General features: G+C 33.5%; 3 protein-coding genes across 4 annotated transcripts; 1 reads left to right on the top strand and 2 right to left on the bottom strand.

Moving 5' to 3' along the window:
• Window positions 1-17,359: 17,359 nt before the first annotated feature.
• LOC140892304 (syntaxin-71-like) lies at window positions 17,360-21,418 on the bottom strand. Its single transcript, XM_073301154.1, has 9 exons — window positions 21,090-21,418; window positions 20,868-20,993; window positions 19,227-19,389; window positions 19,019-19,104; window positions 18,835-18,903; window positions 18,710-18,754; window positions 18,124-18,186; window positions 17,944-18,020; window positions 17,360-17,723 (listed from the first exon to the last, which is right to left on the bottom strand). The coding sequence occupies exons 1-9, from the start codon at window positions 21,240-21,242 to the stop codon at window positions 17,708-17,710; spliced, it is 798 nt and encodes a 265-aa protein (XP_073157255.1). The 5' UTR covers window positions 21,243-21,418; the 3' UTR covers window positions 17,360-17,707.
• Window positions 21,419-38,590: 17,172 nt separating this feature from the next.
• Window positions 38,591-42,017, top strand: LOC140876293 (probable serine/threonine-protein kinase WNK9). Of its 2 annotated transcripts, none has more exons than XM_073280218.1 (7): window positions 38,591-38,874; window positions 38,989-39,051; window positions 39,143-39,370; window positions 39,465-39,685; window positions 39,784-39,941; window positions 40,031-40,484; window positions 40,568-42,017. In XM_073280218.1, exons 1-7 carry the CDS (start codon window positions 38,867-38,869, stop codon window positions 41,431-41,433), a joined length of 1,998 nt encoding a protein of 665 aa, XP_073136319.1. In that variant the 5' UTR covers window positions 38,591-38,866; the 3' UTR covers window positions 41,434-42,017. The 2 variants fall into 2 exon arrangements, with proteins under 2 accessions (XP_073136319.1, XP_073136318.1); XM_073280217.1 differs by having other exon boundaries at window positions 38,989-39,026; window positions 40,568-42,016.
• Window positions 42,018-63,509: 21,492 nt separating this feature from the next.
• Window positions 63,510-68,259, bottom strand: LOC140874917 (iron-sulfur assembly protein IscA-like 2, mitochondrial). The gene is made up of 5 exons (XM_073278403.1): window positions 68,027-68,259; window positions 66,717-66,924; window positions 66,160-66,284; window positions 65,910-66,018; window positions 63,510-63,963 (listed from the first exon to the last, which is right to left on the bottom strand). Exons 2-5 carry the CDS (start codon window positions 66,873-66,875, stop codon window positions 63,901-63,903), a joined length of 456 nt encoding a protein of 151 aa, XP_073134504.1. The 5' UTR covers window positions 66,876-66,924; window positions 68,027-68,259; the 3' UTR covers window positions 63,510-63,900.
• Window positions 68,260-72,089: the final 3,830 nt, after the last annotated feature.

Below are 72,089 nucleotides of genomic sequence, written 5' to 3'. Positions count from 1 at the left end.
TGTAAAAAATAAAAAAATGTTGCTCTCATCCTTTGATTGTCACTGGTCTTCAAAAAAGCTAATATCACCAGTAAATTGACAGAAAATTAACTCCAACCGCACAGTTTTTTTAGAAGGAAAATAACACCAAAAACATTATTTCATGCTCCGACGTGATCATTAACATCAATACACTCAAATGAAAGCACAAAAATAAGATAGTGTGCTAGAAGGAGACTATATATGATGGCCAGACGAGTTTCGTTGATGTTTTTTAGCATGCTTAGTGAAAAAGGATATCGTGCATTGTATTCAATGTTGGGGACAAAGGAATTTGTAAATTGAAAAAAATATCTTATTCTCGAGTCTTATCAACCTCTGAGTCTGCGTCACTTTCTTTGTCATTTTCAAAGCATACTCGAGGAATTTTCAATTGTTCAACAACAAACTTTTGATTTTGAACGTTATTGACATCATTTTCCTCGACCCTTTCGATTACCACGTCAACGTATTCCTCTTGTTGTAGAGCAATTTTTACACAATTTTCATCTTTTCCATCTATCAATTCGTCATCATTTCCTGTTGTTCATGAAAAATATTTTTAACTTGGACTATAACGACATTATTTTTGTCAAAAAATTCGATCACATCGTCATTGTTTTCCTCTCACTATGAAGCTATATTTACACCATTTTCAGCTTCCCCTTCTATTCATTCATCTTACTCTATTTGAGGCATTTTCTGTTTTTCAAAAACAAATTTTTGAACTTGGACGTTCATGACATTATTTTCGTCAACACATTCGAACTCATCATCATCATCTTCCTTCGGTTGTGGAGTAATATCTTACTATCTTATTAAAGTAGAGACCCTCTAATTAACAAACTTTAAATTAATTGATGAATTTTGATTTGAAATTACCATTATCTCCTAACTTAATTTTCAATAAAATCAAAATTAATGGGCAAGATAGTCATTTTACATGGTTTCATCTTTTTTAGCCATTAAAAGCTCACTTTGTGCCCTTTGATATTATTTTATTTATAAAAATGACACTCACTTTATAAGATATATATTTTTTATGAATTTGTTTAAGAAAACGTTATATTTTTATTATTTTTAAATTTTATAATTTATTATTTATTTTCTTCGTTAAAAAAATGAAATGTACGAGAACGCAACGCGTGCAGCGAAATACGAGTTTACACTATTTTTAAATCCCTATCTATCCATTTGTATTCCTTTAGTCAACAACATGTTCATATTAGGAAATTCATACTAGTGTCCAAAGAGTTTCACATACCCAAATACTTATGTTAACATCTAGGAACATCGTCAAGAATTTGGGATTTTTATAATACTATTTTTTATGACATCGTGGATTGTATTTGATGTTGAGGATAAACAAATATGTAAATTGAAAAAAACTCTTGTTCTCGAGTCTTATCAACCTCTGAGTCTATGTCACTTTCTTTGTCATTTTCCAAGCATACTCGAGGAATTTCCTATTGTTCAACAACAAAATTTTGAACTTGGATGTTATTAACATTATTTTTCTCAACCCATTCAATTTTTTTTTCATCGTTTTCCTCTTGCTGTGGAGTAATTTTTACATCATTCTCATCTTCTCCATCTATCCATTCGTCGTCATTTTCTGTTGTTCAAGGACATTGTTTTGAATTTGGACGATAACGACATATTTTTGTCAACTCATTCGATCACTTCGTCATGGTTTTCATATGGTTGTGTATTAATATTTAAACCATTTTTAGCTTCCCAATCTATTCATTCATCTTACTCTATTTGAGGCATTTCCTGTTTTTCAACAATAAATTTTTGAACTTGGACGTTGATGACATTATTTTCGTCAACTCATTCGAATCCATTGTCATCATCTTCCACTGGTTGTGGAGCAATATTTATACTATTTTTAAATCTCCATCTATCCATTAATATTCATTTAGTCAACAACATCTGCATAGTAGGAAAGTCATACTAGCGCCCAATGAGCTCCACAAACCCAAATACAAATGTTAACATCTCAGAACATTGTGGAGCATTTGGGGATTTCATAACACTATTTTTTATGACAAATGTAACATGTAGCTTGTCAATTATGTCCATGTAAAAAAGAAAAATTGTTGCTCTCATGCTTTGATTGTCACTGGTCTTCAAAAAAGCTAATATCACCAGTAAATCGACAGAAAATTAACTCCAACCATACAGTTTTTTTAGAGAGAAAATAATACCAAAAATATTATTTCATGCTCCGACGTGATCATTAACATCAATATACTCAAATTAAAGCACATAAATATGATCGTGTGCTAGAAGTGGACTATATACGACGGCCAGACGAGTTTCATTGATGATTTTTAGCATGTTTAGTGAAAAAGAATATCGTGCATCATATTCGATGTCAGGAATAAACGAATTTGTAAATTGAAAAAACTCTTATTCTCGAGTCTTATCAAACTCTGAGTCTACGTCACTTTCTTTGTTATTTTCCAAGCATACTCGAGGAATTTTCTATTGTTTTCAACTTGGATGTTATTGAAATCATTTTTCTCAACCCATTCGATTGCCTCGTCGTCGTATTCCTCTGGTTGTGGAGCAATTTTTGCACCATTTACATCTTCCCCATCTATCCATTCGTCGACATTTCTTGTTGTTCAGGAAAAATGTTTTGAACTTGGACGATAACGAAAATATTTTCGTCAAACAATTCGATCACATCGTCATTGTCTTCCTCTGACCGTGGAGCAAGATTTGCACCATTTTCAGCTTCTCCATCTATTCATTTGTGTTCCTCTATTTGAGGCATTTCCAGGAAATAAATGCTTTGACAAGTCTATCTTTAATTCGTGAAAGAGTCAGTGTCGTCTATGGTGTTGAAAACACCAAATATAACTTGCAGTAGAATATTAAAACATGAACAAATAATTTAAACAATAAAACTCTACCATAGACTTTCTATGAAAAACGAATTTTCTTAATAAGTTGAAAACATAAATTGCACTCTAATAATAAAAACAATCCGATGCAAATTTCGTGAGCCAAAACTAGAGCAACAAAAAACAATCTTCAAACAATACTTTGCATGTAGTGTTGTCTTCGAGTCTCCAACACGTAAAGCAGCAACGAACTTCTGCACGAAAATCTTTAGAAAATTCCTCGAATTCTTCGCTCGTAATTTTCTCTATATGTTATGTGATTCGAAGTCTGAAGTCGGTTACTCGTTCGTTTGCAGCAATCTGTTTTATAGAGGATAGTCCTAACCTTGGTAAGATTCCTTAGTTAGAGTCCTATAAAATAAGGAAACAAATTCCACTAGAAAATAGCAAATCTAGATAATAATTAGAGAAAACTGTAATTTTAGTCATATATGTTCGTCACTTTGCGGTTTCGATCTTCTATTTTTTTCATATTTCAATTTTAGTCCTACATATTCCCATTTTTTGCAATTTTAGTCATTTTTCTTCAAAAATGCTTATGTGACAATATACACGTCAGCTACTCATCAGCACAGCATCGGTGCCACATCAATGTCAAATCAAAAAATGACTAAAATTACCAAAAAAGTGACAAACATAAATGACCAAAAAAGTAATTTTTTCTAATAATTTTAAATCTAGATGATAACAAATCTAGAAAGGAAAAACTCATAAATTTAATCTTATTAAAATAGGAAAATATGATCAAGGAATTTATGTCAGCAAGTTATATTCCTTTTAAGTCTCGTGAAAAATATATTTTGCAAAATTATCAAGATTGAATTTCTTCTTATCTTCATTTGTCCATTCGAGAAATTTGATTAATACCGACTTTTTCCTTTCTTGACTTGATTTAGGGCTTCTATGACTTGTGAATGGTGGGTATCGAGTATCTTCTCATTAGGGGTGTGCAATCGGTCAAAATCAAACCGATCGAACTGGAATTTGGAAAATCGAACCGACTGGTCATGTTTTTTGACAAACCAAATAGACCGAATTTTTATATCAAAATCGACTAAAGCGAACCGATAAAAAATCGGTTATGACATAAATAACTGATTTTTTTTAAAAAAAAAATTGAGGCTATTGAAAGTTTGAAACGTGAACAACTGAAATACAATAAAACATAGTCAAATACAAACTAAATTTTAATTCTATAAATCGATCAATTTTGTGAACATGGTGAATATATTAAAGCAATGAGAAGTTTTAAATTTTTATTTTAAAACTTTTTTTCTTTTCGTCTAAAATCTAAATGTTTTCTTAGATTTGACCAAAGATTATGAACATAATTCGAGCATAAACTCTAGTGAATTAATAGAAAAACGAGATTCAAAATAAATAAAAAAAAAGATTTACTTATCGATTCATGAGAGAAAGTAAGAAACTCCGTAGAGGCACAAGGATGTCTAAGAAGAAGATGAAGTTTGTAGGATTTAGGGCAACAAATGATAATGAAATATATGTTTTCTTGTTGGGTTAGCCATTTAGTAGAATTGGATATATTTTGTTTAAAGCCCAACAAGAAATAAAAAGAATATAGTTCAAACTTCAAAGTTAAAGTCTGGGCCCAATTTGTTTTTTTTTTAATATATAAATTAATATCGATTTAATCGATTTAACCGAAATTTTTTAAAAAAAAATCAAAACCGAACCGATTAAACCGAATTGATCGATATTTGCTAAAAAAATAACCGATCAACCGAACCGAATTTTCGATTTTTTTTCGATTCGATCAGTTTTTTCGGTTTGACCGATATTTTGTTCACCCCTACTTCTCATGATTTTTTTAATAGTATCTTCGCATGTTTTTTAGTTATTATTTTTATTTTTATCTGAAAAATTTATTTGAAGGAAAAAAGTTATTAAAATAGGTGAGAGGTGGCAGCTGCCAATTGCAAGATATGTATAGGCAGTGCCGCACTGCTGCCCCATGCCCGACTGATATGCCTGGCTAAAAAACCTTAGTTAATTAGTACCGTATTCATGTATATATTTTGTAAGCCTAAGATAGCTCATTACAAGTTTTTCCGGTCCACTGGTCGGCCGGGGTCCTTATTTGAATTTAATTATATTATAAATTTTGGAATGCTTGCAAAAAGTTTAAGGAAGTCATGTAACATTTTGATATCAACGAAACATACGGTATATTTTGATATTTTTCATCATATATAAATATAAAGACGATCAAGTTAGATATGATATATATCGATAGGAAAAAATGATATATTTTTTATTGAACTGCAAAACATATATATCATATTATCTCAAAACTCTTATCACTAGTCTATGATTTGAGTATTATAGAAGCTCCGACTAGAACATTTGCGCGACCCCTCTCTAAGATGGTTTCCATTCTGCCATTTCAGGTAACCATAATGGAGTAAAGATCAAATAGTTAAATTTTTAATCGATACTATAATAGATAAATTAGTACAATTACTTTTACTCTCAAACAAAATAAATAAATAAAGTACAATTACTTTTTATTTTCATTCATAGTGAAAGATTAGCATGGAGTAAAATTAAAATTAGTTAAAATGTCATAAAGTATAGACAAACTATCCATATTAATGGTCTCCATTGCGCTAGCTCATGTGCTTCCATGTGAACGTGCATGTGCATATATATGTGTAACCCCACTTTCCAATTATACAAATTTAAATAAAATCGTTTTGTTGTTACATTCGAATTCGGATCTCCACGGCAGGCCGTTAGATAATGTGAATATCATATATGGTTTACTTGATCCAACGATAGTACTGTGCACAATACTAAATCTAAAAGCTCTACATTTCTTATATGTGTCTAAACTTTACGGTGAGTTTACACGTGCTCTTTCCTAGTCTATTAAAATCTATAGATCACAAGATCATAAATTTATTTCATAAAAAATCATGAAATTTATTATTCTGTTGTAGTGAACTTAATAATCCTTGCCATGTATGAATTGTAAAATTGAATGAAGCTATATAAATTTTTTTGTCATAATGCATGGTAACTTTTGCTATTTTAAATAAATATAAAATTAATACTCCATTTTTTATTACTTCCGTAAAATTAGATAAGGTATTGATCATTGTTCTTTTCAAGTAGAATATAGCTAGGCAAAAGACCAACCAATTAATTCATGTTTATCCGATCCTGAAGTGTGATATGTCAAGAACCGACAAAGTCTACGTACACAATAATATATTGAAATATACGTACCATCCGGACCAAAGTACATCACATGTGAAGCTAATAAATCATGCCTTGTATAATTGGAAAAATTTTAGAAGTGTTGAAAATATATTATTATTACTATTAGTATTAGTATTAGTATTATTATTATTATTATTATTATTATTATTATTATTTAAATTTGAATGTTGAATATTGAGTTGTAAAATGTGAAAAATTAGTGTGTGATGATGTAGATGATGGTGTATTAATTTTTGGACTAATCTCAAATGTGGATCTATAAATAGGTCTTTATTTGTGATGAAAAATACAATTGAGTTGAGAGAAAAATATTATAAAGTGTAGCGTTTGATATAAAGTTTTGAAGTTTTTACTTTTTACCATAAATTTTTACTTTTTCACAACACGTTATCATCACGATCGCTCGAATGTTCTTTATAATTTCCGACGCTCCAACAAAGAGAAGACAAAAATATTCAACAAGTAAGTATATTTATTTTATTGTTTATATATTTATTATATATATATATATATACTAACTATATTAATATATAATTTCATGTTATTATATAAAAGGATGTCTATGACACTGACCTTATAATAACGTGATATGATATATATTTATTATATATATATATATATACTAACTATGTTAATATATAATTTCATGTTATTATATAAAAGGCTGTCTATGACACTGACCTTATAATAACGTGATATGATATATATTTATTATATATATATATATATAATACTAACTATGTTAATATATAATTTCATGTTATTATATAAAAGGATGTCTATGACACTGACCTTATAATAACGTGATATGATATATATGTATATATGCTAACTGTATTAATATATAATTTCATGTTATTATATAAAAGGCTGTCTATGACGCTGATCTTATAATAACGTAATATGATATATATTATTGTGTATTATATACTAATCATATTCGTATAATCTCATATTATTATATAAAAGGATGTCTATGACACCGAACTTATAATAATGTGATATGATATACATAATTATTTAATTATGATTATCATTATATGCATCACATTATTATCACGAATTTTTATTCAACACATACTCGATTTTTTTCCTTACCTCCAACGGTCACAAACGGTAACAAAACGGCTAGTTTTTTGCATATAAATATTTTCACTCAAACTCATTTTCAATCACACCAAAATTCACTATTTCTCTCAAAATAATTTCTCCTCGATTTTTCGAAGATGAAGATGTTGGCATTTATAAGGCTATTTTTCATAACTATTATGATCATCATGCTCACGAGTCTTGTACTCACTGGCGATTATCCACCGCACACTTTTCATCTATTTTTAAACATACTTGTACTCGTTGTTTATCCATTATTTTGTATTGTCATATTAATGTAAATTAACTAATAAAATGTATTTTTATTTTTCTAGTACCACCATGTCAAATTTGGCAAAGATTGAATTCGTTGCGCTCGATATCACTGAAAAGAATTATATGTCATGGACTCTCAATGTAGAGATGCATCTTGAGTCATTGGGTCTAATTGATACCATCAAAGAAAATAATATATCATCCTCATAAGAAAAAACAAAGTCTATGATTTTCTTACGTAGACATCTTGGTGAAGGATTGAAATGTGAGTATCTCACAGAAAAAAAACCCAATGATTTTATGGAAAGGGCAGAAAGAATTATTTGAGCATATAAGGGAAGTTATACTTCCGACCGCCCGTGATGAATGGAATACGTTGAGATTCCAAGACTTTAAAAAAGTCAGTGATTACAATTCTGCAATGTATCGAATAGTCTCGCAATTGAAATTTTGTGGGCATATTGTTACTAAAATGGAAATGCTTGAAAAAACATTTTCCACATTCCACGCATCAAATATAACTCTACAACAACAGTATAGAGTGCGTGGATTTTTGAGATATTCTGAACTAATCGCATGTATTCTTGTGGCGGAAAAGAACAACGAATTGTTAGTAAGAAATCATCAATCCCGACCCACTGGATCAACGGCATTTCCAGAAGCAAATGTCGTAATAAAAAATGAAAACCAAAATCAAAGGCATAGACCAGATTTAGGTCGTGGACGAGGTCGAAGACGTGGACGTGGACGTAAAAATGATCGCGGTTGTGGTCGCGGCCGTGGATATGAAAATAATCGAGATAGTTACTTCAATAACTCATCTCAAAAGAATGTCACGAACCACCCACAAAAAAGTCAGCATGAAAATACGAGTGAAAAGGAAAATCGCTCAAAAAGATCTGAGAGTGTTTGTTATAGATGTGGCACTCCAGGACATTGGTCACATATTTGTCGAACCCCTGAGCACCTATGTAAGCTCTATAAAGAATCGACAAAGGGGAAAGGAAAAGAGACCAATTTTGTTGAAAATAGTAACCATTCAAGTGGTTCAACTCATTTCGATGCTGCTGATTTTTTAAATGATTTTGAAGATATTGATTAATATATTGGTGGGAATAAAATGTAACATATTGTATTTTTCATGTATTTTTGTATTATGAAACATTTTATATTTTTCATATAATGTCATTAATTTTATTTATTGCATATTTTCTTTTAAAGTTCAAAATGAAAAATGGTATGCGCAAAGCTAAACAAGGAAATAATCCCATGGAAGTTTGCATACCCGATAGTGGTACAACGCACACTATTTTCCGAGATAAAAGATATTTTTTGGAATTAAAACCAACAAAAACAATGGTGAATACAATATCAGGTCATGTAGACTTGATTGAAGGTTGTGGAAAAGCACATTTTTTGTTACCTAATGGTACAAAAGTTTTTATAAATGATGCTTTATATTCACCAGAATCAAAAAAAAACTTGTTGAGTTTTAATGACGTATATTCTCATGGGTATGATACTGAGACGATAACTGATGGAAATCAGAAATATATGTGTTTTACCACATATAAATCAGGAAAGAAATATGTGGTTGAAAAATTATCAATGCTCACTACTGGATTGCATTATACACATATAAGGTCAATCGAATCAAATATGGTGGTTAATAGTTCTTCAATATTAACCAATTGGCATGATCGATTGGGACATCCTGGTTCAATAATGATGCGAAAAATTATTGAAAATACACATGGTCATCCATTGAAAGACCAGAAAATCTTTCAGAATAATAAGTTTCAATGTAAAGCATGTTCTCTTGGAAAACTTATTATAAGACCATCGTCAGCTAAAATCCAAACAGAATCACTCATATTTCTTGAACATATTCAGGGTGATATTTGTGGGCCAATTCATCCACCATGTGGACCATTTCGATATTTTATGGTATTGATCGATGCCTCTAGCAGATGGTCACATGTATGCTTATTATCAACTCGGAATGTGACATTTGAAAGATTAATGGCTCAAATAATAAAATTACGAAATCAATTTTCCGATTATACAATCAAGAAAATAATACTTGATAATGCTGGAGAATTTACTTCCCAAACTTTCAATGGCTATTGTATGTCAATGAGAATTACTGTTGAACATCTTGTTGCTCATGTTCATACACAAAATAGATTAGCTGAATCTTTGATTAAACGTCTACAACTGATTGCTAGACCAATGATTATGAGAACAAAACTCCCTATTTCTATATGGGGACATGCAATTTTACATGCTGCAAAATTAATTCGCATCAGACCAAGTGCATATAATAAATTCTCCCCGTTGCAGCTTGCATTTGGTAAAGAACCAAATATTTCTCATCTAAGAATTTTTGGATGTATGGTGTATGTGCCTATTGCACCACCTCAACAATCAAAAATGGGTCCTCAAAGAAAAATCGGTATTTATATCGGTTATGATAGCCCATCAATCATTCGATATCTTGAGCCTCAGATAGGCGATGTGTTTACAGCACGCTTTGCTGATTGTCATTTTAATGAAGAAATCTTCCCAATGTTAGGGGGAGAAAATAAACACATCGAAAAAAAATCACATGATATGTACCATCATTGTTATATTTAGATCCAAGGACCAAACAATATGAGAAAGATGTACAGCAAATTGTGCACTTGCAAAGAATTGCAAATCAAATGCCAGATGCATTTGCAGGCACAAAAAGGGTAACAAAATCATATATACATGCTTTAAATGCCCCTGCTCGAATTGAAATTTCAAAGAATCAAATTGAAAAAACTCATGATGTCATAAAACGCTTGAAGCATGGAAGGCCAGTCGGTTACAAGGATAAAAATCTTCGAAAAAGAAAAGGCATAGAGAAACACGATGATTATAAAATAGAAAATGGTGTTTCAGAAGAAACAACTGATGATGAAAATGTTCTGTCAAACTGACGATAATCGTGAAATCTCTATCAATTATATTAATACTGGAAAAATATGGAACCAAAAAGACATAGAAAATATTGATGAGATATTCTCTTATAATGTGGCTTGTGACATCATAAATGAAAATGAGGATCATTTACCAAAATCTTTTGGTGAATGTAAAACTCGTCATGATTGGGCTAAATGGAAAGATGTCATCCAGGTTAAATTGGATTCACTAAATAAACGTAATGTTTTTGGACCTATAGTCCTCACACCTAAAGGTGTAAAACCTATTGCATACAAATGAGTTTTTATTTGAAAAAGAAATGAGAAAAATGAAATAGTCAGATATAAAGCTAGACTTGTTGCACAAGGTTTTTCTCAAAGGCCTGTAATTGATTATGAAGAAACGTATTCTCATGTTATGTATGCAATTACGTTTCGATATTTGATTAGTTTGGCAGTATCTGAAAATTTAAAAATGTGTCTTATGGATGTTGTTATAGCTTACTTATACGGATCACTTGATAGTGATATATACATGAAAATTCCTGAAGGATTTAAGATGCCTGAAGTACAAAGTTCAAACCCAGAGAATTTTATTCTGTGAAATTGCAAAGATCATTATATGGGTTGAAGCAATTCGGCCGAATGTGGTATAATCGGCTAAGTGAGCACTTGATGAAAAAAGGATATGTAAATGATCCAATATGCCCTTATGTTTTCATCAAGAAAACAACATCCGGATGTGTAATTATTGTTGTATATGTTGATGATTTAAACATCATTGGAACGAATAAAGAAATTCAAGAAGTTATGATGTAGCGACCCAACCCAGATCCACTACCTAATCAGAGTTAAGAGCATAATTAAGCATGCATAAAATAAATCGTTGCGGAAGACTTAAATAAAAGCAGACCGGCAGAATACAACCGATTAAACAAATTCGATTATACAACCCAATCGAATACATAAACCTAAAAGGAAAAACCTACAGCTAAACTTGTTGTCTTCACTGGTCACTGGCTACTCCAAGCTCCTTGTGCTCAATCCTGCACCTACATCTGCCCCATCGAATAGGGTGTCCAGATACACAAAAAGGACTGGACGTGAGCTCTAAGCTCAATACGAAAGCACGGGTAAAACATACAAACATGATGCATGCAAATGACAGGGTATCCATATCTGGGATAACTGTATACAACTGCTCAGTAATGGCGCCTAGGACATGAGTAGACCGTGTCCCCCAGATGTTAGTAACCCATAACCCGTCGGTCACTGGGCATTAGACATCAACCATCCAAACAGGGCTGAGCGGCCCTACATGGCTCATCTCAAAATATGGACAGACACAATATGATATGCACATGCTACATAATAATATGACACACAAATGCAACATATAAGCATGCAAAACCCGCTGGCTATCTCAGTCAGTACTTACGTACCTTCTTACAGGCAGTCCTAGCAGTCTCACTTTAGGTTCCAAGCCTATAATCAACTCTACAATGCAAATAATCATGCATCATTAATTAAGCTCTAAAAGTCTTATAAGCTATTGCATACTCCTAAATAATTTAAGGAGACCATAGCTATTCCTGCGTCCGTCGTCAGCCCGCTGATGGTAATTGCCTCAAAACTAGGACACAGCTCCGCTACGACGCCTGGATAGCTATGCCACTTTCGGATTCCCCATAGGATGCCTAGAACTCCCTAAATCTGAGTTAAAAGTATAAGGAATTGAGAGACAAGAGAGGAAAGGTGCAAGTTGAAATGAATCTCGACTTCTCTATTTATAGACACGGAACGGAACGTCCGTTCCTCAACGTTGCGTCCGTTCTGCCTGACGAACGTTGCTTCCGATCCCCATCGTTGCTTTCGATGTCCCATCAAGTGCGTAAGCAATGACGTAATATTGCTGATGTCACGGATGACATCAGCTGCCAGAACGTTGCATCCGTTCATGAACGTTGCTTCCGTTCCTGGTCACCCTTTGGGCCATTTCCGATCATTCTGAATCCATTTGTGAAGTCCGTTAACTCAACAGAAGCTTCCTTAATCATGTATTAATAATTCAAAACATGATCACATGATTAGTATAGTCATTAATCATTAATTCCGAATACGGATCACTATATATGATGTACTTGAAGGAAGAATTCGAAATGAAGGATCTTGGAAAAACCAAGTACTATCTAGGTTTGAAAATCGAACAAAAAGAATGTGGAATTTTTGTTCACCAGGCAAATTATACAGAAAAGATCCTTAAACGTTTTAATATGGATAAATCAAATCCATTAAGTACTCCAATGGTTGTAAGATCATTAAACATAGAAAAAGATCCATTCTGTCCATGTGAAGATGATGAAGTTATTCTTGGTCCAGAAGTACCATATCTAAGTGTCATTGGTGTCCTTATGTATCTTGCAAATTGCACTAGACCTAATATATCTTTTGCTGTAAATTTATTGGCAAGATTCAGTTCATATCCAACAAAGAGGCACTGAAACGAAATTAAACATATATTCCGTTATCTACAAAGAACGACAGATTTGAGACTTTTGTACTCAAAAGACACCAATAAAAGTATCATTGGTTATGCTGATGCTGAATATTTATCTGATCCATATAAGGCACGTTCCCAAACCGGATATGTATTTACTCGTGGAGGCACTGCAATTTCTTGGTGTTAACAGAAACAAACACTCGTAACATCTTCATCAAATCATGCTGAGATTATTACGCTACATGAAGCAAGCCGTGAATGTGTTTGGCTAAAATCAATGACACAACATATCCAACTTTCTTGTGAATTATCAGTAGACAAGAAGTCTGTAACGCTGTATGAAGATAATGCTGCATGTATTGCTCAAATGAAAGAATGATACATCAAAAGTGACAGAACCAAACATATCCCCCAAAGTTCTTTGCCTACACTCAAGAACTTGAGAAGAACAAATATATTGATATCTGTTACATTCAATCAAGTGAGAACTCATCAGATCTCTTTACAAAGGCACTTCATACGACAATATTCAGAAAGCATATATATAACATTGGGATGCGCAATCTACGGAATATGTGAAGAATCACTTGTGTTAACATGAGGAGGAGTTTACATGGTTGCACTCTTTTTTTCTTGCTATGGTTTTTATCCCACTGGGTTTTTTCTAGTAAGGTTTTTAACGAGACAGTACAAAAACACGTAATAAAGACAGTCATCATATCACGATCATCATCACAAGGGGGAGTGTTGAAAATATATTATTATTATTATTATTTAAAGTTGAATGTTGAATGTTGAATATTGAATTGTAAAATGTAAAAAATTAGTGTGTGATGATGTAGATGATGATGTATTAATTTTTGGACTAATCTCAAATGTGGATCTATAAATAGGTCTTCATTTGTGATGAAAAATACAATTGAGTTGAGAGAAAAATATTATAAAGTGTAGAGTTTGATATATTTTGAGTTTTGAAGTTTTTACTTTTTATCATAAATTTTTACTTTTTCACAACAAGAAGAACAATAATTGTCAAATTAATAGTTGTCCATGTTTTTTAAGATGACATCACTCGTACTCGTCGTTATTTTATGCCACACTGGATAAATCCTGAGTTAACGTAATAACTTGCAAGTTGTAAATCACGTTAACAGGGACGGAGCTAGGATTTTTATGTGAGGGGGGCGAACTTAGTATATGTAATTATTGATTATTAAAAATTTTAAAATATATATATATATATATACATAATAAAATAAAAAAATAATTTTTGATTTGTATCATTGAGAAAATTTTAATTTCTTATAATGAAATTTAAAATAAAAATTAAACATGTGTTTCATATTAAATTATGTAAAAGTTAAAAACAATTATTTCAAAGTTTTTAATATTTAAATGCTAAAATTAAAACTTTAATCACTGTAAAAAAATATTTAACATGTAAAAAATTAAAATAATATGTAATTTTTTTATTTACATGTATATTATATTTAGATAAATTATAATACTCGATTTTTTTATACAATTTCAAAATAAGTAATGATGAAATTTATTATGAAATTTTGAACAAAATATGAATAAGTGTAATATCAATGAATAAATGGTAAAACATTAATCTTTCATATTTAATTACAAATTTAACACCTAAAACTCGGTAAGTTAGATCCTACCTATATGAAATTAAAATTGAAATATTTAAATTAATCTAATTAATATATCTATGGCATACTAACGTATATATTATTTCAGTTTAGTATAATAGTGATTATAATTTTAGTAGTTTGATACATTCAAAAATTGATGATTACAAGAAATCAAATTAAAAAATATAAATACTTATCTAAAGGTAACTGTTTTTTATTTGTTAAATAATCGAATACATTTGTTTCAAAATTTTTGCAATTAAATGTGATTCATATTATGTGAATTTTTGTATCAGAGTGAGATTACTGAAAAATATACATTGATCTCACAAATATAAAAATAGCTCATTTTTAATTGTTTTTTATTTAATTAATTATATAATGATATATATATATATAATTTGAAAAAGTTGAAGGGGGTGGGGCCCTCTAGCTCCGTCTCTGACGTTAACCAGATAAATTATACCGAACAAATTGTACCGTATGACAAATACGTTCGAAAAAATTTCGGTAAAGGAATCAAATAATTGCCAAACTTTTTATAATATAATATATAAAATGTCTTATCATTTCAATTTCAGGCATACAAAAGAATTAAAGCGTAAAATTTTAAAACTAACACTTTATTATTTTCAATTATGTGCCCTGGATTAAATTAATTGGATGTTTAGTCTAATAAATTGTCTAATAAATTTAATTCACGTGAACAAATAAAAATTGGCATGGATTTCTGAATTTTGCCTAACCGAATTTCGGAATTTGCATAGAAACTGAAATAATAATTTTTAATTTGGTTCGATTTATTTGGTTTTGATGGAAAGATTTGATAGGTTTTTATGAAAAATTTGGCAGGTTTGAAACCAAGTCGAATTAACATATTTGACTAATAAATAACAACCACCAAAAATATATAATAATAATAATAATAAAACAACAACAACAACAACAACAACAACAACAACAACGGAAAGTTCGATCAACATTTTCATAGCCTAATCAATGATCAAATCGGCCTATCTTAAAAAAAAACATGTCGGACAATTTTAACCGGACGACCGAACAGAAAAATCGTTTATATCTTTACTATATTATAATATTTTCCATAAAAACTCATATTTGGTCATTTTAATGTATTTTCAAATTTACCTTTTATCATTCTTCTAATATGTTTAATAATGGAGGTCCAAAAAGTAAATTTTTTATTCAAAAACATCTCACATTTTGTTTCACTATCCTCATTATCCTAATCACCATCACATTATCCCAACATTTAAACAAAAACTATAATTAAATTCAAGTTTATAAAATAATATTTAATTTCAAATAATATATATTTTATGCACATACAACGAATGTGCTTCGTGTACTAGTAATATATAATGAATAATATATTTTAAATTTTAAAAATCTAAAATATGTATATAAATAAACAAATATATATATATATTTATCATATTTTGAAAACTAAATAACTATATAAATATATTTAAAAATATTAATTATAGGTATATATTTTTTAATAATTAATAAATTAATTAAAAAATTATAACGAAGTACAATTCCAAATAATCATATATATGTATAATAAAATATTAAATTTAATGTTTTAAAAATAAAAAAAACTACTTTTTCAACAAAAAAATAATCAAAAAACCTGTTCGGTTCTTTACAAGTTCGACTGTTAAAACGATTTTTGAGAGTGTTTTGAACTTGATCTTTTCCCGATTTTCGATTGAATCGACCGGTCCGATTTTAAAAACATTGAGTTCAATACCACAGAGGCGGTAATACCCCCACTGTAGTTTTATGGTCACCATATGGCCACACATATCATGTGGACTTCTGTTAAGGTCTTTAATTTTGGTGATGAGCGAGTCAGTAGCAGTAAAACAACAGGACATACAACTATAAAACGATAGAAAAATACGTTTAGTTTAAAAATAGTAGACTGATATAAAAACAGTAGAACAGAACTAGTAGACTTACATGCAGAATCAGTAAGCAAGGCTCAGTAGAAGATGCCTTAAATAGCCGTTCTGATATGATAGGATATCGCATTTAATGCATCGTACCAAGCATTAAATGAGCCCTTGAATTGGTTAAATGCTAACGCTTAATCATGTTTATCGTATTATTATCTTAAAATAGAACCTTGTTTTCTACAAGTGTTATATAAACTAGTACACCGAGCACATGCATTGCATGTGTACAAAATATAGTTTTATAAATTTGAATTTATTTATAATTTTTTCTTCCATTAAGATAATGAGATAGTGGTAACTAAAAATTAAAATAATGAAATAGTGGGAAGAAGATGTGGAAAATTTTTGAATGATAATTTACTTTTGTCTTTAAATTATTAAATATGTTGAAAGGATCATAAGGGTAAATTTAAAAATTTATTAAAATGAACAAAACTAATTTTTTTAATGGTTTTATCTTTTATAATATAGTAAAGATTTACATTTTTCTTCACTGACAAGGTGAGTGACCAAGACATACCCACGTGCATTGGGCAATCAGACATCGTATAATCCACATAGTGTGTTACACCATAAAATCGATCTCGTTGCACCAAGACAGATATCGGTAGTGTTTGGGATTGATCTAAGAAAATGTATTGCAGGGACGAACTACACTGCTTTGGCTTCAAGACAAAAGAAGATTGCTAGTGCAACAAAGTTTACAGGATCTACGAGAAAGTTCAATATGCAGAAACAAGATGGGAATAATAATGCGAAAGCACATATTGTATCTCATTAATCGCAATTTTGAAGTGAAGGGATCCACGAAATCCAACTCTTGCACAAAATAATGATTCAGCGGTAGCATTACACGTCATCAAGCTTTCAATCCTTTGATGAACTACGAGTCATGGAAGAATCGAAGCTGATGGATAAGTGTATTTCCTCTCATTTACATTCACACGCAATATTTTGACGTAGTTAGCACATTTTCAACATAAAAAGCACGAATATCAAATAATTATACAAACAAACATAAAGCGGCAAATCACCAACAGTGCAGATTGCACCAGATACATCATGAATTGTCATCAAATAGACCTCATGCCGATCATTTCTTCAACACACTGCAAGGAAAAATTTCCAGCAGCATTAATCTCAACTAAGCATTTGAATAGCTCACCGAGAGAAATACTATGAACCCCCATTGTATAGTATTTTAATTTTAAATCCACGGAGACGATCTGAGCGAGAATCAGTTAAAATTTACATACTGATAAGAAAGGAGACCAATTTCTTAATTTCAGTTAAATTCTCATGTAAACAAAACTTAAATCAAGAACTTACTTGTACAAATAGGCTGCAATTCCAAGAATTATACACAGCAAAATGATGTCGATACAGAAATTTCGACTAGATCTCAGCTGGAAGAAAAACAAAATTAAAGCAAGTAACAGTGATAGAATTGTAGTGTAATGTGCTGATAGGGTAGAGCAGAAATAGAATGCAAGTTACAGATTTGCTCACCTGATTAACAGTGTCCTTCAATCTGACATTGGTGTTTTTAAGGTCAGACGTTGCCTTGTCTACCTGCAAAGAAGCCAACAAAAGAGCTTAGAACTATCTCCAACAAAGTAAAGGTACATCTCAATTTCTCAACACTTCCATGTAACTAGCAAGTTAGTACTGTGTTCAGCAAAGTTTAAGTACTGCTCCACGTTTGAAAGTAAACCATGGTCTCTCTATTGCAATCAACATCTACTAAGCTTAGGTGCTAATGAAGGAGAGATCTGTAGGGTAAGGTAGTGGGGTTGTCTGAAGAGTGATTTTTTTTTCAACTTTCCATGGCGCCTGACATGTGCATTCATTTATTAAAAATATGTGCATTCATTTATTAATAATTTAAATGGACGACGAGTATTTACTAACCGGAATCATATCTACACACTTCTAATGTTAGAAAATATGTCATGAAAATGTACCATTATAAGGTAAACTACATCAAAACATAATGAAAGCAAACAGATAGCAGGAGAGAGAAAAACATGTTAAAAGTACACAAAACTTAGTGTTGCTTTAAAAAAAAATTACAATGTTAATCATATTGACTAACCTTAGTGTCAATTTCATCCATAAGAGGAACTTGCCTATCAACTTCCTGTATAAAATGAATAATGTTTCAATTTACAAACCATAAATATCGAAAAAATATGAGATGAACAAAAAAGGCACAAAAACCTCGTTCATGTCATGAGCCATGTTTTTTAATGTGTCCAAACCTTCGGCTATCATGTCCAATCCATGGTCCTGCGTCATGAAAATAGGGCATTGTAAGCCAGATGCTATCGACAAAAATCATTGAGGTTCATGGATAATTATATTATATACTGCTGAGTGCTAACTGCTCCAACTTAAAACATGCCTGTTTCATTTTTCTCATTTCATACTCCTGCCTGAATTGACTTGATTCTTCAGTTTGCTGAAAGTATTCATTGTCAAACTGTCCATCTAGAATTTGAAGTTCATTACATAGCCATGAGTGAAATAATGAACATAAATTATCCTCATCCAAGAAAAAAGACAGATAAATATACAATCTAGGAACTGAAACTTATAGAAAAGACAAATACCTGAATCAAATTTGAGATTGGAACGAGGTGGAGCTGATGTTCCCCAACCAAAAGATGGTTTAGGTGCAGGTGCAGAGCCATCTGGTATGGCTTGAATTCTATCAGGCAGCGCAAGTACCAAATCATTACGGGTGGTCAGTTCTTCTGTTGAAAGTCCTTTAACCTAAAACAAGACTATCGTCAGTAATGATGTAAAGTCCGAAAACAGAAACCAAGGTTTGTTTACCAAAGAAAAATTACAGATGAAAGAACAAAAACTAAAATCAAGACAGAAAAAAGAAACCGCGAATGACTCAAAAACCAAAGAGAATTTGATAACAAATCAAACAGACAAAATGTAGATCTAGCAAGTACGTACAATTCCACAGAAGCTGCTCTGATGCCAATTACTCAAATCATGACAAGATGTCATGAAAAAGTATCCAAATATACCAAGAAATAGCAGCCATACGGGTCAAATCAAGAACCACACACCAAAATTCAGAGAGACTACCAACATATCACCATTTCTTCGATTCATAATCCATCTTAGAGCAAACCATAAAACAGTCTCTAATTGAAAACAAGTATTTTCCTTAAAATGTTAATCTTCAAATTAGTGATGCGATAAAGAGTTCAAGAGCACTTATTGGCAGTGTCATTGCCTAAACCCCTGTGATATCGAGTGGTTAAAAAAAAGAGAAAGGAATCATCGATTAATGATTTTGGTCTTGCCTGTCAAAGAGTTCGAATACAATTTAAACAAATCGTACACACTATCTCTGGAGTATTAGATCCTCAAAAAGGTGGCAAATCTAAATTAAAATGAAGCAATACTTCGATCTATTGATCATGTAGCTCCATGTTCTCTTTTACTTCTTTCGAGGGAAACCAAGATACATTAAAGCAAGTATCATAGTTTAGGTAATCCATAGCAGATGCTGCAAGCTCTAGAAATAAATATAGAAACAACATTTAAGAGCCCTCTTTTCCCCCAATTCTCATGTCAAGAGTCATACATGTAAGTAAACAGCAGTCTCAATCACCTGTTGTGTTCTCCAGAAAATGCAAGATCAACACGAAGAACACAAGTGTATTACAATAAAAAACCCAGATTATAATCTCTGTTACAATCTTTTCCCTAGCTAAGTGCTAGTCACTCTTCACGTGTAAATGATTCTAACTGAATACCCTCCCATACAATTCCTCTCGCTTATATACTACCACCCCCTTCACGTGTGTTTCTCTTTGATTTCCTAACATACACGTTAATAATCTCGGGCTTCCCATGTCTATCTTCATTTGGGCTTTCTGGGCTTGAAATCCCTGGCCCCCTAGTTCCATGTTTTTAGCCATTGAATTTGGATTCATAACATCACCCCTCTCTGGATTATCACAAGATTCAAGCCAAAATATCCATAAACAACTAAAGGGTAAAGAACTGAAATAGATACAATAAACAAATAAATGGAACTCATAAGAGAGCATTTAACAGATTGGACAGGCGTCGTGTGAAACTAAAGTATGATTAGACCAAAAACTTAAAACCAGGAAAAGTAAATCAATGCATATAACCAAAATACTAAAAACCAGGAAGCTAATCAAACATCCCGAAAAGTCAAACTACAGTGAGCTATCAACAAAGCAGAATCAACGCCAAACCTTCTTAACAGCTAATCTCTGCAACTTAGGGACCTCCTCGAGCAATTTGGCCTTGGTCCTCCGAATCTCGGCATTGATCGCCACAACCGATGCCCTATTCTTCTCGTTCAAAGCTGTCTCCGCCTTCTGCCGGGATTCCAGCAAATAGAAACTCCAATTCAAACTCCGATACACAAATAATGACTTGACTAAGAAAATTGACGCAGAAAAGCAAAGCTCAACCTGGAGAGAAGATTCAATGTCGGACTCTACGGAAGCGTACAGGCGGGCGAACGCATCGTCTCCGGCGACGTTGGAGTCCTTGGCAGCGACGTCGTACTTGTCGTACTTCTTGCAGATCGCATCCACACGAGTCAGTAGATCGATCAAGCTCATTTTTCACCCCAAATTTTGCCTTTTTTTTTCGAGTTTAGGTTTCAAATTTTGGGATCGAGCAAAGAGAATGGAGATGGGAGTGCCTTTTTTTTACGACTTTAGGTTTCAAATTTTGGGATCGAGCAAAGAGAATGGAGATGGGAGAGATCTCCGAGGGTTCTATTGTCAAAGGGCTGTACTTGCTTTCTCTGAGAATTAATTGACACATAATTCTATTTTATATTTAAATTTGAATAATAAATAAATAAATGATTATAAATTTTATTTGTCCATCAACTTTTGATTAAATTTTATTTGTTCATCAACTTATATTGTAACACCCGTTATTTTAATTACGTAAATTCGCCTGCATAATTAGGAGATTTAATTATTTAAATTTATGATTTATGGGTTAAATAATTATGTGAATTATTTATGCATGATTTAATTTATTTTTAAGCATTTAACCCATAATTAGTAATTTTTATGATTTTTAGTATTTTAATTATTTGATCGCGTAGACGGAACCGTGGACGGACGAGATGACAACTTTCCACCCAAATTATTTTATGAACTTTTTTAGAGCCTTAAAATATTATTTTGAGTTTTATTATCTCAAAATTTTTAGTATTTGATTTTATATAATTTTAGAAGTCCATTTTTTATCCAAAATTAGCCAAAATATTGACTTTTTAGTATTTTTAAAATTTCCCTACTCTAATATTTCGGGATTTAACTTTCCCATCAGATTACTTTTATTTTTAGGGATTTTTAAATAAGTGTTTTATGGTATAATATAATTCTAATTAAGTTATTATCCTAATTAAATTCCATTTAACCTAAAATCAAAACCTAATCTACCCAAACCCCTTAGCCGATCATCCCACCCCCATCAGCCGCCACCCTCACAGAAAACCTCACCATCTTCGACCTAGCAAGCTCCAAGAACACCATAGCCACACTTTTGAAGGTCCAAGCTCGTTGTCGTCGCCCCGTCGTCCCGGAACCGTCCCACGCTCGTGTTTTCTCGTCGTCTACGGTGAAAGGCATGATTTTCTTCTCATTTTAACATTATATCAGTGTATACGTGTAGGTAATTGTTGTGCATCAGAATTGTTTAAAGATTTTTCAGAAAATCGATTGAATGTTGTTGTTGTGCATCCTTCTTCAAATTCATGGCATGCTCATGGTTTCTTTCTCTCTATGCATTGGTTCGGCTGATGGCTAGGTCTCCTAGGGTGTGAGTACGTGGTCTGGGCTCGGGTGGCTCGAGTGGTTCGAGCCAAACGAGCCCAGGTGGTCACCTTGTGCAGCCAAGTGCACGGTCGAGAGCAGTTTAGGGTTTTGGGTTTGCAGGGCTTCGGTTCAACAGTTGGACGTGCATGGGGTCGGGGGCCTGGTGGGGTTCGAACCGGCAGGACCCTGGGGAGGTCCTGCCGGCGGCGCTCCGGCCGGTCGTGGCCGGAGCAGGGCGGCAGCAGGCGTTGAAGGCCTGCTGCCCGAGCCCTCGGCGGCCGAGAGGAGTAGGAAAAGTAAGGAGTCGGGTTAGGGTTTCAGATGGCTTCCGGGTCGGGTCTTGGGTCCGGGTTGGGTCAGTAAGTTAGTGGATCGGGTCAAGTGAGTCCGGGTCCGGGTTAGGTGGGCCGGGCTCGAGTCTTTTTATTTTTAAAATATTTTATGAATTAATGGGTTTTTGAGTCAATTAAATTGAAATAAAATTATTTGGACTCCCAATAATTTTATTTGAACTTTTAAAATTTTAATTAAGTTAGTCCATTAGTTTTATGGGCTTTTGGGCCCGTAAAAGTTATTGGGCCAGTCTTTGGGTTTTTGGGCTCATTGGGCCAGTTTAAGTGTTATTGGGCTTAGTGTAATTTTAATGGGCTTAATTAATTTAATTGGGCTTAGATTAATTAATTGGGCTTAAAGTTTAAGTTATTGGGCTTAAGTATGTTAATGGGCCAGATTTAAGTTAATGGGCTTGAGTGTAGGGCCAGCAGTCCAGGACCATCCATGAGAAAAATTGCATGTGTCCTGATTATATATTTAATTATTTTTATGCATTTAAGTTATTTTAATATTTATATGTTAGTAAAAAAATTAAATTAAATATATATGAAGGACACACAATTTATTTAAGTACATGCATTCATGAAATCAATTTTTATGCTATGATTGAAATTCTATGGTTGAGCAAATAAAATATTTTAGGTGGAAATTGAAGTAGTGTGGCCATTTATGTATGGGCAGTTTCTGTCATTTATGTATGGGCAGTTTCTGCCATTTATGTATGAGTGGTTCGCCACCAGCCTCGTACGATGGTTTCTTAGACTGATCAGTAGCACTATAAGTATGGGTCACACTTACGGATAGGACCATTCGATGTTAAGAAAATAAGTGCTCAACAACTCATGTATGTATGATATTATGTATGTTATGTATTATGTTATTTATGTTTATTTAAGTAAGTTATGTTATGAAATTTTATGCATGCTCATTCATGTATATGTATGTATTAGTATTAAATTGATTTAAATTATTTTAAACCCTTGTTAGTATGCATGTTGGGCCTCTAGGCTCACTACACTGATATGGTGCAGGTGAGTATGTAGAGGAGCAGGTTACCCCTACCGGTGGTGAGGACGTATGAGCAGTGCTGCAGTAGCCCCGTGACCTTGACAGCTTCTGAGTCACCATACATGTTGTCTTATGATACATTTTAATATTTTTCGAGGGTTGAGGTTTTTGAATATTTTATTAAATATTGTTAGTGCATGCACACTTTTTATTCATTTTATTTATGCAGTATATTTTTAATTATAGTGTTGACTCAGATAGTTATTTATTTTAAAGAATGCATTTTTTTTAAGTATTTAATTGTTTATTTATTTAGTCATGTATTTATTTTAAATATTTTATTCTGTGCATATATGTATGGGCATATATGTACATATTTTATTTAGTAGTAAAAAAAAAAAAAAATTTTCCGCATATTTATTTATTATAGAGTTAGGGTCGTTTCATATATTAATTATTTAATTTTTTACATCAATCAGAGAAGGGAGAGTTCAATGATTCACACTACTGAGCTCACTACAATAGCAGTAGGAGACTACTTCAGCAACTAATGCTAGAACAGTAGCAACTCACTATTTGTTCATTTTCAGTAGCTAGCACTCAGATCCTGACAATAATTAATTTTAAGTAAAATTTTAATATAAGTGATAAAGGGATAAAATAGGCATTTTCGCTTACTTCATAAATAATTGACCCAAATTTGAAGATTGATGTAAAAAATTAAATAATTAATATAAGTTGATGAACAAATAAAATTTAATCAAAATTTGATGGACAAATAAAATTTATAATCATTTATTTATTTATTATTCAAATTTAAATATAAAATAGAATTATGTGTCAATTAATTCTCAGAGAAAGCAAGTCCAGCCCTTTGACAATAGAACCCTCGGAGATCTCTCCCATCTCCATTCTCTTTGCTCGATCCCAAAATTTGAAACCTAAACTCGTAAAAAAAGGCAAAATTTGGGGTGAAAAATGAGCTTGATCGATCTACTGACTCGTGTGGATGCGATCTGCAAGAAGTACGACAAGTACGGCGTCGCTGCCAAGGACTCCAACGTCGCCGCAGACGATGCGTTCGCCCGCCTGTACGCTTCCGTAGAGTCCGACATTGAATCTTCTCTCCAGGTTGAGCTTTGCTTTTCTGCGTCAATTTTCTTAGTCAAGTCATTATTTGTGTATCGGAGTTTGAATTGGAGTTTCTATTTGCTGGAATCCCGGCAGAAGGCGGAGACAGCTTTGAACGAGAAGAATAGGGCATCGGTTGTGGCGATCAATGCCGAGATTTGGAGGACCAAGGCCAAATTGCTCGAGGAGGTCCCTAAGTTGCAGAGATTAGCTGTTAAGAAGGTTTGGCGTTGATTCTGCTTTGTTGATAGCTCACTGTAGTTTGACTTTTCGGGATGTTTGATTATCTTCCTGGTTTTTAGTATTTTGGTTATATGCATTGATTTACTTTTCCTGGTTTTAAGTTTTTGGTCTAATCATACTTTAGTTTCACACGACGCCTGTCCAATCTGTTAAATGCTCTCTTATGAGCTCCATTTATTTGTTTATTGTATCTATTTCAGTTCTTTACCCTTTAGTTGTTTATGGATATTTTGGCTTGAATCTTGTGATAATCCAGAGAGGGGTGATGTTATGAATCCAAATTCAATGGCTAAAAACATGGAACCAGGGGGCCCAGGGACTTCAAGCCCAGAAAGCCCAAATGAAGATAGACATGGGAAGCCCGAGATTATTAACGTGTATGTTAGGAAATCAAAGAGAAACACACGTGAAGGGGGTGGTAGTATATAAGCGAGAGGAATTGTATGGGAGGGTATTCAGTTAGAATCATTTACACGTGAAGAGTGACTAGCACTTAGCTAGGGAAAAGATTGTAACAGAGATTATACTCTGGGTTTTTTATTGTAATACACTTGTGTTCTTCGTGTTGATCTTGAATTTTCTGGAGAACACAACATTGGCCCGACCTGCCGGATCCGAGGAGCGTCGATTCACGATGGCCAGCACACGAGCAGAAGCAAAATTTGAAGCCATGGAGAGATCGGTGAGTGGGTTACAGGAAAATATGTTATAGGTACAGGAACGATTGGAGAAGATGGACAGAGCTCTCGAAGGCTTTGTAGATTTGAAAACGTTGATGGAACAGTTGATCAAGGGGCAGAGAGGGGAGAATGTCAATAACATCCGAATGGAGGAAGTACATGGCGAAGGAGGAGGAGGTATGCAGGAGAAGGGAGAGAGTGCCGCGGGTATCGGAGGGAGTAGTAGTGATGGTATTTCTGCGGAGATGAAAACTGCGCTGAAGAAGGTGGAATTGCCGACGTTCGAGGGCGAGGATCCGATGGGATGGTTGGGGAAGATGGAACAATTTTTTGATGTGCATGATACGCCCATGGATTGTAGGCTCAAGTTGGCCTACATCTGTATGCACGGTTCTACAGTGCACTGGTATCGGTGGATGAAAGAAAGAATTCCAAATATGAATTGGGATAGGTTCGCGGAAGAAATCATCAAACGATATAGTGGGTTCCATGCGAATCCATTTGAGTTGATGGCTTCGTTGAAACAAGGACAACAATCGATTGATGCCTATATTGAGAAATTCGAAATGTTGGTGGCACAGGTGGGTGACATTCAGGAAGACCAATGTCTGGGCTATTTTATGAGTGGCTTGAGGGAGGAGATACGCCGACGAATGATCGTCCATAATCCCCGCACAGTAGATCGTGCTATGATGTTGGCGAGAGGCTTGGAGATGGAGTTATTTGGAGCGGTGATGGATCGGGGAAGATACAGATCTGGTTTTGGGTTGGGCCAGGAGCATAAAACAGTAACTGGAACGGGTTGGGCTTCACAAGCCCAAGTCTATGGCAGCGGACAAAATAAAAATTATTCACCGTCTTTTGGGAACGATAAGACGACGAGCCCAGGTGAGCCGGCTATACGCAAATCTTTCACCCCACCACTTACAGGCGGACGGGCTACCCATGGTGGAACTAGCGGCGCTAAACGGGGTAGCAGTGCGGCTAGGGTTCCGTTGGCTAGTGCTCGCGACGGCAGAATCGTTTCTCACCAAGAGTTTCTTCACAGGCGCGCAAAGGGCCTCTGTTTTAAATGTGGAGAACCCTACAACCCGATGCATATGTGTGCAAACAAGAGTCTGAGAGTCACTATTATGGCAGAGGAAGAAGGGGAAGGCGATGAGTGTGAGCCAGGAAAGGGGGAGGAGGAGTTATCACAGCAGTTGGGGGACGACGGGCTTTGGGCTGTAACGCCGAAGGTGGAGTATAATACGTTGGAATTGCCATTATATTCAATCAATGGCATTGACCAACCTCAGACGCTGAAGATGAGGGCGAGAATATCGGGGCGTGAAGTGGTCGCAATGGTGGATAGTGGCGCGAGCCATAACTTTGTTTCACTACCATGTCCCCTGACTTCAGCATGTCCCCTACCATACAACAATAATATCAAATATTATATAAAGGATGATCGATGCCTAGATCTAATCGACTCATGGTTGCCAATCACGAGTCTATGTCCAATCCTAGGTGATATGCAAGTATGCAATGCAATTCTATTACATTGTGCTTCGATGACAAGTAGGGGATACATATTTAAGGGTGGGAACGGGCCATAAACCAGGCCTACTTTTATTACAAATAATAAATCAATTTGGGCTATAAACCAAGCCCATTAATAAAACCCAACAACAATAATAAAAACCAAATGTAAACAACCTAACATACACCTACAAAATTGGTCATGACAATCGATCATCCTCTTATCCAATAATTAATTCAATAATTAAATCATTGGATAACATGCAATGACAACATAATTAAAAAGATAAAATCAAATTTTATCTAATATAATCATAAGATCATATCTTATCATCAATTGTACCAAAATAATTAATTTTGTAAAATCTAATTTAACAGATAAAACTTATAAATTTTCCAAAAATTCAAATTTATCCAAAAATCAATTTAAAAATTTTCGGACTCAAACAATTTGACCCGATGCCTCGTGGTCTAATCAAAACAATTTTCGATCATACCAAAAACTAAAATTTCAAAATTTAAAATTCTAAAAATCAATTTTAATTTTCCCGGGCTGCCCGGGACGTTCCCGGGCAGCCCCGCCTCCACGTGGGATAGGGCAGCCCACGTGGGGCCTGGGCAGCCCGTCGTTGCCCTTGGGCAGCGATCATCGCTGCCCGTGCCCGTGTTTTTCTTAAAATTTAATTTTAAAATTTTGTTTTGTTTACCAAAAACCGAGGTCAAAATTTTGTACAATCGATAAATTTTAATCGTTTGATCTGATAATCTGAGAAAAACCTGACTTTGATACCACTGTTGGAACAGGTTTTTAGATCAGTCAAATCTGATACCCGGAGCAGCGGAAGTTTAAAAATTTTCTTTTTTGATATGGAACGATTCCATATCATGGGTATCAAATCCTTACGATTAAAATATGCAAGTAAAATAATAATAAGAATTAATATTTTACCTCTTCAAGCTATGGCTTGATTAATGGACTCCAACAGATTAAATCTGCTCTTCTTGTAAATCCCAGGAACTGATGACTTGCTCGATCAACTCCTGAATTAGGTCCACGAATAGAAAACAGAAACCTTCTGATTGATTGCACTAGAAATCAATCAGATGTTTATCGAAGAGATTTACAGATTTGATCTGTCAATTCAGAATGTAATTTTTCAGAAAAATCACAGACCTAATTCTCTCAAAAAGGGAAGACAGAATTCGAAAATCTCCTTAGAACTGTTCTAGGATTTTTCGAAAACTGTAGATGTGTGTGTAGCAGTATTTTCAAAAATTCCAACTTGGAATGAATTGTGTCTTTCGAAATCCCCTACATCTAATATATATAATTTCTGTACTGGATTAATTATATGTCTAATAGGACACTAACTCCTTAAGGCCCATTAGTCATAACTTAAGCCCAACAAGCCAAGCTTGTTATTATAAAAATTAATATAAAATTCATCTTGACTCCGATTGATAATCCGATTTCACCAATGTGCACAGAAATAATTTCTGCACCTTTTAAAGCCAAGATAATTTTTCTGAATTCGAATTCAGTGATTTTCAAAAATGTCCGTCTCTATGTCATTTTAGGAAATTCCACTCCCTTTACTTAAGAAGTTCAACTTCTCTTTCGCTAAATTTAACTCTTTAAATTTAACTATCTCAACGGGGATTAGTAATCCATTACTTGTGTAACCCTCAATGGTTCAGGGATACAGCTAGCTGTGGGCTCACAACTTCTTGTGACTCGGAACAACAATTTTCGACTTACCCATCGAATCATGATAAGAGCGCCTAGCAACATCGCCCCATGATTCCCTAGGTATCACTGATAGTGCCTGCAAGAACCAGTAAGTTTTGGTTAGCGTACAGTACGGTCCCTTCAACCATATATCCCGATCGAATCAACAACCATTGGTACATCGAGAGTCGTTCGAGATTCGATAACTATGCAATACATCTTGAAGATCAAATAGTGACATCGCATGTGCTACTAGGAAACCAAGTAACCTAAAGCACATCATGTACTCTGGCCAGAGATTTGTCACACTAATATCTCCTCAGATAGCATAGGATATCCACACTCGCAAGCGTGTGGTGAATCCTTGACAACAAAGCATTGACTCCTATATGTGTCGTAACTGTACCCAATCTCGACACCTGATGACCCTCATATAGTCGGTAAATGAGTCAAAGTACAGAACTAGCATATAGAGTCTCCATGATGTTTCAAGTAGTAAGGACTAATGATGTACAACCAAAACTGCGGACTTATCAACTCAATTAATGATAACCACTTGGAAAGTCCGAATAGGGTAGTTCGATCATCCATCATATGAATATCCAGTTGCATGCTTCGAACATCTCTATGTTCTATACCAATGAAACGTGGTACTTGGCATCGCAAATGCTAGTCTCAATCTCGAGCGATCCTTATCCTTATTAGCGGACGGCTCAATTGACTAGGAACTGTTTAGAATATACAGTGATTATAAGATGTGTTTCATGATAGTCATTCAATTCTACTATCACATTTTACATGCACTCTAGTATATTCAAGGTCTTTATCTAAACATCGTATAGTACGTCACAACATAATAATATGATAAAAGATAAAGTAAATGCCAATATAAAAGTGTAAATTATATTAAACAAAGATTATTTATACATAGAGTCACAAAAGCCCTTAGCCACAAGTTGGCTAACCGGGCACCCACTCTTTCACTTGATAATTCATCACCAATTCTTGAAGCGCTTCTTTGAACTTTTTGCTCTGCCCCCTAGTAATTGGTCCTTGCTGAATCTCTAATGGATCTTTAACACGCTTGGAAACTTAATCTTCATGCGAGCTATCCATGATCACATCAGAACTAGTAGATAGTAATTGAAGAGCAGAAAATCAAATCAACAGAAGCAACAGAAAGAATCCAAAGAGAAGAAAGTTGACCAGCAGTCAATTAGCTGCTAAGCAAAACAATGGGAAACAAATAGATCAGTTAAATGGAAGCTGAAGCAGAAGGTAAAACCAACAAAAATTCTCTGTTAACCAGTCAAAGCTATTAACTCCTAGACAAGGTCTCTCATGCACTGATACACTCAGAACCATGCAAGACGCAAAAAGTGTACCTTCCTTCACAGAACTAAAAGACAAGAATACTGCTACAAACCAATGGATGTATTTGAATCAAGATGACTGTTATCTTGTACCTATAAATATAGACCACAACCATTAGAAGAACTGGCTGGATCGCAAGAACTCACAATCACTCATATCATGTCTTAGAACAACTAAACACTTTCAGTTGTTCGCATATAACCAGTAGAGGAGTTCAAAGCTTTCATTACAGATCATATCAGAGACGAAGAACACTCAACAAACGCGTCAAGTAGATCAGATTTTTTATGATCATTTTGTGTTTAGTGTTAATTTGTAAACTCGTTATTCATACAGTTGAGGTGATGCAAACCTCTGTAACCTGCTTTCAGTCGAGGGCTGAAACAGTAGAGATACTAGGAGTTTCAAAAGTAGGCCGTGGGGTAAGTCCTAGCTGAGGTGGGCTGTTTAGTCAAAGTCTTCTAGTGATACTTTATGAAAATAGAAAAAGGGTTGACGTGAGGAGTAGTTAAGTCTCCGAACATCCAGAAACAAATTCTTGTGTTGTTTATTTTCTGTTGAACACAACACACATCCAATAGACTCTTTTTAATATAAGTTCAATATCTCGGTTGACCTTATTTCGCAATATTGTATATTTGTTGGTTAACTGTTTTGGATAATCAGAGAAGGGAGAGTTCAATGATTCACACTACTGAGCTCACTACAGAAGCAGTAGGAGACTACTTCAGCAACTAATGCTAGAACAGTAGCAACTCACTATTTGTTCATTTTCAGTAGCTAGCACTCAGATCCTGACAATAATTAATTTTAAGTAAAATTTTAATATAAGTGATAAAGGGATAAAATAGACATTTTCGCTTACTTCATAAATAATTGACCCAAATTTGAAGATTGATGTAAAAAATTAAATAATTAATATAAGTTGATGAACAAATAAAATTTAATCAAAAGTTGATGGACAAATAAAATTTATAATCATTTATTTATTTATTATTCAAATTTAAATATAAAATAGAATTATGTGTCAATTAATTCTCAGAGAAAGCAAGTCCAGCCCTTTGACAATAGAACCCTCGGAGATCTCTCCCATCTCCATTCTCTTTGCTCGATCCCAAAATTTGAAACCTAAACTCGTAAAAAAAAGGCAAAATTTGGGGTGAAAAATGAGCTTGATCGATCTACTGACTCGTGTGGATGCGATCTGCAAGAAGTACGACAAGTACGACGTTGCTGCCAAGGACTCCAACGTCGCCGGAGACGATGCGTTCGCCCGCCTGTACGCTTCCGTAGAGTCCGACATTGAATCTTCTCTCCAGGTTGAGCTTTGCTTTTCTGCGTCAATTTTCTTAGTCAAGTCATTATTTGTGTATCGGAGTTTGAATTGGAGTTTCTATTTGCTGGAATCCCGGCAGAAGGCGGAGACAGCTTTGAACGAGAAGAATAGGGCATCGGTTGTGGCGATCAATGCTGAGATTCGGAGGACCAAGGCCAAATTGCTCGAGGAGGTCCCTAAGTTGCAGAGATTAGCTGTTAAGAAGGTTTGGCGTTGATTCTGCTTTGTTGATAGCTCACTGTAGTTTGACTTTTCGGGATGTTTGATTAGCTTCCTGGTTTTTAGTATTTTGGTTATATGCATTGATTTACTTTTCCTGGTTTTAAGTTTTTGGTCTAATCATACTTTAGTTTCACACGACGCCTGTCCAATCTGTTAAATGCTCTCTTATGAGTTCCATTTATTTGTTTATTGTATCTATTTCAGTTCTTTACCCTTTAGTTGTTTATGGATATTTTGGCTTGAATCTTGTGATAATCCAGAGAGGGGTGATGTTATGAATCCAAATTCAATGGCTAAAAACATGGAACCAGGGGGCCCAGGGACTTCAAGCCCAGAAAGCCCAAATGAAGATAAACATGGGAAGCCCGAGATTATTAACGTGTATGTTAGGAAATCAAAGAGAAACACACGTGAAGGGGGTGGTAGTATATAAGCGAGAGGAATTGTATGGGAGGGTATTCAGTTAGAATCATTTACACGTGAAGAGTGACTAGCACTTAGCTAGGGAAAAGATTGTAATAGAGATTATACTCTGGGTTTTTTATTGTAATACACTTGTGTTCTTCGTGTTGATCTTGCATTTTCTGGAGAACACAACATTGGCCCGACCTGCCGGATCCGAGGAGCGTCGATTCACGATGGCCAGCACACGAGCAGAAGCGAAATTTGAAGCCATGGAGAGATCGGTGAGTGGGTTACAGGAAAATATGTTACAGGTACAGGAACGATTGGAGAAGATGGACAGAGCTCTCGAAGGCTTTGTAGATTTGAAAACGTTGATGGAACAGTTGATCAAGGGGCAGAGAGGGGAGAATGTCAATAACATCCGAATGGAGGAAGTACATGGCGAAGGAGGAGGAGGTATGCAGGAGAAGGGAGAGAGTGCCGCGGGTATCGGAGGGAGTAGTAGTGATGATCCATTTTGAGCACACAAATATGATGTACTAAGATACATATATCCCGTGTACCCGAGATAATCATTGAAGAGTTAATAGATCCGTTTGTGAATGTTGGAACCGACAGCTATATAAAGATCATCGAAGAATACTCTTGCACACACTTATCGATATATCATATCTTAGAGAACATCACTGTGCATCAATATTTGTAATCAACTGCTGAGTATCAAGTATTGAGTATTGTAAGTTTTTGGACTAAGTCTATCCAAAAACATTTAGAGTTGTAAGAATTCTAGGAGTTTCTGTGGGCAGTGGATAAATCCTGCTAAAATGGGTTTGTACTAAGGGTACCAATCAAAGCTTCTAGTGAATACCTTCTAAAAACATAAGAATGAGAGACGTATAAGGTTTTATCCTTCAAGATCCTTGGAACTTCCATAAAAAAATTTGGTGTCGCTTTTCTTACTATATTTGAGCTTCAGTAGACGTCTAGCAGTCTGTTTCCGCACTAATTCATTAGACTGATGCTTTTACTTCAACAGACAAGATGCGTTTTGATTGCTGCTAAACTCCGGCTCCTTGCAAAAATGAATAAAAAATAGGAGTATTCATTCACCCCCTCTAAACACTCTTCACCGATCCTAACCACTTCACATGCTTACACGTGAGACCCACATGTAATTAGGTCAATAATGATCTTAGATCAGGTAAAAATTGAATAATCTAGTAATATTAAAAATAATACTAATAAAATTAGGTGTGAGCAAAACTGTGATAGAATCGAAATAATTGACTGAACCAATTACATTCAAAACCATAGTATGATAAAAATTAAATAAATCATTTTTTTTTCCAAAATAAAAGGATGACTAAATTAGTTTATTTGGCCTTATTTCAGTTATTTTACAAAACATAAGTTAAATCGAGATACCAAAATTTTATAACGTAGATTTCTTGTGAAGAGATCTCATGGATTTTTATCCATGATATTGGTCAGTTCTGCTCATATTACAATAAAAAGTACTTTTTTGAAATAAAAGGTAATATTTTTTCACGGAAGACCCAAATATAAAATATATTTCATAAAAGTAACTCGTGATACCGTTTCACAAGAATTTTTGTTTTTTTTTTTAAAAAATATAGCTTCAACACTTTTTTTTAATATATATTTAACTTTATTTTATTTTTTAAATATTTTATTTTATTTTTTGCATAATTTTGGTTAATTTAGGTACAAACAAAAAAACAATCGATTGAAATCGGTTCAGTTTGTTCGATTTTAAATTTTGAATTAAAATTGGTTATCCGATATTTCGGTTGAATCGAAATTAAGGGTTTTTTTACTTATTGTCTTTACTTCAGGGGTTTTATGGCTTGTTTTCCCATTTTAGGGGGTTTAGTGCAAATTTCCCACCTCGGAAATTCTACCATTCTAGAAGCTATCTATTCCGTACCATGGTACAATTGATGACTATAAAGTCTTTAACTTGTACTTAATTACTTACATTTACTTTAAAAATATATATAAATGATGTAGTTTTTCAACTGCAACTATTATTTTATGTATTGGCGAAAGAAAAGTAAATATTAAAATATGATCGTTTGAATTAATTTATGGAGGACAAATCCATTGAATCACATCGAAGCATGCATTTCTTGTAGGGTAATTGGGTGAGGAAATTAAATAATATTGCAAAATTGATTTGGCATATCTTATGGTTGACCATGTAAAATGAGAAGCTACGAGGAAGAATAAGGTTTTTCTCATTTTTCTTTGGAAGACACCGACTTAGAATTGAATCTGGATGCAAAATACACAGCACGTTGTTGTGCACTGTATAACCGTTGAATCATGTGAAACTTTCATATGATTCACTTGATCCAACGATGGTGTCTTGTTGGCTTCTTCTTAATTTTTTTTTAAACAAATATATACCCATGAATGTAATTTGGACTTCTTACAAGTTACAACACAATCTCCTTTTTTTACTTTTTTTTAAGCATCGGAAGGATTCCGACCCGAGACATTTCACAACAAAATCTCTTTCTTTTTTACATTTTCTCATTTTGGAACAAGCATACGGAACAATGGGTATAATTGAAATTTGAGACTTTTGTTTTGTTTTGTTTTTGTTTTAAATGTGCATCTTTGAATTGAAACGTCGCAAAAGCGATCACATAACAAACATATACATATGCAATTTGGTTTTTTTTTTTTAAAAAAAATGAAATAAGAGGACCAATATTTTTTAAGGCTACACATAAATGGCGTGATTCATGCGTAGGGGTGGTTCGGTACGGTATACCGCATACCGTATACCGTACCGGAAATTTCGATACCGAAATTTCCGATATCGATACCGTACCGAAAATTTCGGTATATCGACATGAAATTTCGGTATGACATAAATCTATATCGATACCGAACCGAATATCGAAATTCGGTACGGTATCGGTATGATACCGTGTTTTCCGATTTTTTATACTATTTTTTTTTTAAAAAAATATCGGTATACATGGTATCATACCGATACCGTGTATATCGATTTTTTTTCGGTATACCGAAATACCAAAAATTCGAAAATCTTATACCATTACCGATACCGAAAATTTCGGTACGGTATCATACCGTACCGAAATTTAAGGTATATCGAAATTTTCGATATTTTTGGTTTTTTTTCGATACGGTAAAGGCGGTATGACGGCATTTCGGTATTTTTTGCCAGGGCTATTCATGCGCACCATTTCGTTTAACTATACTTCTTTCAAAGTTTGTAAAATCTAAAAATGATTTAAAAATCAAATCCAATCAATTTATTTGAAAATTACTCACTAGGCATGGCTAGAAAACTCAACACAATTTTTAACAAGATAATAATTAAAAGCGTAGTCGTCTTTTCAAGTTTAAATCACGTTTTACTAATTATTCTGCGAACTTAACTTCTAATTTACTATCATTACTACACAGAAGTATAACTTTAGTTAAAAATTAAATGACAAGCAAATAAATAAGATAGTATTCGGAAAAAATCAAATCAAATTATTATAACTTTATTTTATAAAAGGTTGATAGATATATTTAAATTATGAAGCAAAACATTAGACTTTATTGATTGTAAAAAATTTATCCCAAATATTGTTTTTGAAGAAGAAATCTTATTAAGAGTCCGTTTGGTTTAAGAAGTCAAAAGACAAAAAGTGTTTTTTTTTAAAAAAAAATGTTTTTTTATTTCAAATGTGTTTGGATAAATTTGAAATGCTTTTAAAAACACTTAATTAACTCAAAATAAATACTTTTTTAAATCTCTGATATAATAAGCATTAATATTATGACTTGTGTAGATAGATAATTGAACCATGCGCATATGCTACATTAAAAAAATCCATCTTTTAGGAACTGCCCATCTATTTATTTTAGTAAATGCTCAGTTATTACCTTTACATAATATGAAGCCAAATATAATTAAAAAATAAGATATAAATAATAAAATTCACAAATTATCCAATTACTTTCTTGGGATAAAAAGAGGCACTAAGTTTTATATTAAATTTATTTATCATTTATGATTTTTTTAAAACAAAATAACATTTCCTTAAATCCAATTATCCAACAACGTACCACAGTTTGTACTAACCACTGACACGCACTTGTGCCACTGCCAAATGCCACATAATTTAATAATTAAAAAAAAACGATAAATCATTTTTTTTTTTTTTAAGGTTAAATCATTTCTTTATACTTGGTTGGTCCCTCTTCTTGCAAGCTGTTTCAGGCCTGCCTGTCTTTTTTTTTAAAAAAAAATTATAATATATGAGTTTTTATAATAATAAAAAAACTCACATAAAATTGTCTCATAATTTAATTACGTGAAACCGATTTTTATCTGATATCAATCATAAAAAAGTGTCAAATGTATATATAAATCAGTCCATCGATCTTATAAATAAATACTCGTGAGTCTGTCTCATAACAATCTTGTTAATATATATATAGCCACACACATATATATATATAGGGAATATAGTTAAAATAGCCTTGTAAGTTTGCTCATTTTGTGTTTTGGTCCTGTAAGTATTTAATTTTGATTTTTGGTCCTATAAGTTAAGTTATAATTGATTTTTAGTCATTTTTTTCATAGAATGTTGATGTGGCATCAGAAAATGCTGATGTGACACTTAAAAATGTTCAAGTGACATTGAAAAATGATGATATATCTGTTGTGACATCAACAATTAAATTATATGTTTTAAAAAACGGACTGTACCGATCGGTTCAATCGGTTCGACCCGAAACAATCACTGATTTGATCCGAAACACTCTCATAAATCGTTTTAACAGTTGAACCAGCAGAACTGGTCAAAAACCGAAAAATTAGTTTTTCGGTTTTTTGTTTGAAAAATTAGTTTTTTTATTTTAAAACCTTAATTTAATATTTATTATATATATACATGATTATTTGAAATTTTTTTCTTCATTATAAATATTATTTATTAAAATTAGAGTTTATAATTTTTTTGAATATATTTATATAGTTATTTAGTTTTCAAACTATGATAAATATATATTTTTATTTATATAAATTTTTTAAGTTTTTATTAATTTTTAAGAAAATTGAATACTTACAAAATCAAATCACTAAACAAGCAAGTTTAGGAGACTATCTTGACTATTATACCATATATATATATATATATATATATATATATATATTATGAAACAGTGACTCAATCTGTGTGCCATTCTATGCTACATCGACTAAAATTCACCCGATGCAAATTGTGTGGGGTTCGGCCCTTGGACATAGGGGTGGGCATGGGTCGGGTAGTTCGGGTTTCGGGTAGTTCGGGTCGGGTACCCGATTAGTCGGGTAGTATTTTATACTACCCGAAACTGAACTGATAACATCGGGTACCCGACTCTTCGGGTAACCGATTAAGTCGGGTTCGGGTAACCTATTTTTTTTAAAAAAACAAAAAAATTAATTTTTAAAAAATAAAAATAATCAAAATAAATACAAACTTTCTCTCATGAAAGAATAAGGACACAGTCCCTTCCCTCATTCACCAAATCATGCATATTTTGTACTAAAATAATGGGCCTCATAATAAAAGTCCAAACCAATAGCCCAATTAATTTTTATATTTTTAAATAAAGTAATAAAAATCGGATAGTCGGGTACCCGATCGGGTAATTCGGGTAGCAGTTTGCTACCCAAAACCGAACCGACTTAATAATAGTCGGGTTCGGTTACTACCCGAACCCGATTAAAAAACCGAACAACCCGATTTTCGTATTCGATCGAGTTCGGGTCGGGTCGGAACCCGAACTACCCGATCCGATTGCCCACCCCTACTTGGACATGGGGCCCGGGCCATGAACAGCCCAGATCCACGGGTGAATTTCACCCTTTGATCATAGAAGCTCCCGTGTGTTTCAATGTGTTTAGTTTAATATTAATTTTTACAGCTCGTAATGAGATAAAAAGTAGGCTAAAAAGAGTGGTGCTTGCTTTGTCAAGATTCGCGCTTTAACCAAGGAACTAGAAAATAAAATGTTTTTTTAATATATATATATATATATATAAACTGTTTTTTTCGAAAAAAATATTTATGGGATTTAAGTGAAAGATTTACCGGAGGGGGTGATGGGTGTTGTGATCTGTAAGTTGTTGGGAAAATAATTTTTGTCCTTTTTATGGACTTTCCAAAGCCTCTTCTTCCCCCACAAATCATACTCCTTGTATTTCCTCTTGCTTTTTGCTGAATTTTTTTGCATCATTGCTACAGAAAGAAAGATTCCATCTTTCTGTCTCTCGAGTTAAAGAAAATCAGGCCCGAGGAAAATAGATTATTATTGATTTAAGGGATGAACGGTGTTATTGATCTTGATTTAGAAAATTCTGAGTTTGTTGAAGTTGATCCCACTGGAAGATATGGAAGGGTATCCTCTTTTGGCTGTATTTTCTATCTTCCCGATTATATTTCTTACTAACATATGTATTTTATTTTTCTTGAAATTTAGCTTCATGTTTCTTGTTTTGATTTCTGATTGCAGTACAATGAAATTCTTGGAAAAGGGGCTTCAAAAACAGTGTATGTGTTTAATAAACTACATTGGGTATCTCCAAGATTTGACCTTCTAATTATTGATAATTATGACATTTCATTTATTCACTTTTGGGTTCAATTTCTCTGCTTTTTTGTTTCAGTTACAGAGCTTTTGATGAGTATGAAGGGATTGAAGTAGCTTGGAACCAGGTGAAGCTCTACGATTTTCTACAGAGCCCTGAAGATCTGGAGAGGCTGTATTGTGAGATCCATTTACTCAAGACTTTGAAACACAGCAATATTATGAAATTCTACTCATCTTGGGTTGATACCACCAATAGAAACATCAATTTTGTGACAGAAATGTTCACGTCTGGTACCCTCAGACAGTAAGTCTCCATTTGTTGTGGATTTGGTGTATCTGGGATCTTAAAATCTTTATCTTTGATACGAATTTGTGTGGTTTTCGTTCGTCGGAAATAGATACAGGTTGAAGCATAAAAGGGTGAATACTAGAGCTATCAAACATTGGTGTAGGCAGATTTTACAAGGGCTTCTTTATCTCCACAGTCATGATCCTCCTGTGATTCATAGAGATCTGAAATGTGACAACATTTTTATTAATGGGAATCAAGGTGAAGTCAAGATTGGTGATCTGGGATTAGCCGCAATCCTTCGGAAATCACATGCTGCTCGGTGTGTGGGTACGACTGATATTTTTCGAAGTTTCTTGAAATTCTTTTTTGTGAATTTACGTAAAAGCTTGATATAGCATCGGATTTCGGTTGTTGATTGATTATAGGAACACCGGAGTTCATGGCTCCGGAGGTGTATGAAGAGGAATATAATGAATTAGTGGATATCTATTCATTTGGAATGTGCATTTTGGAAATGGTGACTTTTGAGTATCCATATAGTGAATGCACTCATCCTGCTCAAATTTATAAGAGAGTGATCTCTGTAAGAATCTGGACTAAATTTGTTCCTGTCAATCTATAACTTAAGCAATTTTTCTTTTTCATTTTAAGATTTGTTGTTCTTCATCTTAGGGGAAGAAACCAGATGCCCTTTACAAAGTTAAGGATCTTGATGTACGAAGATTTGTTGAAAAGTGTTTAGCGACGGTGTCTGACCGGTTATCCGCCTGGGAACTTCTCAATGACCCTTTTCTCCAAACCGATGATTATTTTTATGATTTTAGGATGTTGAATTATCAGAGAGATTATGATGAAATTGGTTCGATTTTAAAGCAACCCCTCTTGAGTGCTATGACGAGTGCTCGTCATAGCACGACCAGTTCTTTAGCCAATGGTTACTCAAACTATCTTTGTTATGATCACGAAAACGACTTGGATTGTCACTCGGTTGAGTATGAAGCCAATGAGATAGATTTATTCACAAATCATGAAGATGATCATTTGGATAATGTGGACATTAAAGTCAAGGGGAGAAGGAGTGAAGATGGGACTATCTTTTTGAAACTCAGAATTGCTGATAAAGAAGGTATATATGTTTCAGATTCATTTATATGGAAAATTCTCATCATGACATGCTGAAATAAATGAGTTTCAAATTGGTGTTTGCAGGTCGTGTCCGGAATATATACTTCCCTTTTGACACTGAAACGGATACAGCTTCGAGTGTTGCTGCTGAAATGGTTTCTGAGTTGGATATTACAGATCAAGATGTAACCAAGATTGCGGATATGATTGACGCCCAAATAATTTTGTTGGTACCGGATTGGAAAAAGGGTGCCGTGTTTGAAGAAAATATTCATAAAAGTGGTAGTAACTACTGTCAAAATTGTGCGTCAGAAGGTGCTAAAGCTGGCTATTTATCATCCCACAAACCAGGAAAGAATCTGCAAGCTCTTCAATGTTCTAAGCACGGATGCGGAGCGATACATGGTCGTTTTGAAGAGATTACGTACCAAGTTGAAGGGCTGGAGCAATGTATTACAGATGGTGCCCCAGTGTGTTCAAGCCAGTCGGATGGTGAGCAAAATCCACACACATCCCATTTATCCTATAACTTTGGAGATGAACATGAAGCGTCGGAGCAAAATAACAAGGATGAATCAAATGTAAGAATCGACAAAGAGAAGGCATCTGATGGGAATGAGAGTAAGCAGGAATTCAAATGGCTCAAGGCCAAGTATGAGATAAAGTTGAGGGAGCTTGGAGATGAGAAAATCGGGGTTGTGGTCAAGAATCCGAGTTTGGATTCTCACCCAGAAGAACATAAAAACGATACATGGGACGAGAACAGTGAATTTAGGCTTGAATCTTTTGCCTCAATGAAGCATGCTACAACATTCTCATCAGCAATTTCTGAAAGGAAACATGATTATGAGTCTGCCTACAGTTTATGTAGTCCGGCGCACATGGTCACGGCTAAGAGTTTCTATCTCCACAGAGGCAGTTCTCTACCAGTTGATGCTACAGATTTCTAAAACTTTGAGAAGTTCTTGTCATAATATTTGACTATATTTTGATCAAAGAAGAAATCTCTACTCAATTCACAATAGCGGAATGGAGCGGATTCGTTGTCCATTGTCCAGCCTTACGTGTAAAATGTTGATGTAGTTCTTGCAGATAATGAATTCTCATCTTCAAACGAAAGTGACTTCCATTTGAGTTCAAAATGAAGGAATGTACATCACCAACAAAGATATTAAGAACAGCAAGAATGGTTTCTTGAATTGACCCTTTCCTTTATTCCCAATAAAAAGTGGGGATCTATTTTTTCTCTTTTCCCAATTGCGGGATGCCCCACGCTAAAGAACTTGATCATAGGTCAAGTCTTGGTGTCTAGAAGCTTTCATGGCGGGAGAATATAGTTATAGAGCAACTGAAAACGTGATGTTCTCTTTCAAAAAAAAAAAAGAAAACGTGATGTTCATATTGCATACGGTTTTTGAAAAATAATAATAATTCTATCATTTGGCTTGTTCTCACTTGTTAACTGTAACTTTCGGCACGTAGCAAATAGCTGATTCTATATTTTCTATTGGAGATTAAGATCGTGTATTCGATTACTCTAAGTTTTGAGGTGGTATCATGTTTGATACGTCGTATCGTTTTAATAGATTTTGTGTTGTAGTAGAGTTGTACTATTATCATTTGCTATGATTTTTAATAAATCAAGAAGCATTTTAATCATATATCTATATCAAGAGAAAATATTAATTAGAATCATTTTAATTCATTTCATGCACACGCTACTTGTCTACACTTGATCTTGCACAAGTTTGATGGTGAAACGTCATTTGAGTTCTTATCAACAATTTTGATGCCTAAAAGTAAACTATAAAATTTAATGTCCCCACTCTACAACAACTTGCGTCGATGTATCCAGAAATTGTTTATACGGTTCAATTCCAGTTGCCTTTTGCATGGCACCACAAATGCACTATCGACACAAGGACAAGATGGCCGAATATTACCGATGTGTTAGTTGGTTTTGCCTAATTTGCAGGCAAGATCAAGATGCTTGGGCCTCCCAAGAAGTCACGCTTGAATGAGATGTTAGGTTCATCATGCTTGTTTTATGTAATAAAGATAGCTAGGGAAAATTGTTTTTTTTCACCTAAGTTTGTCATTTTGCGATTTCGATCTTTTATATTTTTAAATTTCAGTTTTAGTTCACTATCTTTATTTTTTTTTGGCAATTTTAGTTATTTGTTTGATGTGGCGCTAATGTCGCATCAATGCAGTGCTAATGTGGAGCTGACGTGTATAGTGTCACGTAAGTATTTTCGAAAAAAGACTGAAATTGCCAAAAATCAGAGCATGCAGAACTAAAACTGAAATATGAAAACATAAAAAAACGAAATCGGAAAGTGACAAACATACATGACCAAATTGCAGTTTTTCCGATAAAGATGTGAAGTTCTTTTTTCCCATAGTGTCTGAGTTGGTGAGCGTTTGAACGGTGTGGAGTTCGATTCTTCCTCCCATCACTTTCTCAGGTGAGCTTCTAATACATAATTTGTCCAGTAAGGTTTACCAAACTAGCGTGGTCTATAAATTATTGCGTTAGCTTGGACGTTTACGGTTTACTCGTTATATGTCGAATGATAGTGATTGCGAGTTTATCATCATTAGGAAAAAAGATATGATTTTTTTTTTTTGTTGGAGGAGATTTGTAGGCAAGTGGATTAAAAGAATGATCAAAGTTCTTGAAGAGAGTAACTCTATTATTTAGGGACAAGATTATGATTGTTATTATCATAAAAACAAAAATAGAACAAAATGATTCCTATTTCATTATAGATGAGGTATTAAATATTATACCTTTTTTGATAAACTTATATATTTATTTAAAAAATATATATGAAAAAATATGGAATTTCCTAAGCCGAGGAAAATGATCTCAACTGGTAAATCCGATGTTGGCCTTGGTAATGACCCATGTTTTATTACATGAGACCGAGCATAATCAAAACTTGATGCTTTTTCCAACCCCCAACCTCCATCAATAGCGTAAGGCATGGATCATTTATGATGTCCACATCTAATATATTGTTTCAACGTTTAGAAAGTTCATTGCATGCCCACCGGCCACCGGTTTATGTTGAGTGGTCATCTATCAATTCAAGTGCATATTATTTATTAGAGTATCTATCTAATGAGACGATCTTACAAATCTTTATCAGTGAGATGGATCAATCTTATTCATATAAATATTTACAATAAGAATGTAATATTATATATATATATATATATAAAACAACACAATAACTCCTATAAAACCATTTCATAGATCAATTTTGTGAAACGTATCTTCTATTTGACCCAACACATTAAAAATTATTATGTTATATGCCAAATTATTACTTTTTAATAAATATGAGCCGAGTTTTTTAGTCTCAATGGCGGAGCCAAGATTTTGACTTTATCTGGGCTATAATTTATTTTTTTTTTTGTCAAAAACAAAATAATACATAGCAATTAAAATTGTAACCCGGCTAGAATTCTTTTTTTTTTTTTTTTGCCAAAAACAAAATAATACATATATAGCTATTTAAAATTGAAAGATACATATTATTGGTAATTTCAAAATTTTATAACTTACACGATCTTCAATAACCTTTTAAACTCGTAAAATTTGAAAACATTTGACAATATAATTTTTTATATATTCATCATCCTTTAATATTGTTTTCCTTATTTATCTCCTTGATTTGGCATTAAACTATTAAAAACAAACATATTGAAATAAGGCTAGAATCAAAGTAAATATTAATATAAGAGAATGAGAATATCAGTATGTAAATATTAACCAATACAAACTAAAAATACAAAGGAATATTAATTTGCCCAAGACTTGTTAGATGTGCGCCTGTGGCACCAATTTCCCATAATTGGGAGAGGTCTTGGGTTCAAGACCCTGTAAACACCCTCACTCCAATATTAAAAAAAAAAAAAAAAACAAGGGAATGTTAATTTATATTTTAAAAATTAAAATGAATTTTCTATTACTATTCAAAAATCATATGTAAATCCTAATCTATAATTAATCTCCAATTTACAACAATAACAATGAGAATATCAAAACGAAACACAAAGAATAAACGAAACAAAATGGAAAAAAAAAACTGGAGTAAACTTAATATAAACAAAATAACATTCAATGTGCGTGTGATTCGAATTCTTATTTTGTAATTTTCACTCATGCATATTTATTTTTGATCCAATTGTCGCTAGTTTTTCTTTAGGTTTTAATTGTTTGCTGATTTTCTTAGCCCTCTTTTTTTATGAGTCGAGTTCGAATCATTTTATTTTATGTTGAAAAAAAAAATTGAATGAATTGTTGGTGTAATACCCGGAAATTTTAATACGTGAATTCGCATGCATAATTAGGGAAATTAATTATTTAAAAATTTATATTTGGGTTAAATGACATTTATGTGAATTATATGCATGATTAAAATTTATTTTTAGCATTTAACCCATAATTATTATATTTTTAGATTTTTAAGAATTTTATTGAGTGGATTGCGTAGACGGGACCGTGGACGGACGAGATGCCAAAATATTTAGCCAAAAATATTTTATGAGTTTTTTTGAGCCTTAAAATATTATTTTAAGGTATTGTGTCAAGAAAATTTTAGTATTTAATTATATATTAATTTAAAAATTGATTTTTGGCCAAAATAAGTCATTTTAAGGACTTTTATTAATAATTAAAAATTTTCTAATTTGATATTTCGGGATTTAATATTTTTCCATCAGATTATTATTATTTATTTAGGGTTTTAAATATTTAATTAGACATGATTTTATTCCTAAATTAATATCCTATTTTTTTATTTTATTTAATTTATTTAAAACCTAAAACCTACCCTACCAATGGAAACCCATCAGCCGACTTCACCCATCCCCTTCACTCCCATTCTCTCGTTCCAGTAGGTTTCAAGCCCCCATAGCCGATCCAACCAAGCTCCACCTTTGAAGGTTTTTGGTTCGTTCGTCGTCCCGGAGTCCCGTAAACGCATCAATCGTTGTCAAATAATTATCAAAGACATGTCTATTCCTTCGTTTGAACACCATATACGCTACTATGCACGCATGATGGATTTATTTCAGATTTGTATCATGAACTTTTCGATTTATGCATGTAGGTAAGGTTTTGGATGTGTGTTGATGATTTGTTCACTCATGGCTCACGTTTTTAATTGCATGGTTCGGTCCAGAGGCTAGGGCTCGGTCCAGGGGTGTCCTAGGGTGCCTTCGAGTCAAGCATGGCTGCTGGGTTAGACTGGAATGGGCTAGGGTTGATCTGATGCATGGGTGTTGTTGGGGGTGACACTGCATGGCTTGGGGAAAGAAGCCATCGGCTTCTGGGTTAGGGACCATGGCTCGGGCTGAGCCATGGTGGGTAAGGACCGCCTAGACGTGGGCTACGTCTGGGCGGCGGCGCTCCGGCCATGGGCGGCCGGAGCCGGCCGGCAGCAGGCCATGAAGGCCTGCTGCACACGGCCGAAAGGAAGAGGGGAAGGGGGTTCGGGTTTGGGTAGTGGCTGGGGCTGGGCCGGGTCTGGGTGGTCTGGGTCGGGTCAGTAGGGTCTAGGGTCGGGTCAGGTAGGTCCGGGTCCAGGCTAGGTGGGCCGGGCTTGAGTATTTTAATTTTAAAATGTTTAATGTTTTAATTGGTTTTTGAGCCATTTAATTAGAAATAAAATTATTTGGGCTTCCAAATAATTTTATTTGGGCTTTTTAAATTATTTTTAAGTTAACCCAATAATTTTATGAGCCCGTGGGCCCATCGGAATTTTTGGGCTAGTCAGTGATTTTATTGGGTCAGTCTAGGAATTTTTATGAATTAATTAGTTATTGGGCCTAAATATTTTTATTTAAGCCCAATAACATTTAAGTATTTTATTTTAGTAAAATTATAATTTTTAAAATTATTTATTAATTATGGGCTTTAAGTTAAGATTAATGGGCCTAGATGAGTGATCAGCAGTCTGGACCAATCTATGGAAAAAAAATAAATAAGTCCGGAATATATATTTAATTATTTTATGCATGAAATTCATATTTTAGTATAAGTATATTTATTATGAAAAATAAATTAAATATATATTACGGACAAATTTTCAGTGCATGCATACATGAAATATTTTATGATGTGTTTATGATTAAGAATTGAGCATGTAAAATATTTTTATGGAAATTGAAGTGATGTGACAGCACAGAGGTGGTTTACCACCGGCACAGAGGTAGTTCTACTACCGGCATAGAAGTGGTTTTACCACTGGCACAGAGGTAGTTTACTACCGGCATAGAGGTGGATTTATCCACCGCCACGTACGATGGTTCTTTAGACTGATCAGTTGGCACAGTTATTAGTCACATTTATGGATATGACCATACTCAGTTTTTATGTTTATGACATGCTCAATTATGTTATGTATGTTGAAGATTGTTATGTTATGTTTATGATTTATGATTCAGCATTTATGTTATGAAAAATGTTTACATGCATGCTCATGTACATGTATATGTATTAGTATCTACGTGATGCATTATTTTAACCCTTGTTATAAAGGATTAGACATGTTGAGCCTTTAGGCTCACTACGCTTATATGGTGCAGGTGAGTATGATGTAGCTCCTACCGGTGGCGAGGACGTATGAGCGAGCATGGCAGTGGCCCCGTGACCGTCTCGCTAGGATTTTATTTATGCACGAGTTATATATTCAGGATATTTTTATGTTTTCAGTGGTTATGATTAATTATTGATTTTTCATGATTTTAGTAGACATAAGTTATAAATTTTCACTATAGACATTATTTTATCTATTGCATGACTCAAGATTTTATCAAATAACTGTTTATTATTTTTATTTTTGTTAATTAAGCGAGTTATTATTTGTAATATTATTTTTAATGTTTATACATATATGTATGGGCGTATATGTATATAGTATTAAAAAAAAAAAAAAATTTCCGCATTTAGTAGTACTAGGCGTTTCAGTTGGAATAAATGGCTTGAAATGGGCTTGAAATACTTTTTCCAAAGCTTGTCCCAAGTGTTGAAAAATTTGAATTTGGTGAAATAAATTGGAGGGAAAGTTGTCCAACATTGGTACAACTCCAATGTATTGCTCACCTTATATAATCCAATTTTGAATTATGGGATTGAACCCTTAGGGCACCGGATGTTTTGTAAAGGGGCAAGACGCTAATCGATGCAATAAACAAACACGTTGCGCGCGCGCGCGCGGCCAGAGGCAATGCGAGGTCATATGATCCTATTATTTTTTTGATCAAATTTAGTTAAAATAATATTTATTATTATTTTATATGTGCGCCCGATCTGCATATCCGAAAAGTAACGACTGTTTCTGGGCTTTTTCTATCATGGGTTGCATCCTTAGGAAAGTCACGACTCTTTCTGGGCTTTTTCTGTCATGGGTTGCATTCTTAAGCCATAAAACATGTTCTTTGGACTCATAGTATATATTTATGACTGTTATAACGCAGAGAATTTAATCGGTAACATTTGATAACGTGATAAATCAGATTTCTCTGAAAATTCTTCCGTCTATCTCACAAAAGTCAAGTTGACACATATTTTCGTTCGTCGAAGATTGAGATATTTGTTGTGCTGCTATATCTCGATTATAAAGTCGTTGTATCTTAGAGATGATTGTCGCCAACGTTTAAGCATTGTTAACGGGCAATTTCGTCTTGTGAATAGAGAGATTCTTTCGCCTCGACTTGTTGTTGATGTTGTTGCTGTTAGTGCTGGTGTGTTCAGAATTCAGAATACTATCCTTATAACATTTTAGAAATTAGATGTTCGGGCTATTAAAAATTTGAACTAAACTCAATATACAAAAAATAAAAAAATAAATGAAGATTACCCGGGCTATAGCCCAGGTGGAGCTCAATGTGGCTCCGCCCTTGGCTAGTATAATGGTTATACATTCGTGAGACTGTCTCACAAGAGACTTGCTCAAAAAAAATAATTTTTTGTATATTTATTGTTATAAAAATAAATGCAAATGAGTTATCGTTTCATAGATTAATTTTGTGAGACGAATATCCTATTCGACACAACTATTATTATGTTTTATGTCAAAATTATTATTTTTTATTATAAATATGCTCAAGTGTGTCCGTCTCACGGATATACACTCGTGACTGTCTAATAAGAAACCTACACAAAAATAATTATTTTTTTATGTTGACCCAAATAAGAGATTCGACTCACAAATTGACCCATGAGACCATCTCACAGGAGATAGACTTATTGTTATCAAAGTAAATGCAAAAGAAATTACTGTTATCACTTACTAATTTTGTGAGATAGACTTCTTTTCGACATATCTAACAAATAAATATCTATAAGACTATCTCATAAGAGATATTATGTATATATACATGAAATACAAATTAATAAATTATCCAATACTTTATTAATGATCTTCATCTATTTTTTTAAGGTGAGAAATATAGTGGGAACTTAGTGGTCTTTCGACGTTCATGAACTGAAACTTTGCATCACAAAGGCAACGGACATTCAAAAGTTGGTTTACTCTCATTTAATCCTAAAGATTATATTAAATACCCTTAAATACACAACTAATTAAATCTTTAATGAAGTAAATTATTAAGGTTTTTTTCTCTAACATAAAACTATTGCGGGTTGATGAGGATACATAGATGCTTGAGGATACATAGATGTTACACTTAACGTAATATTTAATTTCAATCATTAATCCAAAGGCTCGTATCTCAATATATGAGTTAATATTAATTTTTTTCTTTAGTTATATATAGAAGAAATTATTATAATTGAATCTCGAACTCAAGATCTCATCTCAAACTTAGGATTTTGACTTTAGATGATCTGCAAATCATCGACATGAGTAATATTAATATTGATAGTGTTAATATGACAAAATATTGGTCATAGATCAACTCTTGGTATAATAATAATATACATAATACTCATTGGGATATCTTGAACTCAAATTTTATCGCGTTAGACCAACTCTTCAAAATTGATACTGGAACATTTTCTAACTTTGGTCCCAAAACCAGAATTTTTTTTTTTTTTTTGAATAAGAGAACCAGATTTAGGATTAAGTCGTTCAGTTCCATACTCTACCTAGTTCTAGGTCATAGAAGAAGAGATTGGAATATTAATACCAACATTAGTTTTTTATCTTGTAGCATGCATAGGCAAATTATTTTTATTTTAATTTATAACAAAAATTAAAAATATTCATAATATTCGAAATAAAATTAGTAAAAAAAAATTAATTAGTTTGATTATCTCATGAGTCAGCATGGCTATTTAATTTCTTTAAAAAATAAATGTAGATTCAAATCCGTTCAAATCGTATGCAATTGAAAAAAACCTAACCCGAATCGATCAAAAAAATATCGGGTTGGAGCGATAGGCTTTCGGGGCGGATCAGATCGGATTGACCCGAAATATGACCCCAAAAATGATCAGGTTCGGGTCAACAGAGGTTGATGTTGACCCAAGATGAATCAAAAAATTATATTATTATTATTTTATATAGAAATAAGAAAGATTAACCATATTTTTATATATTGTATATTTGAAAAAAAATAAATTATGGTACGTTGATAGAATATATTTCATCATTTAATATTCATTTGGTAAAATTTGGATTTTTTTCAACAATTTTTTATTTTTGTAGTGAGTAACTTTAAAGTTTAAATTTTCTAATAATAGACTTTCAAATTTAAATTATATATAATCAAAATTTTATTATTGTGTGTTTAAATTAAAATATCACTATTATTATCGTGTGTTTTGATTTTTGATTTAATTATTTTGTTAAAAATAAAAAGATACAAAATCAAATCGAATTGGTTCGAGTTAGTTTGATTTGACTTGATTATTTTCAGGTTATTTTAAACTCGGATCGAGTGATTTTTAAGTAATACATTGCATCAATCATACCTGAATTCACGCATCTCACCCAATTGACACGCCTGACAAAAAAATCGTGTCCGAGCAATACGACTTTATGGAGAAATCTTACACTTTGTCAGGTCTAAATTCTAATCATAATCTTAAAATGACATTTTCGAAATTAGAATTGGAGAGTTTGATTGTAATGGAAATAAAATATTTGATTGCAATTAAAATAAAAAAAAATTATTTTATTTCCATTACAAACATTTCGTAGTTGGTGCAGATTTTCCGTCGGGTGGTCCGTGGATTAATGATGAATGATGTAGCCGGAAAATATTTGTATCCGATAGGTTGTTTTTGCAAAATTCGGAGTATTGTACGTTTTAGTCGAGATTTTCAATGACGTCATAAAACAAAGACAAAGGAGTCGGGAGGGTTTCCGTCGAAGGCACTTCGACGTTCAAATCAGTGATTACTTAAAAAATAATAATCGAGAGTATAGCGTTATAGTGCTAAATAAAGTGTGTACCATAATGAGGTGACTTGAACTATTTATAGTTATTCGGAGAGTTTCACGGGCTTTAACCTCTTATGGGCTTTTGTAGAATTCAGGATCTGCTTAAATTAAATATATATAATACTTAAATAATTTTGAAACTCAAAAATATTTGGAGTGAATATTTATGATTGAGTCTAGACCCAGTATAATTTTTAGATGAAAGTGTAACCCATGAATTAAAATGAAACAATGAAATGAAAGAACGAAAGTGAAATGGTTTTCTTCGTTGCCCGTCAGTCAAAGTGTAAGCCACATATAAAATGTCCAATACAAAAAGTAAAAAACAATTAAAATTTAAAGCCGAGCTTATGTTCTTAATATTTTTAAGGGGAGTGTTATTTACACTCCAAAATATATTAATCACACTCCACTTTAATTTTTTATTTTACATATTGAAAATAGTATCCTTTCATATTGTTTAGCAAGTTTTCAAATGATTCTAAAATTTTAAAAAATACCTAATACAAACTAATTTCTTTGTATAATTAATAAACAAATAAATAAAAAATCAATTATTTTTGAAAAATCTTAAAACTAATCTTCAAAATAGAATATATAGTAAACCACCAACAAATATAATTTATCATCTTACTGACTGAATTTAGAGATTTTTTTTTACTTTTTTACATTATAGAAATAATATTAAAATTTAAATGAATTGTTAATATTGATATATTTATAAATTTTTTTGATATATTTTACTAACATTAGTTTATATGACAGAATACTTTGCTTATCAAAGTAATAATATGATTTTTTTAATAATAATATAGTATATTCAAAGGTAGAATATAATATTTATTTTTATTTTTTTATAAATATATTGTGAAGTTGTAATATTAATTTCAATATAAATTATATAATATTGTGGAATCACTTGATTTGAAAACCAATAAAATAAAATAATTTAAATTATACTGATTAGAATAATTTATTTATAAATAATAAAATTAATTAAATATTTTCAATAAATAAAGGAAATTAAATACATTTAAAAAAATTAAAAATATCTTTCCGAAACTTCAATTTATTTTCTGGTCAAATTTTCAAATATTTAATGAATTGAAATAAGATAATATATATTCTTAAAATTAATAATCGATATAATCATAATATAACCAAATCAAATTATACACAAATTTCGATAATAGTTAAAATTTAATATGATTTAACCAAGATGTTATAATATTTTGTAAAATTCGAGTGAAAACATAAAATATATAAATATTTTTGCACGTGAATTGTAAAATTTTATTGTTTGATTATATCTAGAATAAAAATATGAATGATTTAAATATAATAATTTTTATAATGAATACAAAATATAAGTTTGGAAGGTCAAATAAGATTTTATATATATTTAAAAAGTCATAAATAAGGATAATTTAATCAACAAGTACAATAAAAATATAATTTGAAGTGTGATTAACACTATTTAGAGTATAAATAAAGACAAATTATTTTAAAATCCTCAAACCCAAACATTTCTTTTTTTTAACTCCTTACACTCAAATTTCTTTGTTTCAACTCCCTAGTGGTCCCCAAATTAGTCTTAAAAAGTGTTTAGTATTTAATCCTTTGTACGTGATATTGTTTTACCTATCAAACCAGTTCAGGCAAAGCCGAACTATCGGTTACGCAAGGTTTCCAGCCGATATATTTTGGATTAGGGTCCAACATGCTTCCGTAAGATGAATTAAATTCAAATACCTCTTTGACCATAATGTCGTCGGGTTATACCTGCCGAGTTTTACGAAGTGCTCCTCACACTCCAACCACACAGTCACAACATATGGTTTCTGCACAAGCTCCTTCAACGACACTCAACACAGCCTTAATTTGTTTTCTACCTTAAGACGTATTGGTATATAAATTTAATTATAAAATATGAGCATGAAAGAATGAGAGACTTTAAAGAAAATATTCAGACATAATATTATTACATAAATCAACTCATTTGAAGAGGAGAGGACAACTTGTTTAGCTACTCATATTAGTTTTGTTCTTGAAATACATAAAAGGAAAATTTAATACAATAGAAAGAGAAATATTACAACAATTTATTTGTAAGAAAACTGAAGGGAATGATCGATGTCTTCAGCTTCCTTAAACGCTTGTATTTATAGCTGAGGTTCCACTCGTTTCACCGAGAAACTTCAGAGAATCTTACAGCTATTTTGTCTTGTCCTTCTATGTCATTATTAATGGCATCTTTAGCTAGTGGATGAGTCACCCGTTATCCACCTTGTCCTGTTATACCATTATTGATGGCATCGTTTGGTGGAGAAGTCACATTCCATCTTTTTCTTTTGGCTCTATCCTCCTCACATGCCTTCTTTATTATTGTCGGGGCATCTTCTGCTTTTGCAGTGGTCCCCTGGAAAAACTCATCTTTGGTGGTCCCTGTCCACCTTTGCTTGTCTTGGAAAAATCTTTTCGATCCGTTCGGGGTCTGAAGTTTTTTTCGAATTTTGGCTCCTTCTGGTTTGGATACTCTGGGCAAATGTTCTCTGATCATCTTCCGATATGAGCCATGTTACAAAATTTTTGGCGAGTCTCTTTACTCCCTGGCAGCTTGTTGTTCCACAAAAAGTTTCTCTTCTTTTCAAAGAGTTCTTCCGCAAAATCCGTAGTTTTTCCTGTCATTGTGTTTAACAAGAATGATCCGTTCACAGAATTCTGATAAAATTTGAACGAAAACTTGACCTTGTCCATCTCGGTGAGACAAATCCAAATACCCCATGCCCTTCTGGTTGAAATTTCATTTTCTCCAAAAGTGGACACTAATGGTATTTCTTCAGATATTGGATCCTTGATGAATCTTTGATTATTCATGTCAGGTCTCCTTAGCTTGATGAAATGAAAGGGCTCGTGTGATCCTTTCCCTCTTGGTTCTGGAGATACACTAAAGAAATATAATTCAAGCACATCTCCACTGGACAAATGGTCGTTATTTGCCCATATTTCTTGGACTGCTTCCTGAATCCATTTTGGTAAATGTGATATCTCCGGGAAGCTTGGTGTCGTTGTATAAACTGAGGCCAAAGCCCCAAATTCATACCAGAGCTTTACATCCTTAGGATTGACATTGTTTTTTAGCCAAACTCTTGGATATATCCCTGCAACATCAACCCTGCAAGTGTTAGGGTTAATTTCACTTCTTGTACTTAATTTCTCCCACCTCTGTTGATAAACCTGAAATGGAAAAATAATAGCTGGGTTAGTATCGATCTTAGATTTGCCCTTGTCTGTGTTGGGCCTAAGATTGATCTCTTCCTCTTTTACCCCAGAGGCGGAGGGTTGAATTGATGAGTTATCTTCATCAATTGTTGCTTCATCTATATCATCAAAGGCTGATGATAGATTAACACTTATTTCTTGAGTTTTGGATTCAACATCTTGTTTCACAACCGGTGGTTTTATTTCTTGTTTTTATAAAACCAATGGTTTTAGCATATCTTGTTTATGAGAAACCAATGGTTTCTCTATAGCCTTCACGATTGCTCCTTGAATAGCAGCTCATAGTTGTGTTTGAGCTTGCATACATCATGTAATTAGATTAGATACTTTGATCCAATCAGCTTGTTGTAACCTGCTGGCCATTTCAGCATTAATGGCTAACTGGTTGAATTCGGATTGAAGCAACCCAAGATGTTCCCTGAGATGCCTCTGCATTTTCATGATGAAATCCACGTCACTGCCTTCCATCTCTTGTTAAGAAATCTGCAAGAATATTTTCATGAGATGTAATAATAACAATATCAAAAATATAATTTTGACATAATGCTTGCAATCTTAATAACCTAGCTTTCTCAGGTTTAGATTCAATCTTATTTTTTAGAAAAGCTTTTATTTGGGTGTTATCAACCTTCAGCGTGAATTTTTTAGCAAGTAAAAATAATGGCCATTTTTCGAAAGCCCTTTTAACTGCATAAAATTTCTTTTCGTTGATATGCCATCTGATGGCCTCTGATTCTGAAAAAAGACCGCTACAATATGTGCATGGTATTTCTCCATCTGGAGTGATTTTGGTAAGGACTGCTGCCCACCAATCGTCACTGAAATCCGTAAATAATACCAGATCATCTTCATCTACGGGTATAGCCATTTTTGGGAGATTCTTACATATCTCCTTTAATTGGTTTACCCCTTTAGTATGGTCATCGGTCCATATAAACCTAGCATCTTTTTTTAACAAAGGACTGAACACCTTTCTGTACATTTCTAGGTTGTTAATGAACATCCCTGCAAAATTAACTACTCTAAGAAAACTCTTGAGTTGTTTTACGTCTTTGAGTTTATCTGGAAAATTCTTTACCTTTTCCACAATATGGGGTTGTAGAATTATTTCCGTTTCATCAATCTCAATACCAAGGAATTCAATTTTCCTTGTTGCTATGACTGCTTTTTTTTTTTTTTTTTTTCAGATAAGACCAGTCCCTCTTGTTTACACATTTTAGAGAAAATTTGTAAGTGTTTAACGTGTTCGTCTATGTTTTTTGATGCTATAAGAATATCATCAATATAAACAAATATAAAGTTGTAATAATCTTTAAAAGGTTATCCATCTTTCTTTGAAATATCTGGGGTGCATTAGCCAATCCCATAGGCATAACTTTCCAAATATAGTGTCCTTGTGGAGTAGAGAAGACTGTGAATTTATTACTGCCTTCTTCCATTCGAATTTGGTAAAATCTAGACTTACAATCAAATTTTGAGAACACTCTTGCATTTTGTACACATCTAATTAGGTGTTCTCTACTCGGTATGAATTACCCATCAAACTCCAGGATTTTATTAATACCTTGGTAGTTAATAACTAACCTAGGTTTTCCTCTTTTTATTTCACCATGATTTCTGACCAGAAAACCTGGGCTTCTATATGGTGAAACTCCTTCTTTGATTAGACAAAGGTCCAAATGTTCCTTGATAATCATTCTCATATCCCTTTGATCTGTTATGTAAATCGGAATAGGCTTATATCTGACGAATTCATACTCTTTGCCTTCCTTTAGAGTAAGACTGACTTTGATTTGATTTCTATCCCACCATGCCAAAGGATGCTCGTTGTAACTTTCTTTGAGCCTCTTTTTGACATCTTCAAGGGATACCTTATTTTCTAACTCTATATCTCTGTGATTTAGAGTTACCTTGAGAAGCTCCATATCCTCTGTTTGGAGTTCTTGTTCTGTTGTTATTTTCAACATGGTTTCTCCAAACCTTCTTGGATCTTTCATTTTTGGGTGAAAAAGTTTTCCTTTATCACCACGCTGGCTGCAAAATATTATCGGCAATTGTCGATAAAAAAGCAACCTTGAGTCTTTGAACGATAATTTTATGATCACAAATTGTAGTGATCATAAGTCTTCTTAACTCATTGTCTTGTGTGTACTTTTTAAACATTTTTAAGAAGTTATTTCCTAACAGGATATCAGCTCTGTATCATGGAAATAGATTGGTGGTGTCTTTACCTTGTACCAAGATGTTTGACCTGCTCCTCCCATAAGGATCTCTGCTTGTTTTATTCCTTTGCAAAGAATTAAAATTCTTCGAAAGAAATCTCGTCCAGCAATTTTTGGTAATTATTCTTCACATTTTACAGGGAAGACTCCTCTTTTTGTCGTACAAATTCCTGCTCCCGAGTCAATATAAGCTGCAAAGTATTCAGTCTTATATTGTTCATACAACATCCCTATCAGAATGTATATGGAGAAATGAATTGTTGTCATTTTTTAAAGGGATTACTAAATGGCCCCGCAATTTTTAACAGACTGTGCTATAACTCAGTAATCCAATTAAGACTATTCACCTTTAGTTTTCTTAAGGCCTCAGAAGGTAGAGTATGGTTACTTCTTTCTACTTCTTCAATGCGTTCTAGTAAATCATGTTCATGACTTACTAATTTCAACAGTTGCTTCTTCCTCTGTTTGTAAACAGAGTTTTCGAATCTGATTAAAGGATTGTCCCTTATCCAATTCTCTTGGTTTTCCATCTCGTAGAATTCTTATTGAATCCTCCAAGTCTTTTCTTTTGTCATGAACTCTATTCTTTTTTCAAGGCGTTTCCATGGTTTATGGTCCTCCAGAAACTCTAGGCCAAGAATGAGATGGTCCACTTCTTTTCCTGGAATTCCACAGATTTGAACTTTCAATTCTCCAATATTTATCACTCCTTGGTAAGTTCCTTTTTCCTGTTGTTCCAAATAGTAAATCGAGTTACAAGGGAACTGGTTCCGATGACTTGTAATTTCGAATACTATTTTCACTTCTTTCCATCCTTCTGGAGATTTAAGTTTTCCTATTATAGAAAACTCATTTTCTTCTGGTGAAATTTCTTGAATAGGAGATTTGTCTCATCTCCTACTTGACATTCGATCTCCTTGGAAAGATAACCTTTGGGGTTCTATTTTAAGGTCTCTGTATAGAACCTGTCTGTCTTGAATTTGAATGTCTGCTTCCTGAATTAAAGGAAACTCGATCCTTTTCAGGTATATTGCTTGAGAAACTTTCCCAAAGATCTCTGGAATTTCAATGAACTCATTTCTAATAAATAATTCAGAATGGTGAGTATTAGAAAGAGCATATGAAATTTGATACGTAAGAGAATATGTTTTATTACCTTCCTTCATTAATTTTTTTCCTTGTAGTTTTGATGTAATGTCAAGGCTCGACTAAAATCTCTATCAGCTAAATTATAGGCTATTCTTGGATAAATAACTCCCACAATTTTTCCTGCACACAAATTTCCCGAGATAGTTCATAGAACCGCATCTTGTATATTCCTCATTCTTTTAACGCATACTACGATATATATGGGTGAATCTATTCCCTCTTTAAAAGTAGCTTTGATCATAATATGGATTGCTCCAATATGAATCCAAGACATTGCCTTTGCTACTTCTGCTTTTAATTTCTATAATTCCTCTCGAATTTCTTCAAAGAGAATTAACTGCATCTCAATTTGATTACTGGTTAATTCCATAGGGATCGCCATTTCCCTTTTGGATACCTTATAAATCAAATTATGTCTTCTTTGTCTTAGCCCTAGGTTTCCTAATACTCTTTCAACTTGTCCTGCCGAAAATCCTTGGTACTTCTGTAATGCTGGATTTTCTCTCATAATCCTTTGGACCATATTATGAGATATCGTGGTTTGACTAAAGAACCCAGCCAAACTTTCATGTGTTTCATGCCAAAACACTTCCTCTTACTCTGATTCTGATTCTGGTTCATCCTCAGAAACTTCTTGACTAAACAATATCTCTTCTTCGTATATGCTTTCATCTAAGGGGATATCCTCAAATTGATATACTTGGACTAGATCTTGAAAGAAGACCGCATCATCCATATCTGTTGTTGCTTCAAATAGTTTAACTTCCTTTTTCTTGTTTTTTGGACAATTTTTAGATATATGTCATCTTGCTCCACATGTCCAGCAGTTGCAATCCTTGAAACTTTCATTTGCTCTTGTATGAGTTCTTCTGAAAGTTCTTCTTGATGGTGTTCTTCCCCTGCTTTGTAATGAGCCTGTTGCTGGGGATGTTCTTGTAGGTCCACTTCTTCTACCGATCTATAGGATCTGGCCTTTTGTTTGGACCAAAATGTTCTTGGTTTCCAAGAATTTTTCATTCTTTTATTATAGAGATTATTTCTGAATTTCTTCGTTTTAAATCCCTGTGATCTGTTTTCAATGATCGTTGTAAGATTATTTTCTTTACAACATAAAGGTGTACGTTTATCTATACCCCTTATTTTCTTATAGTTCTTCTGTAATGCTGCCATATGGCACCATTCTGCTAATTTTTCTTTCAAAAAGGAGGCGCGTCTTGCCAATGTATCAAGATTACCTGGAACATATTCTTTAATCAGCATTTCTCTCCAGGGACTTGACATTTTTGCAAAAAATAGCTGAATAACTATATTTTCCTCGACTCCCGAATTTCATCTGTATTTAGTGAATAACATAATGTATTTATCAACTAAACAGATATCATGTAACTCGAGGCTATACAGAGCTTGAGTATATCTTTTCTTTTTCTCTATATCTTGATTATTGAAATAGTCTACCCCTATGATTTGTGCTTTAAATAAGGTTGTCATTCTTCCTCCAATCTCGCTGAGGGATTCTCCTACTAAGATTGATTCCTTAGTTTCCGACATAGTCATCTCCCAAGCGATCTTGACAGATCCCATTAGACTCATTTCTAGAAGTTTAATGAATCCTTCTTTATTGAGATCTAATGTTCATGCTGCTATTCTCATAGCTGATGTCCAATCATCTATGAGATCTTCTCTGTTTTTGAAGTCCAGAACATCAAGGTTTAACATAACCCCATAAGGATGTATCGGGTCTAAAACAGTTTATCCATAAGGAGTTTGATGTAGTGGTATCTTACTCCTTCTTGATCTGGTTCCTGCTGGATGTGAATTTTCTCCAACATGGAATTCACTATGTGGTTCTTCTATTTTAACCACATATCTTGGGGGATTACCTATGGGTTGTTCACCCTCAGGGGAATTCATTTTTAGATCTACTACTTTGAGATTCACAAAAGAATCCGCAAGATCTTGTAGATCCTCGAAATTTAATCTTTTTAAAGTAGTCTTCAGATAGTATTTTTCTCTGATACTGATTTTATAAGATTAATCATCATTTCATCATCAGTTAAAGGTTTTTGAACCATTTTGGTTTTACCTTTCTGATGTAACAAAGATTCAGTATCAAACTAGAGTGATAACCTTCCTCCTGTATTTCCTTTTCTAGAACCAGAAGTGTGTTCTAGATTTATGATTTTATTTTGAAGATCCTTTAGAGTTCCAAGAATTTCTTCTTTTTTCTTAAATATTTCTTTAATTTGCCGAGGTATTTCATACAGCTGATTGCTGTAATATTGTACCATTTTTTGAATTTCTCTAAAATCTCCGAAGAGTTTAGAGGAATCTGGGGTAATCTCTAAAAATTAAGAGTTAAAAATCATATTTCTTTATCCCTTCAAAATTGAGAGCATTAATCACAACCTGTTGTAAGTAATCTATTGTGAATAGATTAACTTGTTTATAGAATTTCATATGAATACAATCCTCTTGATTCAAACCTCCGTTTGAAGTCATCTTTTGTAAAAATCTTCTCCTCAACAAAGAAAAGTATGAATTAACGAATAATATTATGTCTGAATAATTAACCTAAGGCTCTGATATCATTTTGCGGATAATTCAAAGTACCATAACTGAGTACAAACATTGCATAAGTGAAGTACATAAATGCATAAATTGAGTATAAGAATTAAACATTTGATTTGACCATGTTTGGTGGTCCTAGGGAGTTTTAAGAAAGAATTTTTATTGTAGGAAAAGCTCTATGTGACAGGCTAGTCCAAGAAGGTGTTGGTAGGGGGAATTGAACTTCTGATATATGGTCAAGAGTTCACATACTCGACCAACTTGGATACTTCCTTGGGGGCTGAATGTCTTGTTTTATTACTATTGAAAGGTGTGGTTATTATTGTTGTTTGTGTGTGAGACAGTCCAATATACGTGAAAATTCTGCCGAAATTTTTATAAAATGAAAACTAAATTTTAAAGGTCAGTTCCTGTGAAGTCTTCTTTTTATATTACATATAGATATGTATTAATATTTCTAAATGATTTAAATATGGTTATGCTATACGTATGTACGAGTAAATTGTTACAAAATAACATTTAAAAAATTGATAAAAAGGTAAAACATCCTCCTGAACATAGCTGGTATCACCTAGCCACTACTCTGTCCTCCTGCCCGTCCAACCTAAACTTTGTCTCTTTGAATTAGGTGTCCAAAATAAAAACAAGAACGTAAGAGACTAATCTTTTTATACGTAAACCACGAGTATGAAAACCTATATATATGCTAATGCACGTAACATGTATGCTCGAGTAATTAGAGATCAAATCTGGAATCTCATGCTCAATCTATTGGTGTCTAAGTGTGTGCGCAACACTCCGTAGATCCAGTTGATGTCTCATACACTGTCTATGATCTTAAACATTTAATGTCCTTGGTCACCAGACATGCTGCTCTGTAGATCTAGTTGGTATCACACCATAACCGATCCTCTAACAAAGAGGGTTGAGGGACCCTATTTAATATGACTACCTTGAAGGATAGTAGCTAGGATCAACATGATATGCAATGCAACATATAAATCATGACAAGTATAATAATTAGGGGTGATCAAATTTTTTCAAAAACCGCCCGAACCGTTCGCCCCGAACCGCCGTATCTCATTTCTCAAAATAACCGCGATTTAAAAAAAAAAACAAAGAACCGCACCGCCATGTTGGTTCGGTTATAATATTTTGATAAAACCGAACCGCCCCGAACCGTGGTATATAATTTTATTTATTTAAGGTTTTACTTAGCGTGAGGATTAAGAAATATCTTGCAAATATTTTATATTTACTAGAATTAAACATATAGCAATCATTATTTGCACACGAAAAACAATATGTAAAATTTTTTAAATTTATTGTTATTAGGCAATAGGCATTATTGTTTTACTTTAATTATGCTTATATTTTTATTAATTATACATTTGGAGGTTTTGATTTTTTTCTCGAGCAGATAAAGGAGTTTTAGAGCAAGATCACATATTTAGTGATTAAAGTTTGAAAGTGACAAATGTATGAGATGTTTCGAACTGAATTTGTAATTTTTTTTTGAAAGAAATACTATAATAAATGTTCATTTGTTATGGTTGCATGCTTAAATAGAAAGACTATATGAAGGGTCCGAGGCTTAATAAAAAAACCGCAAACCGGCCGCAACCGCAAAAAACTGCCAAAAACCGCCAAAACAATTTTACATATAAAACCGCAAGAAAAAAAAAATATAACCGAACCGCAATTGGCAATTCGATTTTAATTTCTTCTAAAAAACCGTGAAACCGCACCGTGATCACCCCTAATAATAATCAGACGACAAGTAAAATTCACATATAAGAGTATATAATGCATTAGCCATCCCAATCAATACATTACATACCTCTAACACTAGTCTATGAATCCAAAACTCCGTCCTAGACAACATGATCAATCATAATGGTGTTAATAACTGATCATATTTTTATTTACTACATTCAAAACCCAACTATAACTAAGGCTTTTGGATTATAATAAATAATAATCATTCGTCGTTGGCCATTTGGGGACGCTAACTCTGTCAATAGCTCTAGGCATTGCTATACTTATTGGAAGCACTTCGTAACTGACTGGCCTAAAGATAGGGCTTAAAAACCACTATGATATATGTTGGAAACGAGAGAAATCTATTCACATTTATGCCAAATCTGAATTTCGAATGACCTATTTATGGCTTCTAAACTCCAGTTTGGAATGTCTGAATTGCTCATATTGTAGTGATGTGCCATGCTCGAGTTGCCACATATATAGACATTTGAGTTCCGAAGCTCCGATCTAGGGTTTAGAAGGTTCGAACTGCTATGTGTCGGTACACTTTTAATGCTTAAGATGCCTTGATGGCTTGTTAAGTTAGGAAGATCCGAACTAAATTTGGAAGTTTCATCGTATCTTCGGGAGGTTCGATCTGTCTCCGGATCCTCTATTTTTTCTTTTGAAGTGTTTGATTATCACAACATCCAACATAGATTATTTAAACATTAAAGCCTACCATTTTTATTTCCTTAATATTCTCCCTTCAACCCTGTCATTTATTTAATTTTTCAGTCAACTACCCCTCATTTATCTAATTTTCCAATCAACCAAGTAATACACTATTTAATGTTTAACACAGTCATAAATATTTATATATTTACATCTTATTATTTCATTAAAATTAAATTAATTATATGGTTGAAAATTATAACAAAAAATAATATTATATATATACTCACGCAACACGTGTGCATTAAAAGTTAATAATTAGTACATTATTTATAAGAATCACATTCATAATCATTTTCAGAGAGATATCTAAAATTTTACGGGAACATATTTAACTGAAAGATTTTTAGAATTTTTCTTATAATTTTTTTTTAAAACATTCTCCCCACCAATTAAAATGCTATATCACCTGTCATGACTCATCTCATCCCTCCCAATTAATTTCCACAAAGGTATGTCATTGTTAACTCTCGTGGGTCTTTCAAAAGACCACAGGACTGGACTGGACTAAGCAAGCATCCATGGAATGTATTGTTACTTCCTTGGGGCTAGGGAGTACCATTGAATGCTCGTTTTCGTACCCAACATTCATCCATTTAAGCAAAATGAGAAGGTACGATTGGTTCAGCACACAATTTTCCAAATAATGTTACACAGTGAAATAAACATCAAGTGTTGATAAAAACTTGATCGTCATAATTTTAAAAAGATTGACCCCGAGGACCCATTTAATATGAGTAAAAAACTCATTGGCTCATGCGGGAGTTTAAATCAAGAGATTTGCACGAGCGGCAGGAACATGAAGAAGGGAGCAACATGGTCAACCCCGAGAACACACCCCACAATATTTCAATAAAGAATATGCTCCACACGAGAATCGAACCCGCAACGCTGGGGAATTTCTTCTCACATCACTTCAGGTCTTACCAACTCGCCTATGCCCCTATGGGCTCGTCATAATTTACTTACATGGAATGTATGTGTTACTCATATAATAAGCAAATGATACCTAATATATATATGTGCTGAATTGAACTCTTCAAAAACTTCTTATTCCTAGCAACCTTTTTGTTGTTCACAAATGATTCATTGTATTGTGGTAAATGATCTATTTCACCACATGAGAAAAACTCATTACACGTATACCCGCGCCAGTTCTTGCAGTGTATTCAACAAAAAATCAGCACATAAATGAATTTCTTTATAGGTATGGGAGAACATCGAAGTAGATTAGCCATTGAAGCTTTATGGTGGGTCTCCTGCGTCTAGGGAAAACAAGGAAATGAGGAAACTACTACTTTGTCATGAATGAACTTTTACAGCTGCAACCGCCCACTGCACTTGGATTTTTCGATACCTGAATATAAAGAAATTCATCATGGGGTTGGTTAAATATGGCTACTCATAGCAACAAACAAAAACTTAACTTTCAATGCATTCCACTGCTTCATTTTCACTACTTGATAAATTATCTATTCATGAGGAAAACAAAGAAATTGAGTTTAAAAAATACTGTAAAAACTTTAATTTTGGGGGAATATTCCCTTTTTTAAGTTCGATATCCCTCAAAGAAAGACAGGGAAGCAGTATAAGCTTTTTTGTTATAGCTTTAGGGAGCGTTTGCAATCATTAAAAAAAAGTGATTGTTAGCTTTTGGCTTAAAAAAATCATTTTTGTGTGTTTCTTAAACCTATATTATGTTTTAGCTTATGCTTAACTTAATTGAAATCCAAAAGCTAGTCATGTGATGATTATGATTCTCCAAAAGTGATTCTAATAAGAAGGTCATTGTTAAAATCATTCTAATCACTTATTTATCAAACACTACCAAACTTTGATTTTTAGATTTTCACATTTGTTTTCAAACACTACCAATTTTTAATTTTTCTTAACTTTTTTATAATTTATACATTAATCACTTCTACAAAAGCACAATCTATTGCAAACACTCCCTTAGTCATAGATGAAATTACTAAGCTTTATATTTTGGCGCAACACAGTCAAAGTTCATTATCTTGAAAACTTTTTAATGCAACAATTGGCATCCATTTTTCTCTTTCCTATTAGCATATATCACTTTGTTAGACAGTGTTGAAGATAGAGAAAGGAGGGAAGGCTGTGCTTAGGAAAGTACTGTCAGATTGAGGGGAAGAGAGGCACGTGTAACAGAAAATTCCTAGAAAATGTAAAAACAAGAGGACTGCAATAGGCAAAGAAATCTAAGTTGATAGATTGCAAATTTCTTAAAGCTTCTATCACGGTAAAAGAAACAGAAGTGTGATTAATTACAACATGAACAATACAAAGAATGAAACCTTAGATTTATACTCGCATATTCTCATGTTTACATAACCATTCCAACGTAATTTTTACCGGTGATACATTTCTAACAACGTAAAAGGACAAGGTTGCCACAATGCTAGTGCAAATGGAACTTAGTTGGTTTGCCCATAGCAGTAAACCAAGATTTAGACTCAAGGAGATCACCATACTTGTCAATATTTCAGAGATTTTCTTTCAGCAATACAGTCTGAATAGGAGACTGCTTACACTATTTCAGAGATTTTCTTTCAGCAATACAGTCTGAATAGGAGACTGCTTACACTACTATGATGAGTTTTTGTTCATCTTGTGACTGAGTAGTATTGCAGGATCTCAGAAAGAAATAAATAAGCACAAAATTTTTTGCCCATTTCGTTTACAAGTGAGTTTGACTGTTTGAGCTCGTATGAAAAGTGAAGAAAAACCGAGTTTCATCTTATTAATTCAAATGAAATATTTACAGCCTAATAGTAATATATTAGATGTGACCGACATTCTAGATTTCTAGTCCATCAAATAAGGACAGAATTCCTTCAAATAAGGAATCCTAACTAATCGGGAAACAAAATAAATCACACAAATTAAGGAAAACAGAAACTAAATCTAATCTTTTCTAAATACAGAAAAAGGAAAGAAACTAATTTCTATTCACATAAAAGGTCGAACACTTTCTACAAAAAGTGGCTGTCCAAGAAAGTCAGAACATCAAAACTAACATCACATCTAGCATATTAAAAGGAAACAAGCTCAGCAGAACGGCACAACCAATAATGTTAATCCGCTGATGTAGATGACTATGGGTGATCATCATGGCCCACGAATGTTATTTCTTCTGTTATCCACAAGAATGGATATATTTAACTACTTGTTCATGGACAGACCAAAGAACTGATATTTTTTGCAGGATAACAACAGATCAACAGATACGGCTGATGGAGCTATAATTAAATAAATTTAAGGTACTAGTCATACCGAACTGACCTGAAAAGCAGAACGGATCAGCTCCTCCACAAAATCAACAGTTGCACCTTTAACAAAGCCATGGGAAATTTGGTCAACAACCACTTTAACTCCATCCTGCTCAAAAACCCTGAAAAACTCAGAATTAAAAGACATTTTCATAGAAGATCAGACCTACACGAAATATTATCAGAAAATCTAATCAACTCAAATATATTTTATGTAGAACAACAAAACTACGCATCCCATGATCCTGGAAAGCAAATTGCACCTGTCATCATCATTGACTGTGTCATCAAGAGAAAACTTATACTGGAAACCAGAGCAACCTCCAGCTTCTATGCTCAAGCGCAGCAACTTCTCACTGCCCTCATCAGCTTGCAACTCTTTCATTCTCTACATAACATAAGCGAGTGAGTTGAACTTTCAGATTGTAAAAAACTTGCTCAAGAACAATAATTACACACAAACAACTCCAAACAAAAGCAAGTCCTGAAAATCTGTTCGTAGAAGTACAATAAAAGCATAACCAAAACTGAAAAAAATTGAAAAACATTTACATATTACTCCATCACGATTCACGGTATCACCTTATTTCTGAAATACAATAGATACAAGTCTTAAAAGGCATCAATCTCTCAATAGAAGAGATTTCTTTCCTCAATCCCGAAGCTCATAACAAACCAATCTCTTAAATTTCCACAACTCAATCCTCAGCGAGAACCCAAATCAAATAATGATATACCCATCCAAACCCAGAGGCATAAGAAAACACAAAAATGGCAAAAATTCATGTTCGGTAAAAACAAAAAACTAGCGGAAGGGTACCCGAACGCAGCTGTCTGTCAAATGGAGGTCATCAGGAGATTTTGGAGACAAATTCCGAGGTTTTTGGAGGGCAGAGAGTGAGCTAAGAAGTCGAGAATTCTGACGAAGCCGAGCCGAGAAGTAGGGTGAGAGCCGAGAAATCAGTGAAACCGACGTCATTGCAATGGCTCTATCTTCCTCCGATCATACTACGTATCAATAAATTGATCTGTGTAACCAGAAGAATCGACCGAAACAAATTAATCAAAATTTTTTTTTTTTATAAGAAACGAGATTTTATTCAACTCTTAGATTATAAGAAACCAGAAGAAGCCGACGTCATTGCCATGTGCCCAGAATACAATACAACAGGACAACGGGTCACAAGAACGATAGGGCTCAACGTGAAATGCTATAACTATCATGTCGTATTCTAAACGCCACAAAATATGTCAAATAAATAAATAAATAAATAAACATATAAAATGAAGCATTTAGATCACATATCTCATATACTTCACATCAAACACGTAAACGACATAAATATGCATAAAAACATTATTTATGATTTACTGCCGCGTTTTACCGAAAAGTAACATGCCTATACCAACTCAATGGAAAACTTCAACTTCTCGGCCTAAACAATTAAATATTCACAAGACTGAATAAATTCACCAACATCAACTTAACTAATTCAACTATATTTCCAAAATATTTCAAGTTAAATTATTTTCCCAAAATTTCAATTCGACGAATTTAATATTAAAAATTCCAACTATTATTCTAAAATTCTCAAATCTGAATTATTTTACCAATTTCCAAACTCGTCGAATTATTTTTCCACAATTTCGTTCTATGCTCTCCAAAATATTCAAAGTCGAATAATATTTCCAAATCAACTAAAACTCCCAAATTCTCGATGCTCAACTCTTTATAATTTTCTAAATTCAATACATATATATATATATTGCAATAATCTTAAATCATCGAAATAACGATCATTCCTAACATAACGCACTAAACTAATCTGAAAAAAATTATATGCTCGAAATATACCTTAAATCTTCCCACGATTGAACTTACAACGAATAATACATTATTCAAGAATAGTTGCTAAAATCGAATTAATTCATCAAACCAGCCCAAAACACCAAATGTCGGCTAGATCATTTTTTAGAATTACACTAATTTCCAATCCCCATAAAATTCGATCATCATGACTTATTGAGCCTCATTTTCGAAATCTAAAAGTCAAAATATCCAACAAATTGAACTAGCAACAAACACAATTCTAAACCCAATATCAATTTCGAGCTCACCCAAAAACATACCTCAATCAATTTCAGGATTCCGACATCGCACGGCGGCGGCACGCGACGCAAAGGGCGGCGGCTTCGCCAGAGGCCGCACTAAAACTTCGCAAAATGGGCACTACTAGAATTCTTATCCCAAGAGCTTTCCAAATCTGAGCTCAAAACCGAAAACCGACGACCGAAGGAAAAGTTATTGGCCGGTGAAGCGGATGGCTTAGAGAGAGACGAGGGTGACGGGAACGGATTTCCTTCTTTTCTTTGAATACGTGTGTATTTTTTTTTAATTTATTTGAAATAAATAATCATTATTTTAATATCTCCAATTATTCTAATTAATAATTATATCAAATTACTGGATTCATACATTTCTCCTTCGAACTTTTAGAAACAACTTTGTGTTATTCATTTTCTTACTCCTACTGCTTTTTAATTCACCGAGTGTTGTGGACTGTTTCTATACAAATTAGTAATTTGCTGCAATGTTTTAGAATCAGACCGATGATCCAACCAATCTATCTTGAAAAACGGGTCCAATCGATCGGACGTTTTAACCGAACAATCGGATCGAAAAACTATTTATATAATATAATATAATATAATTAATAATATATTCTAAATTTTAAAAACCTAGAAGATATATATAAATAGACAAAAAAATATATTTATCATAGTTTGAAAAATAAATAACTATGTGAATATATTAAAACATGGGTCTGCTGCCCTTAGCTAGAATGAGATTTGCTCCAAACTGCTTATAACAGTTTTGGACACCTTTTACAGAAGCAAAAGAGAAGAAAAGTTGATGGTGTTTATTCATCTCCCTTTAAACAATCAAACGATTCTAATAGAGACGATTACAGTTCTCATGTTATGACTTTGAATCGAGACTACTGGTTCTCCTCGTAATATATGCTCATGTTCCCACATTATGTACCAAATTATATACAAAAATAAACTGGAATTGAGTTAATTTGTCCGAGAATTAACCTATTTTGTGCTAATGTTACTTTGTTAATATCTTATATTTGATAGATGAAAATAATGATAAGAAGTCATTTTTCTAACTCTCACCCATTAATTAGACACATGGGTTTAATTGGGTCGAGACGATATTATAGTTTTTGTTTGATAGATCAAAATTTGTGGTAAGAAGTTATTAGGAATTCAAGATCTAAGTTTCGGTGTTTGAAAAATTATCTAAGTCATCAATTGAAGAAGAAAAAGCAGAAGAAGCAAGGAGCAGATCAATTGAAGAAGCAGAAGCAGAAGAAGAAAGTATCAGATCAATTGAAGATTAGCTCAACAACCAAGGAGCTTTTTGTGCTAAAAGACAAAAGACATTAAAAGAATATTTGAACGTTACTAATAAAGAACCAGAAAGTCAAGATTTGAGAGCAAATTAAGGAGACTTGTCAGACACCTTAACGGATACTTTCTGAAGGCTATAAATACAAGAGACAAGCAAGAAAAGAATGAGAGAGCTACAGAAAGAGAAGAGAATACACGATCAGAAATATCGAATTGTAAGATTATATCAGATCAGTTGAGTGTTCTGTAAAACACTACCTTTGTAACAAGAAACAGTCAAGAGCTGTGTTCTTGAGTGTCTAGGAGTTCTGAGATAGGCAGAGGCGTAAGTCCAATCTTGGATCGGATCTATGCAAATTGCTTATATAAGATCAAAGTCTTCTAGAAGAGAGTGAATCCTTCCGAGATGAAAGAAGGGGTGACGTAGGAGATTGAGCTCCGAACATCCAGAAAGAATTCACCGTGTTATTTCCCTTCTGCCTAAACGTTCACTCACTTCACAAATTTATACAATCCATTTGAAGAGTGTTCGATCTGTTAGTCAATCTCTTCCGCACTGATTTAAGTTGGTTGATTAACATAGACACAAGAGAAAGACAAGAGTTCATTTACTAACCCATCTGAACTCCATACAGTTGAGAAAGACATTTTCGATCCTATCAAGTGGTATCAGAGCGAGGTACCTTCTCGTCTCTGAACATATTCAAATGGCTGCATTCAGTGAGATCATTAAAAGCTTCTGGTACACCACCGTGGACAACTGCACTGCCAAAAGTATTGAGACATGCTCCAATGCTAAGAATCTTTGGCAACAGTTGATCAAATTTGAAAATAATGAGAAGGCTGAGCAGATCAAGTGCCCACTAATTGAAGATCTCAAAGAACCCTGCTGCTCAGACAGTTCCAGATCAAATGATGAACAGAGCACAAGTCAACCAATCCATCCATCTGACTTACAAGAAAGTTTTTCAACTAAACCAATCGCTTTTATTGAAGAATCTTGTTGTTCAGTGAGCACATCAAGTTCTGATGACAAAGATGAAGATAGCTGCCTTATGGCCAAAAGTGACCAACCATCTATCAGCAATCAATCATCAGATCAACTCTTCTCCAGTGAACAGGTATTTGATTTCAACTCAGATGAATTTACACGAGAAGATTTAGCAAATGCATTACATGAATGAGTAATGAGTATCAACGACTGTGCTTAGCATTTGAGGAAGTTAAGGCCAAGCAAAATGATCTGTCGGACTGCTCAATTGAACCCAATTGGAAAACATCAGTTGAGAAAATCAGTCTAGAAGCAGAGATTGCCAAGCTTAAGACTGAAAATGATAAGCTACTAGTGGAATGTCAGCAGTTAAAGTCAAAAAACTTAAAACTTACTGAACTGGTAACCACATGGAATAAGTCCTCTGTTTTGTTGACTGAGATGCAAGAGTCACAAAAGTCTTTTGGAGACAAGACAGGTCTCGGCTTTGATGACAAGGACTGCAGATCAACTGAGAAAAGTACTCAATCCTGTTAGAACCTAATGGGGGGGGGGGGGGGGGGGGGGGGGGGGAGGATTAGGTTCTTTGGCAACTTTAGCAATTTAAAGCGATTATATTAAACGCAAGCGGAAGACTAGTAAAGCAATCAAATATAAAGCGGTAAATAAATGCGTAAAGTAAATAAAGCAGTAAAAGAGAGATAAAAATTGTTTATGGAAGTTCGACGATAAATCGTCTACGTCTCCCCTTCTTGGTTAAGTACGATTAACCAAGGATCCACTAGCACTCGAACACTTGGCCTTGATGGCTCCAAGGATAGCCTTTACAACTCAACACGATCACCGCGCCGATACAACTCGAACACTTGGCCTTAATGGCTCCAAGGATAGCCTCAACAAAAACACTTGGCTTCACACTCAAGTGTTTACAACAATCTCACAATACACTTGGCTTCACACTAAGTGTTTTCAACAATAGCACAACCAACTCACAAACTATTTTCACAAATAACTCTCAAATATTGATTGAGCACTTTGGTAGAGAGAATATTGCTTGCAAATGAGAGAAGAAATGAGTTGGGATGTCTCTAAATGGTCTTGGAAAGCCTCTATTTATAGTTGACAAAGATTTGAATTTGAATTTGTGTGCTTGGAGCATTTATTGGGAAGCCAAGGAGTAGAGACAAAGTGTAGGCGCCGCTGCCTTCTTTTTCCAGCACTGAGCAGATTTTGTTGAAAAATCATATCTCTCAATCTAACCGTTGGATTGAGCTCAAATTTGGACAGTCGCTTGAAAACATCTTAATATTCAATATGAACGGTGGAGATTGAATTTGAAAGATCAAACACGTCCAGTAAATCTCGGAAGTCTCAACATCATGTTCTCGCTTTTGTTCTGAGCATTACTTTTCAAAAATTCGAATCGCATAATCCATCCGTTGGATTGACCTGAAATTAACACACAATCTTTGTAACATCCTGATATTGATTGTGATTGGTGGAGATTGGATTTGGATTCCTCCATCGATTACAGTAGTCTTCTGAATACGATACTTCAGCAGTTAGCTCCTTGCAGAGATAGCTACTGTTCAACATATTTGCAAAAATCATAACTCCATATCCAGCCATTGGATTGATTTGAAATTTGGATAGAGACTTTAAAACATCATGGAAATCCATGTGATCGGTTAAGATCGGATTTTAATAACCGAAGCATTCCCAGTTATTTTCTGAAGTTGAGTCTTCATAGTTCATTCCTTGCAGAAGTAAGTACTGTGCAGC

This window comes from Henckelia pumila, chromosome 1, assembly GCF_033568475.1.
Source record: "Henckelia pumila isolate YLH828 chromosome 1, ASM3356847v2, whole genome shotgun sequence".
Taxonomy (NCBI): Eukaryota; Viridiplantae; Streptophyta; class Magnoliopsida; order Lamiales; family Gesneriaceae; genus Henckelia; species Henckelia pumila.
The sequence above is the reverse complement of the archived record's forward strand: the minus strand, read 5'-3'. Positions and strand labels throughout refer to the sequence as shown.

Excerpts from the sequence above, each read along its gene's own strand:
- LOC140892304 (XM_073301154.1), bottom strand. The coding sequence starts at position 21,242 with ATGAGCTTGATCGATCTACTGACTCGTGTGGATGCGATCTGCAAGAAG. Across the intron at positions 19,105-19,226 it reads CAATCTCAAATTTGATTCAG|ATGGACAGTTTGACAATGAA; the intron begins GTATTTGTCTTT and ends TTCAAATTCTAG. Across the intron at positions 18,187-18,709 it reads TGGATGAAATTGACACTAAG|GTAGACAAGGCAACGTCTGA; the intron begins GTTAGTCAATAT and ends GCTTCTTTGCAG.
- LOC140876293 (XM_073280217.1), top strand. The coding sequence starts at position 38,800 with ATGAACGGTGTTATTGATCTTGATTTAGAAAATTCTGAGTTTGTTGAA. Across the intron at positions 38,875-38,988 it reads CCACTGGAAGATATGGAAGG|TACAATGAAATTCTTGGAAA; the intron begins GTATCCTCTTTT and ends TTCTGATTGCAG. Across the intron at positions 39,686-39,783 it reads ACATGCTGCTCGGTGTGTGG|GAACACCGGAGTTCATGGCT; the intron begins GTACGACTGATA and ends GATTGATTATAG.
- LOC140874917 (XM_073278403.1), bottom strand. The coding sequence starts at position 66,875 with ATGACGTCGGTTTCACTGATTTCTCGGCTCTCACCCTACTTCTCGGCT. Across the intron at positions 66,285-66,716 it reads TGACAGACAGCTGCGTTCGG|AGAATGAAAGAGTTGCAAGC; the intron begins GTACCCTTCCGC and ends TATGTTATGTAG. Across the intron at positions 63,964-65,909 it reads TGATCCGTTCTGCTTTTCAG|GTATCGAAAAATCCAAGTGC; the intron begins GTCAGTTCGGTA and ends CTTTATATTCAG.